A 72,089-nucleotide genomic window follows, 5' to 3' on the forward strand; every position below is an offset into this window, starting at 1 on the left:
TAAATTAAAGTTTTTATATTGCCCAAAAGCAGAAGGCTGTGATGGACCAAGGGAACTTTGCTCATAGCAGGGAATGCATTAACCTTCAAATAACTTTTGAAATTCCTCATTTGAGAGACGCAGCTCCTTTTTATGGACATCGTCAGTAAATTCAATACCTATTTTTCATTGAAAAACGCCTAGAATAATATTTGTAATAAATGGCTATAACTTGCTAAGGGAATGTTGGATGAAGACAAATTTTCACTGGGAATTTTCATTCTTTACTTTGTAAAGAAAAAAAAAAATCCAAACTTCAGGAGGGTTTGTTCACCGTTAAAAACGAACAAACAAACAAAAAAGAACGCCAAATTACTGGATAAATCCTCTATTCTCTGACGGATTTTTTTTTTTTTTTAATTGGGACTTGTAAATGAGCTAGATTTGAAAATGAAAGTTCTCCTGTTTTAAAATGATCTAGGGCACTTGATGCTGACCGCTAGAATAGGGTTAGAAAAACAAACAAAAAATACAGGAGAGTCAGATTTCCCAAAAAATCAATCTGGGTGTTTAAGGGTTAAATCTCGCTTCGCTTGGTCCAGAGTCATTGGTCTTTTAAAGTGGACGCATTTCGTGTTCTCCGAAACCCAGCAATCAATCGCGGGAATCAATTCGCCGAGCCCCACATGAATTTATGGAGATACTAGAGATCCAGATCCTTTCTGCCTCTGGATGGAGCTCAAATCTTCTCTAATTCCAGACTGCTGGGACTACGGCTGCTCCTAAGGCCATACAGACTTCATATAAATCCATAATGAACTTTTTCACACTATCTGTTGTTACCCAGATGAGGATGGGTTCCCTTCTGAGTCGGGTTCCTCTCAAGGTTTCTTCCTCTTAAAACATCTTAGGGAGTTTTTCCTTGCCACCGTCGCCACTCAGTGGCTTACTCAGTTGGGATAAATTTGCACCTTTAATATCTGTATACCATGTTGATATTTCTGTAAAGCTGCTTTGAGACAATGTCTATTGTAAAAAGCGCTATACAAATAAAATAAATAAAATAAATAAAAAATAAATAATAAATCGTGGACTGGACATCCGAGGAGGGGAAAAGAAGAATGTGATTTGATCGTGTAGCAAATGGAAAAGATTGGAAATGGGTTTGGAAAAGCATTTTTGGGGATTATATATAGCATCGTTGTTGTTGTCGTTTATTACATTTGCTATGCACGTGATTGTGTGAAAATATTAACGCTTTGTAGTATATAATGGAAAAAATATCAGCTGATATTCTAGGTTTCAGTTATCAGTATTGGACAAAGAAAAAGTGGTATCCTGCCATCTGTTTTTTATTATTATAATTTAAGGTAGTGCGATTTATTACTGTCTCACATATTATTTAACTTCCTAAAACAATGAACATTTTTAAACGATTGGCTTGTTTCATTTTCCCAGATTCAGATGAAGGACTTTCGTTTCTCCTACAAGTTCAAGATGGCCTGCAAGGAGGACGTGCTCAAACTGTGTCCTAACATTAAAAAGAAGTATGATTCTCTCATGCTGTGTGTTTTTGTTTATTTATTTACATCCTCTCTCAATAACTCTTTACTTTTGAAAGCAATGTAGAGGACTGATGAAGACTACAGCGACTGTGCATAATACCAATTTTCGACGATAGTGTAGTCGGGTTCAACTGTGGCTTTTAGTTTTTAGATTCGCTTTAGGTGCAGCGTTGCGTTAACTAGCTGCATTATTCATTATGTCAACGGAACGTTCTCACAAGGCTAGTGAGACATGTTTAATGTACGCGCATTATTTCTGTCGCCATCTGTCTGGTTCACCTTCTCTTGCTCTTCACTTTTTCTCCAGAGGCGACGTCGTGTTCTGTTTGAGCACCACCGTGAGGAATGACACTCTCCAGGATGTGAAGGAGCAGCGCGTGTCCCTGAAGTGTCGCAAACAGCTGAGGGTGGAAGAGCTGGAAATGGTGAGAAATGTGACCACATACATTAGCTTTTCTTTTTTTTTTTTGTACAATTTTTTTATTTATTTTTTATTTAATGCTACACAGTATACTCTAGCGTACGAGAAAAGCTGCTCGTTCTGTCCGTTAACGTTTTAAAACTATATAATGCAATAAAATATAAAGCTGCGACCTTTACACTCCAAGAGTAAAGATGTTCTTATGGAGTTTTATTCAGCTTTAACACAACATATTTACAATATTTCTTTAACTAGCTGTTGGTTTTGTGGTATGCAAGTGTCTGCCATTATTATTTCCCATCTGAAAGGATGAATAAAACTGATTTCAGTTCAAATCCTGTCCAAGATTCTTTCTCATTAAAGCCTGTCCGGTGACACGGAGACCACCGTGGCATGAAAATTTAGTATCAGCTCATGCTGTTATATTTCTCACCTGCTTGTTCACTCCAGAGCGGGAAGCATAATGGCGTTCCACAGCCCCGGGTAAAGGAGTCATGTCGTTTCCTTTTGTGTATTTTTCAGTCGGAGGACATTCGTCTAGAGCCTGAGCTGCACAGCGCGTGTAAGAAGGATATCGAGAGGTTTTGCTCCGCCGTGTCATTTGGCAACGCTCAGGTAAGCCGGGATCGCACGGCGTGTTAATTTGGGGATTTGCACGTCGAACTGTCAGCCACAGCGTGGTGGTGGTGGTCGTTATCGTTCATCAAAACATTTTTTGTAAAAAAAAACCTGAAGTAAAATATTCATTCTATCATTCATCTTCAGTCAGAATGCTACCCAGAAAAATGAAGATATCGTATGCTGAACTTTCATTTGCATTGCTCGAGTACTTGTTCAGGTGATAGTTTCACGTGTTCTCCACGTGTTCGTGAGGGGTTTCCTCCGTGTGCTCCGGTTTCCTCCATTCTATTCCAGTAGGTGAATCGGCTACTCTAAATTGCCTCTAGCTGTGAATGTGTGTGAGACCGGGTCTCACACACAGTGATGGACTGATAGCGACGGTGCTTTGTGGAGTATCTTTATTAGGACTGTCACGATAATCACGTTATCGGTTTATCGTACGATTGGCTTGGCTATGATAAAATCGTCCCCTAGGTCTGAACGAGTGTCGTTCAGAGACTTTCTCTTCAGAGAATGTCTCCCTCTGTTGCTTTCCTTTTTCTCAGGTCACCGAGTGTTTGAAGGAGAATAAACAGCAGCTGTCTCACACGTGCCATCAGAAGGTGTTTAAGCTGCAGGAGCTGGAGATGATGGACCCTGAGCTGGACTACCAGCTGATGAGAGTCTGCAAACAGATGATTAAGGTTAGTGATGTGTATTGTTTAAAACATTTACCCTCCCAAATTGCATTGGCTGCATTAAAGACCGGTAGGTACTCCTGTATTGAAGAATCGGATAATGACAGAACAAGGAAAAATCATTTCCTCTCGATCTTAATTTCCACATCTCGTCCACGTGTCAGCGTTTTTGTACGGAGTCTGATGCCAAGAACATGCTGCAGTGCCTGAAACAGAACAAGAACAGCGAGCTAATGGACCCCAAATGTAAGCAGATGATCACCAAGAGGCAGATTACTCAGAGCACAGGTGAGTGTATAGCAACCATGTCCTACACTGCGAATATTAAACCTGAACTCTTAATTAAAAGCGAAATTATAGTTTTAAATATTATAACATGCATCATCTGAAACGTTATCTTATATTTTGCTCATGTCTGAGTCTAAAATTCACCTGCCTTTTTTTTTTTTTTTTTTTTTCCCTCTTGTATCTCCGTGTATTATTCGACACACAGACGCTCACGTGCAGATACAATCCGACAAATAAATAGAAACGGCTCGGAAAAGGACGGCAATCTGTGCAGTTTGCAAAACGTTAACTGCAAAAAATCAAAATAATAATCAGATTTTATTTCCAATATGTTGTGTATATATGTTTACCTGCGTTAATCGGACTATTTTGCAGATGTATACACGCTCACGGTTACAGCTCCTTCACTATTTTTTTTTTATTTTTATTAGCAGCAAATAAATATTTACCACGAAGCGTCTTTCCGTAGCCCTATTCGGACGGGATTAAATTTCCATGTGGTCCTGGGAATAACTTCCTCTTTTACAGGTGCTACTCTGGGGAATTTTTAACATTTATTTATTTATTTATTCATTCATTTATTTATTTATTTCTGGCCAGTTCGGCCACCCCACTAGTAACTCACTTCTCCTGTGGCCATTTTATTACTGTCCAGATGCGAGAGATTTATCAATGAGGAGACGTGTGGAAAATAAATAAATAAAATAAATTCTATTATAGATGCCCCCGATGATAAATGAATCCAATCTGAATAGGGCGTATGACTACGATGATGCAGAAGGAGCTTCTTGAAGTGAGGATTGACTGAAGCAGTTGGGAGTCCCTCTCTTTTTAAAATAACGTGATGATGGTGATTTTACTGTAGGATGGTTTTGTCTGTATTACTGTAGCTGCGCTCTTTATACAAGGAGATTTGTGTGTATAACATGGTTGTACTTCACTGTGTGTACATAACCGGGTTGTTTTTCTTTTCTTTTTCTTTGTATTTAGACTACAGGCTTAATCCTGTGCTACGGAAGGCCTGCAAAGCAGATATTCCCAAATTCTGTCAGAACATCCTGAACAAGGCCACCGACGACGGTGAACTGGAGGGCCAGGTCATTTCCTGTCTCAAGCTCAAGTATGCCGACCAGGTACTGAGTATAAACTTTACATTTCTTTCCCATGTGGTTAAAACACAATCTTTTTTTTTTTTAAACAGTTAATTTCTCTGATTTATATAGATTGGTGTTATCTAATCAGTGCTAGTCGTTTAACCTGTTAAAACCTCGATTATTAATTAAGTTGCTGAGAATATGAACCGAAGCAAGACTCCGATACTAAAATCTTATTTGTGGCGATCATGATTAACGGTTAACGAGCCCATTCGCTATTAGTTACGACGATTTGCGTTTTCAAAATGCATCATTTCACGCGTATTCAGCATAATCCTGCTATTTTGTAAAAGTATGCAAAAATCATAACCTCTCTTTAGATTTGCTTTAAATAGATTTTTTTTCTTCTTCTTTTCTCCATGATTTAAAACTTTGATGTTCTTCGCCAGCGTTTGTCTTCAGACTGCGAGGACCAGATCAGGGTGATCCTGCAGGAGTCGGCCCTTGACTACAGACTGGATCCTCAGCTTCAGCTTCACTGCAGTAAGGAGGTGAGCGAGAGGCATGCATACGTACATGTACGTTTCAGCCCCGATCTAAAGCAGTTAATGTGTGCACACACGACACCTACTACTTTCATTAGAGACGGACGCTGGAGCTCGAATTGGCCCACATCCGCGGGCTGGCTGCTGGCTTTATTATTTTCTTTTTTTTTCCTTTATGAGAAGGTTTCATAAAAAAATAATTTAACCGCGTTGGAAAAATGACTTCTCGCCTCGAGCGTGAAGTGCGATAACGAGCACCCTGCTGCCGTGAGCAGATCCACCTGAGTGGAAGTAATGAGGAAACATTGAGCAGTGCTCCTGTCGTCCTACAAAAGCGCAATGGATACCTATTAAAGCGACCGTTGTGCATTGGCGTATGGGGAGATTACGTTACCTAGCATTACTTTTCAATAGTGACGTACGGTCAGATTTTACAGAACATATCGGGCCTCGTTTATCAGACGGCTATGAAAAAAAATTATTCGTAAAGGAGTGTTTGCGCAAGAAACTTCCTTTTCCAGCCTCACGAGCATCAAGTCTTTTTCTGAGATCCTTCCACAAACATGTGTTGTGAAGATCAGACTTTGATAGATCCCTGTTCTTTAAATAAAACCTGATCGTCATCCCGTTGATTGAAAACACCTGACTCTAATTTCACCTTCAAATTAACTGCTAATCCTACAGGTCAGCATACCTTGACCCTCACAGATATGTAATATTTCATCAATTTCCTCAATAAATAAATGACCAAATATTATAATTTTTTTTCTCTCATTTGTTTAATCCGGTTTTCTTTGTCTACGTTTAGGACTTGCGTGAAAATCCGAAAATCTATATGTGGTCTCATGTACTGTAATTATAATCGACTAAAAAGTACGACGTTAATTAATATGAAATGTAATTGGTGGTGAATTGCTGTTGTATAAGAGGAATAAAACACGTCAGTGATTATTAAAGAAAACGAATCAGCTTCTCACGTTGACTATTTTCCTGTCGCGTCATGCCTCTTTTAGTGTTTTGTTCCTTTTGTTTGATGTGGCAATACGGAAGGATTTATAATGGATGGAGTGCGTAATTCACAGAGAAGTCCTCGTGTGGAAAGAGTAATATCCTAAAGCGAGCAGTATTTGATGGGAGATTAATAGCGGAATACCGTGCGCCCGAGACGTTTTGCGTTTCTCCTTCAATTCATCGTCGACTTGTTTAAGCGAATCCACACGCAGCAGTCTTCAGCACTGAGGTCAAGCCTCATGAAAACAGTGTAATGAAGGTTTTCATCACTGTTTTTAAAAAAAAAAAAAAAAAAAAAAAATAGTATTGTATACCCTCACCTTAATCCACTGTAATTATTGCCATAAATTCCTCTCCATGTTTGTCTTTCTGAAAGGAATGAGGAAACATGACATGCCGGTGCTTTATATTTCATACGGTCCGTTTATCGAATTTAGGAGTCCAAGCCAAACATATTGAAGAAACGAAACCTGATATGACTTGATTGTACTGCTGCCCTTCCTTTTGTGTAAATAACGGCATTCCTCACCACACTGCCTGTCTCTCGTGTCTTGGTGGGGGGGTTTTTTTTTGTGTGTGTGCATGTGTTGTAGATTACCGAGTTGTGTGCAGAGGAAGCCGCAGCACAAGAACAAACAGGCCAAGTGGAGGAATGTCTAAAGACCAACCTGCTGAAGCTGAAACATGACGCGTGCAAAAAGGTAACGAGCGAATAAAGGACGCAGAGTGACCTCGTTATACGCTGCAGCGCTGATACTGAAATCCAAATACACAACCATAAGGGGCATCATTTATCAACTTAAAATCTTTCCACTGCGTCTGTAGAGCATTGTGATGAGAATTTTGATGCTTTTCTTTGTACTGAGGGCGGGGGAAAAAGGGAATCCCCATGTGTGTGTGTGACTACTGTGCTGTTATGCTTGCTGTATGGTTATTATACCTTGAATGCTTTACTCCATTCCACCTCTACATGCCTTTCATTGTAACGCTTCTCACTGTTTATCGCTCTAGGAGGTTTTAAACATGCTCAAGGAGAGCAAAGCAGACATTTTCGTGGATCCAGTCTTGCACACAGCCTGTGCCTTGGACCTGAAGCACCAGTGCGCGGCGATAACCCCTGGCCGAGGCCGACGTGAGTGCGAGAAATCCGAACGAGTCGGCTTATCGGTCCAAGAGACCTTCCAGAATTTATCTGTGACCTTGTCAATCATGCGATACAGGAATGTTCACTCTGGTGGCCTGACTCCATTTCTCACTGCTTCTTCGTTTTTTTACAGAGATGACTTGTTTGATGGAGGCTCTCCAGGACAAGCGGGTGAGACTGCAACCCGAGTGTAAGAAGAGACTGCAAGACCGGATCGATATGTGGGGCTACGCAGCCAAGGTTGGTCCGTGTTAGGCGTACGTATGGTGAACTAGCACGATGGTACGACGTATTATTCCACAAGGACGAATTAACATGTTGCGGCCCGGGAAAACTCTTCGCGTAATGTTATCTACTATATAAAGTTTTGTACACTGCAAGTTCTCCTGAATTGAAATATTTTCTCTTGAGCACGAGTACTAGCATTTAAAAAAAAAAAAAAAAAAAAAAAAAGTCGTCTTTGGCCGTTTTTATTTTAATTGCAACAGCGGCAGTCTTTTTTTTTTTTTTTTCCCCAGGCCACCACACACAAGCTCTATTAAGATCCAGTTGGAACGTGGGGAAACACTTTTTTGCGCTCTGTGGCGGAAGAGGCGTCACTATCGGACCGTCGTGGTTTAGATTTCCGGTTCAGATGCTAATTCAGACCAGCGAATGTCAGGGTACTAACACGGGTTGTGGATGCGGAGTCTGTCCTGGCTGACAAGAAAAATAAATGCGATCTGTTTTAGGTTTCCCCGAATGCTTTTCTGCTCGCTTTGTAAATCCTGAATGTAGCTTTAGGCGATATTTATTTATTTATTTTTTTATTTATTTATTTATTTATTGCCTGCCAAATGTTGCCTTCAGCAATTCATGGAAGGTTTCTCGTATGTACGCTTAGTGTGCGCAAACGTTTGCTGCATGCACATATCTGACCATTTTTGTTACTATTATGCAAAATAATTGTTCAAAACTCACATAAATTACCCTAGTTAATCATTTGTGTAGAGTGTAGTAGTTAAGTGGCATGACCTCAAACACGGTACGTTTTTTAAGTAACTACAGCCAAAAAGCAAAAGACAAACTAATCTAATAATGAAGAAAAATAATATTTTGATGATTCATTTAACGTAATGAACGCATGATTAAAAGATTAACTCGAGTTGCTAAATAATCGTTTCTAATTATTAAATGACGTATCTTGAGTAATACTATTTCACAGACTGTTATGCTCTGAAATTGTCATTTGATTGGAAGCGCTCGGCATCTTCGTGGAATCTTTATTTTGATCCGAAGATGAAGACGAATTGGATTAACAGGCTAAATACCGTTTTTAGGAATTTGAGCCCGGCTTTAAGCCGATGTATTGTAGTAGGCGGGTAGCACATTTGCTTCACACCCGCGGGGTTGGGGGTTCGAATCCCCGTGTGCGCCGAGTTGGACTGTTCTTTGTGGGTTTCCTCCGGGTACTCCTGTTTCCTCCCCCAGTCCAAAGATATATTCTGTAGGCTGATTTGGCGTTTCCAAATTGTCTGTGGTGTGTGTGCGTGTGTGTGTGTGTGAATGTTGTGCCTTGTGATTGATTGGCACCCTGTCCAGAGTGTCCCCCGCCTTGTGCCCAGAGTCCCCCGGGATAGGCACCAGGCTCCACATGACCGTGTAGGGTAAGCGGTACGGAAAATGGATGGATGAATTAAAAACACACTGAACATGGTCAGATACAAACCTGCACACATCACACTCACAAATTATTGCTAATCTCTTTTTTTCATTTTTTTTTTTTCTTCATTTTTTTCTTCCCCGCCCCTCAGGTGGCCCCAGCTGAAGGCTTTGCAGACCTGGCCTTCCAAGTGATGATGTCACCTTCCAAGAATTATATACTGTTGGTGATTGTGCTGGCCGTGTGCGTCCTCTTCCTGGTGGGCTTGCTGTGTGGACGCATCACTAAACGCGTGACCAGGGAACTGAAGGATAGGTAGAGCCTGGATCGTCAACTCGTACATCTCAGACTCGTTCTTAAAGAAAAAAAAAAACAGAAAAGAAGAACGCCTAGACCATTTTTACCACATATCCATCGTTCTAATCCTGACCCGAGTGTCCTGCTTTACCATCCCTGACTCAGGACGCTGTAAGTAAACTCATGATGGGTTGTTCTGCTCCATGCTGCCCCCTGCTGTGAAAGTCCCAGAATACACACATCAAAAGTCAACAGATTCGAGCATTCTGGGACGCTCATCTGTGCTGTCCTTTTTTTTTTTCTTTTTTTTTTTTCCTTCTAATTTTGATTGTTTTATTGAATGCTTGATTGACTCACTGTGTTAACCACATGCCATGTTGGTGACAGATTTTACAAACTACTTTCTTTACTCCAACAATACATTTTTTTCCTAGGATTTAGGGTGGCAGGTTTTTTTTTTTTTAAAAAGCACTCTGAAGCATTGTACATATGCAGGTTTTCCACTCGGACGTACAGTCATACAGCTTCACTTTAAAAAAAAAAAAAAAAAAAAAAAAAAAAAAATTCGTATAAATATGGGGTTCTGTTGTCCCAAATCACTGGATCTGAACGTGTTAGGATTATTTGAAATATTTCGCGTGAAAATCTGGACCGAAGATGAAACGTACATTTTGTAACTGTCAGAGTTATGCGTTATAATTACAAATAATTGAAGAAACCGGTAGCACTAAATCTGGTACGTATTTACTCCTATTTTTAATTTTTTTGTTCCCCCCCCCTCCCTCTCCTCTCCATCCAGTCTACATTTTCACACTTGGCACCTCGTGAACAGACGTCAGGCTCTGAGAGGAAATGGTTTCAAAACATCCCTTCCTGCATTTTTTTTTTATTTATTTAGTTGTTCGCAAGGATCTTGTTGGTTTATGGTTAAACTTGTTTTTTTTGTTTTGTTTTGTTTTCTGGTGGTCACCTTAGTCTAACAGGGATTTGACGTGTAGGTGAGGGGAATTGAGATTAATTTCTCTAATCTCCAAGTGATTGCTCATTTGAACAACTTACTACCTATTCAGAGTTTAATAAAGCCTACAGGTGTGTGTATTGTTTAGTCCTCTTTTACAGACATCTTTACATATTAAAAACCAAACAAAACAAAAAAAAAACCGCCAAGAGTCCTTTGGACCAATGTTATTAAAAATAAGTCATGTATGAGAAGAGTACAAAATTCAAAGTGGCTTTGAATGTTGATTGAATTCAGTACTCGATGACTCGGCTTTTTAACTCCTTTTGAATTCTGGATTTCTTTTAACGAACCGTACGTTCACTTGTCGTCGTCGTCGTCGTCTTGTTTAACGCTCAAGATACTCCTTCGCACGTTCTTTCGCAAAGCTTTTCATTACAAATGATCTCCTCAGTAACGACCTGAGTGAAAAAGTAGAAACTTAGTCGGAAATTCATGTAAATATTTCTTTCTTAGAATTTGCTTTAATGACTTGAGCTGGCGTGGGCTCCAGAGGTTTGTGTAAAACCTGGCCATTCGTGTCGGGTCAGATCCGTCGGTGTCGTCCGAACGCTTGCTCCGTCGGAAGGGAGGAGACTCGAGGGAGGAGACTCGAGGGAAATCTGATCTTTTGTTCAAGGGCGTTAACATGATCAGAAATTTAAATCGTGACCTAGAATTTGTGCAGAATCTTGTATCTTCAAGATGCATGTCTCCTGTCTTTTGTTTGGAAAATTTTTTACGTTTTTATACAAGTTCCGGATTTGGACACGTAAAGCAATTTAAAAAGTGGGGAATAAACTCCAATCCACAGCGTGCAATTGGTCAGGGTCGCTGTAGATCCAGAGTCTATCCCAGAAACAGTGTGTGAGGTGGGAATACACTCTGAATGGGATACTAGTCCATCGCACATGTTCTCTCTCTCTCTCTCTCTCTCTCTCGCGTGCGCGCGCGCACACACACACACACACACACACACACACACACACACACACACACACACACTCCTAGCCAATCCACCGGGATGTTTCTATGAGGTGAGAAATAAATAATATAAATCTTTACCATACAACACGTTGGCTTGGTGGTCAGCGCGTTCGCCTCACACCTCCGCGGTTGGGGGATTTAAATCCCTTCTCCGCCTTGTCTGTGCGGAGTTTGCATGTTCTCCCCGTGCTTCTGGGGTTTCCTCCGGGTACTCCGGTTTCCTCCCCCGGTCCAAAGACATGCGCTGTAGGCTGATCGGCGTTTCAAAATTGTCCATAATGTGAGTGCTTGTGCGATTTGTGTCCTGCGACGGGTCGGCACCCCGTCCAAGGTGTCCCCCGCCTCGTGCCCCTAGGCTCCAGGCTCCCTCACGACCCTGCCTAGGATAAGCGGTACGGAAAACGTATAGATGGATGGAAGTACATACAATAATATAATATTACAACACCGCTGATACCTGTGACTGCAGGGGTTGAATGTAACGCCGGTAGGTTTGCAGTCTCTCGGTTAGCAGATCACGTATTCTTCAAAGGTTTTTGCCTCAGCACCCAACTTAAATTTGATCTTCCCTGGAAATCCACAACGAATCTTCCGGTGGAAATGTACGTTACGTATCTTGAGTAATTGCTGAACTTGTAGGTTTTCTCAGAGGGTAAGAACACTGGAGACCCTGAGTAGCATGTGCAATAATGTTTAGTAAAGAGTTTAAAATCGCTGAGGATTTTAGATGAGCACAGCATCCTTTCCTCAACAAGGCTAGATGAATATATAAATCAGCAGATTTTTTGATGATGATGATGATGATGATGATGATAAAGAAAAGCAGGAAAAAGCTCTGCTAACTACACATCACTACACAGAACATTTTATCCGAAGGTCTTCTGAACAGTAAAACATTGCATTTATCTCCTTGACTGCTTTTTCTTGGGTTTGCTCACACACACACACACACACACACACACACACAGAGTGTTTATTCCTTTATCTCTTTTTCATTTATAACCAGCTTGAAGATTGTTGTTGGGATGACATTATGGAAATAAATACAAAAGGGTTCTAAGGGAGGTTTTTTTTATTTTATTTTATTTTATAAAAGTATTTCCCACGTGATTTGGACAATGTTGATGGTATTCTGTAAATAATAGAGCTAGGTGGTCCCATTTTTGTTGATTTGGTTTGAGTTATGAAGTCTTATGACTGTACATGCCTATATTTTGTAGATAAATGTCCTTGCTAAATTGTAAATATAGGTCATGATTGTATGGTAATAATATATATTTTTTTTTTCTTTCCCCCTGAAATAATCGACAGTACAACTTCTTCTTGAAAAAAAAAAATTCTTAGTCAAAACTGATTCTATTATTTAGTCTTTTACTTGGATTTGTTGTCCCGTCTCTCCCCCCCCCCCCCCCCCCCCAAGCCTGTGTAGATGGAGTTGTGACACGGACTGCACTTTTGCTTTGTGTGTTTATTTTAAAACTCTGAAGTGCAATGATGGACTGATGCGTACAATTGTGTTTTTTTTTTGTTTTTTTTGTTTTTTTTATAACAGACAATAAACACAAGCAAGAATGAGACTGAAGTAATTAATAAAAATGAAGGAAGGTACAGTCCAAGATTTCTGACGAAGACGTACAGACCGTGGAACCCAAACTGGAAACCCCACTGATTTATTAATTTTTTTTTTTTTTTTTTTTTTTTTTTTTGGTACTGTCTGTAGAATATTATTCAGAATTGCTTACAACGGGGACTAAACCATCTTGTAAAACGCTCTGCCTGTGTAATTTGGAGATGTAACAAACTGAACAGATGGTGGATATTTTTTTTTTTTTTTTAAATGTCTGTACAGATTATGATTTGTGAGTTTAATAAGACTATATTCAGATTTTCTTACTTGTAGTCTCTTGGTTTTTTTTTTTGTGTCATTCTGCATCGTTTCTGATCACTAACATGATCTCTAACGGGAAATGGGGACCTCAATACTTCGCGTACGGTACAGTATACGGTCAGCTCCATAATTATTGGCACCTTCCTAGAAGACAAAAGTGATTTGTGTAAAATAAACATTGCAAATTCAGAGAACATTCACATACTACTTACCTGTTAGTGATGCTACCAAAAGTTCAAGGAAATAGCTGGAAAGCCAGCTTAATTCATTTTTATAGTTAAGTGGCAATTGGTTACTTGGCTTCATTACACTTCCATAACTTCATACTTTTCATAATGTTGGATGTTTTTATACAATAGTATAAAATAGATCCCACATGGATCTCCTAAACCCTGCACTAACTATACAAAGTTTACACCCATGACTCACCTGTCCTTCAGTGGAAAATTTCACTCTCATAGCGTGAACTTGTACCTAAAAACTTCTGTAATTATAAAGATACTGAGGCTCATCCTGAACATTGTTTCAGGACAATCTACTATTTTTACTATAAAGTATATAATAGATGTGTAATGACTCATAATCGCACTGTCTCGTGTTACCCAGAAGAGGATGGTGTCCATTTTGTGTCTCAAGGTTTCCTCCTCATGACTGGATTTCTGTAAAGCTGATCTGTTGTCTATTGGAGTTGGATGACAGTAAAATCTTGAATGAAAATAGTCCCGTAATGAGAATAGTCACATAACCCTCCACTTTAGACTTGATGTTTATTTAGTACCAGCAACATATTCACTAAATGTTTTTTTACTTTGTGTTTGGATGCGTTGTTTGTGTTGACAGGGCGCACGGTGGCTCAGTGGTTAGCACGTTCGCTTCACACCGTCAGGGGTTCGATTCCCACCGTGGCTCTGTGTGTGTGGAGTTTGCATGTTCTCCCCGTGCTGCAGGGGTTTCCTCCGGGTACTCCGGTTTCCTCCCCCAGTCCAAAGACATGCATGGTAGGCTGATTGGCATGTCCAAAGTGTCCGTAGTGTATGAATGGGTGTGTGAATGTGTGTGAGATTGTGCCCAGCGTGTACCCCGCCTTGTGCCCGATGCTCCCTGGATAGGCTGACCCTCCGTGACCCTGAAAAGGATAAAGCGGTATAGAAGATGGATGGATGGATGGATTTGTGTTGCCATAGCCTTCCTGTGAGCTTGAACCAGTAAAGTAAATTTCCCTCTGCCATTTTACTCTCACAAAAAAGAAATAAAAAGGCATTTACACCTGCAGAACTGCTGCTCACTAGATATTTTTTGGTTTTCACACCATTCTGTGTGAGACTGTTGAGTGTGTTTTCTGAAATACTCAAACCTACCCTTCTGACACCAACAACCATGCCAAGGTCCGACAGATCATGATTTTCTACCATTCTGACCCATGCAGGTGTTCCTAATGAAGTGGCCTGTGAGTCTACCTTGACCGACATCAGAGCTAAACCAGTAAATAATCCAGTGAGCTGCAAGGGGGTGGGCGTTGCCTCGATTTAGTCGCTGATAAGGGCGTTCTTAGGCACAAAGCGACGTTCTATTTAAAAAAAACAAAAAAAACATATGAATTATTAATGTCTGCAGTAAACAATTCTTCCATCGTGCAATGCAGTTTGCTAATAGTAAGTTGTGGTTGCTAAGCAACACAACTGACAAAGGTAAGCTCATTCTATGGACAGAATAACAGTTTAAATTGTGACGGTTTTACTGGTTTAAAACCTGGCGCATCTTTCATTGCTTGTGATGTGGTTCAGGTTTTTCAACGCAGCTTAACCAATGAGCTTTTAGAACTGAAACTCTTCTTATACCGCTGCGCTGCTGAATTCTCAATCCTGACTTGCCAGAATGATTCATTTTCCTAGAACAGCAGCTCTGACAGTAGTTCCGGCTGTAATTCAAACCACAGGATGATATTAATGCGCTCGTTCTAATATATTATAGTTTCTATAGTAACAACTCATGCGCAGGAACTCATTTGGTTTAATGTCAATAAGCTGCTTTGTTTCCTGTGGTGACTGTCTTTGGCCAGCAGAGGGCGACATTTGCAAACATTTTCAACTACACACGCTTTTTTTCTAAGCAGGGAAGGGATTATCATTGCCACCCGTTATAACGGCTATATAACACATATATCGCTTTGGATCTGGATTCGGGTGGGGTTTTTTTCGGTTTTGTAAGCTTTGATTTTCCTTCATGATCTAAACATCTCTCGTCTGATTTGTTCAAAAAAATGAATTACTGTTCATAAATGAAAATTGTGATCTGTTTAAATATAAGACTGTTATATTAGGACTGATTTCTATATGGCAGTGGTGATTTGGCGGCTAAGGCTCTGGGTTACTGATCGGAAGGTCGGGGGTTCAAGCCCCAGCACTGCCAAACTGCCACTGTTGTGCCCTTGAGCAAGGCCATTAACCCTCTCTACTCCAGGGGGCGCTGTATCATGTCTGACCCCAACCTCCTAACATGCTGGGGTATGCAAATTAAAGAATTTCACTGTGCATATGTATATGTGACCAATAAAGACTCATTATTTAGAAATTTCAACTGTGTGTGAGAGAGTGAGAGTGAGAGAGCCTGAGTCTGAGTCTGAAGGGGGATCTGGTAGGGTAATCAGAGGCAATGTAGTCCTGAAGGCCATGAACTTGGCCTTTGTGTGTGTGTGTGTGTGTGTGTGTGTGTGTGGTGTAACCCCCTACAGACTCACACAAGCAGCACACATGTCCATCTAATCACGTGGTCTCACTGCTCCGTTATTCTCTGCAGTGTGAATGTTTCTGTTCATAACCAGACACCCGGTCCGATTCAAACAAGCAGAGGTAATTTATCCAGTGTTTAATCCTGTATTAATGCTCTTCCATGCAAAATGCGCCATGGTGCTTAAATCACGAGAGAGAGAGAGAGAGAGAGAGAGAGAGGAAAAAATCCATGACAGACTATGTCAATTTTAAAAATTGCCCAGACACTTTGTTAATAATAATGATAATAATAATAATAATAATAATAATAATAATGATGCAATATAATTTTTTCTGCATATTGTTGTTGTTGTTGTTGTTATTATTATTATTATTATTAGTAGTAGTAGTAGTAGTAGTAGTAGTAGTAGTAGCCTAGTAGTGTTTTGTTCTTGTTATCCTTCTTCTTCTTCTTCTTCTTCTTCTTATTATTATTACTATTATTTTTCCTCGTAGTAGTAATAGTAGTTGTAGCATTTGTTATTGTTCTTATTGTTGTTATTATTAATAGTAGCAGCAGCAACAGCAGTAGTAGTGGTATTTTCGTTGTTCTTGTAGTAATAATACTCATAATTAGTAATAGTAGTAATATTATAGTAATATCTTGTCCTTATCATTAGGCCTATTATTATCATTGTTGTTGTTGTTGTTGTTGTTGTTGTTGTTGTTCGATATTTGTTGTTTAAACCATTAAGTCATTTGCCAATAATTGTACATAACACATAAGTAGGATTATTATTGTTGTTGGCTACACATCAAATGCCTCCATGCCTCTTAGGGTAATTGTCCAATTAACAGCATAAGTGTGTAATTAACACCGTGAATGTGTCGTTAACATAATTAACAGAGTTAAACCACACAAAGGTTAACTCCACCAAGCTGCAGGAACAGACCGCGGTTTAATGAAGGCACGAGTTGTTTTATTCGGGCTCATGGCGCCTATTGTAAACAACTTATTCACATTTAAATCAAATGGACCCTGGCAGTGGGACAGACGCGGGTAACACACACACCCACACACACACACACACACACACGGATGAGCAGCTCTCACAGCGGTAAGTGTGTTGATTTAAAATGTCTCAGTAATAATAGTGTATACAATAATATTAAAACGTCACATGATCACCGCCGATAGAAGCATTAAACACACCCACCTTCATTATTTATTATATTTATATTCTCCTTTATTATTTCTCACTTCTTTTTTTTTTTGTCTCTCCGACCTTCCAGCAAAATGTTACAAACAAATCCACAACACACACTGCAGATTTAAGACAAAAACACGTTTATTATAGCCTACATAGTGTGTGTGTGTGTGTGTGTGTGTGTGTGTGTGTGTGTGTGTAAAAAAAAAACCCGAATAAACAATTTCATTATACAGAATAATTTCCTCCATGAGTCCTAGACCGATTTTTTGTGAGCTTTATTTTGACCATTTTGTAGGAAAACACATGACTTCACATTCCGGGCAGCGCATTCAGAAAGAGAAACCAAACCTAATGCACATTACACACATGTTCAAATGTGTACACACATGTTCTAACGTTTTTATCTCCTAAAATAAAGAAACATTCGATTTCTGGATCTTCAGACATTTTTTTTTGTCGTGCCAAAGATAAATATAGACGTTTTTCCTCCTCACTATAATTTTATTTATTTTTTATTATTATCATTATTTTTATTTAACGTTTGAATCTTTGTGATCAAGTCCCCCAGAACCAGAACCATTAAAACGCGTGTCCATAGCAACTATTCATTTTTTCCAGAACACAGTTATTGGAGGAAGTTTATGATAATCCACAGGAACCTTAAATCCGTGAGATTCTGTTCTGGAGGATGGACAGTCTATAGGGATTTTTAAATTATTGAAATCATTCAAAAATGTGAAGATTTAAGATGTAGATCGTGTGATTAAAAAAAAACAAAGAGAGAATGGAAATAAAACATGTAGCCTATAATAATAAGTCTTAGAAATAACAATAATAATAATAATAATTTAAAAAAAGTAACGTTTCAAAAGAAACATAAATGAGAATAAAACAACTTCTATGCTTAAATTACAACAGATGAGAATAATAAAGAATTAAAAACATCACTATGTCCACAAGTCTGAAGTGCCCTTGACCCTTTGAACGCTGAACCCGACTCCTGTGTCCGACTCTATTCATAAGAGCTTTCTACCAAAACTGCCCTTTAAAACTATATAAAGAAAACAAGAGAGTGTTTGGAAGTGTTTGCTCGTGTTCGGATAGAAATAGCAGAAATATTTACAGCAGGATGAAGAATGTTTGAAATAAAAACACAAAGGAATAAAGTCTGATAACGTGCTGTCGGATTTGAAGGTCAGTGAAGGTCAGTGGAGGAGGAGCGTCACGTGTCATTTCTTTCTTTCTTTTTTATTATTCCTGTCTGTCTGAATGATCTTATTCATATTTATACAGGCCACCATGTCTTACCATCTCCTCCGGTGATTGTTCACTGATGATGAATGGATTTTGCCATTAAAAAAACAACCAAAAAAACCAACAACAACAAAAAATCCCACCAATTTTTTTATTATTATTATTGAAGTAGCCGATATATTTTCTCTCCTCAGACACATCACTGTTAGGCTATTTATTTTGATAAAAAAAAAAAGTGATAAAGTTAAGGCACTTGAACACATTTTGAGCAGATGAACATTTTTGGGATGCGGAAATCGGTGTCCAAAATTATATAAATATAAATATATAGCTATTCATTAATACGAAGACTAAGATTCATTTTTAGTCCAGTGCTGGTTGATTTCATGCAAATCAACAAGGGTGATTCAGAAGAACACAAAATAAAGCAGATTATTTCATTCGGTATTTTAAAATAAAACAGTGTAAAGGATGAATCAGACTTTCTAATATCACAAAAAAAAAAAAAACTAAGACTGTATACTAAGCTCCCTAACCTTGATTATTGTGAACTGTACGCACGCCTGTGTATGGATGGATGGATGGATGAATTTAGTGTGTTGCTTTTATAACATGTACATAAACTAACATAAAAATCAGAAGGAGAGAGAGAGAGAGAGAGAGAGAGAGAGAGAGAGAGAGAGAGAGAGAGAGAGACTATAGGAGCAATTACCCTGTATTACATAAATTGTGAGAATGATCATTGAATCACAGCCTTAAGGTGCACACACACACACACACACACACACACTTGCAAAGTTTGTTTGTTATTTCTTGTCCTGTAAAACGTGTCTCATGTCTCCTCTTACACTCTTCTGATTCCACCTTCTCCACAATGAGAACGATGCTGAAACTGAGATCAATAAATCTTTTCCGATTATCAGCAACATAAACTTTATTCCCTTCAGACCCGAACCTATACGCTGTCAGGAAAAAAAAGGGTACTAACTGTTCCTTTCCTTGTCGCTGGTGTGGTGCTTTTATCTTTTATACCTTTTAATATGTATCTTTCACCTGTAAACGTGGATATAGTGTACAGGACCTTTAATGTAGACCACATGCAGGTTCCAGGTTAAAGAAAATGGAAGTATGTGAACTGTACATAAAGGTGTGCATGAGCAAAAATAATCACACACATGACATCCTAAACCCTACCATTTCTGTACTTTCAAAAGTCCAAGTAGACTGTCCATCCTCCAAAACAAAACTTTATGGAATTAGGTGTCCTGAGGGTTATCTTAAAATAAGCGTTGAGTAATGGGACTTGAAAAATATATAAATGGTTCCTTTTAAAGGTTCCTGCCTGCATGGTGCATTAACAGCAGTGATCGTTCTACATAAAGCTAACGTATAGTGTGGGGGGAAAAAACTTGAAAGAATCGAAAGAATCATTCCTGACATTAATCAATCTCTCTCTCTCTCTCTCTCTCTCTCTCTCTCTCTCTCTCTCTCTCAGTTGGGAAAAGCAGAGCCCGGACACACACGTGTCCCAAAGATTGTTTGTAAAAAGCGCATTGTTTAACTCTCATATAGGCTACTGTACATTTCACATGCATTTGTGGAAAAACGTGTGATGTCCATTTCACCATGCGCGTGCGCATGCGTGCCAAAACTGAACATGACAATAAAGTAATCATGGGGGGGGTAAAACAACAACTCATGCATGACTAAAACGTGTCTAAAAACTATTTTACACGTGTGAAGTCCGTGTGAGTTTTTATTTTTAAATTTATATATATATATATATATATATATATATATATATATATATATATATATATATATATATTATAAGGGAACATAACTCGATATATAGCGTAATAAATAGGCTTATTATTATGTACAACAACAACAACAAAACTCACTTCCCTTTCTAAAACTGACATTTCGTTTATATTAGGTGAAATCACTGATGACGTCAAATGTTAAGGGAATTTTGAGATTTGCACGTATTGTAAATCCTTGCCTAAATCATCCTGTATAAAAGCTTATACCACACTTTTTGGTGCATCCTTTAGCCTAGTGCATTTATTTCCAGAGCAATTCTGAGGAAAAATTAATACAGACAGATTAGACAGAGTATCTGTCTAATAACTGTAGAAATACTTTGTTACAGCCTATAAACCAATAGGTTTACTGATCACGCTATAATACAAGCTAGAGCTTTCGAGCTAGAAATAAATAAATAAATGAGTATAGCTAAACCTAAAATGGTAGGTTTGATCACCACTCGTTTTGTCTGCGGTAAATACATTTCCTGCAGAGTTTCTAGTGAACAACAGAGGGCGCTACAGGAACACATGACCTGCTCTATAGGCTACAATGGATTGTAGTGGAAGATGACCAAACGACCAAATTCATTGTGTGGTTATAATTTTCACAGTTTGTGCTTGAATCATGATTTTTTTTTTTTTTGGTGACGGTCCGTTTTATAACTAACATTCTGCTTTGCATTCAAAGTGTTAAATGTGTTTTAATACAAACTGAGAGCACGAGAGAGGAAAAATAACCAACACAATTTGCACCACTAGTGGTTGACCCTGCATCTGTGTAGGGTGGGGTGGTCTAGGACAATATGGCCTGTTATTAGACCCTTGTGGTTAAGTGAGTGACAAGGGCTACATTTTTACTAACCATCTGACTAGAGGTGCGTAAATTTACTAGGCTACAAAATGTCTGCAGAAATGAACGTAATCGAGTTATGCCTCTTTCTGAGCAAGCCACTATATTAATACAGGCAATAATAAAACACGAATGCACGGTATATAACAGCACACATAAATAGAAATAAAAAATTAAAAATCAATAATCGATAGCTGAACTTGAAATTGAACCTCACACTTTAATGTAGGCTGCAGGTTTAAAATAAATAAAGAGGCATCAGGATATTAAAACAGCTGCACCTCTTCAACCGATTTAAAGGATGCAATTTACACATTAAAAATAGCTTTGAATGAGGTTAGGAAATTATTTACTCAATAACAAATTGTAAATAAATATTAGTTTGAAATATTAAACATGAAATCTTTAGAGCTCCAAAAAAACATCAAACACCTGCATGAGCTGATGAGAGGTGCAATTTCCAGGGTGAAAGAGATGCGTACAAATGAATAATAATAATAATAATAATAATAATAATAATAATAATAATAGGAAAAAGGATCTGTGTATAAAATTAGCAAGTGATATTGAAGATAAGATCACAGAATCAGAATCTGGGTTTTAAAGTCTTTAAAGTCTCCCAGCTTCTCCTGACTTTTATTCTTCAGCTTTTTTTTTTTTTCCATTTAATTCAATGCTTTTTCTTCTCTCCATCAAAGAGAAACTCATGGTGACTTTGCGGTGGAAAAAGTAACAGATTGTCAGTTTAATTAGGCTGTAGGAAAGCAGGACGGACACTGGAGCACTCCAACACAAAGGAATTATCATGACAAAAGCTGGGCGAGTGGAAAACCGGGTCAGAAAAAAAAACCCAACAGAAGTCAGAAGCTGAATATGAAATGGTGTGACGCGTAAAGTAATTTTTGCGCAGGTGGAAATGTGCACATCTGCACCTCATGGACACGGACACTCAGCACGGAGGCCTACAATTTACTCTTTCTACTTATCAAAGAACCCTGTTATTCATCTCATCTCCCTTTCTCTTTCTCTCTTTTTTTTTTGTTGGGATAATCAATAGATTTCATAGAACACGCGTGCCACTGAATGACTATAGCTACACTATGCGCAAAACAAAAAGGACATTTATTCATGTAGTGGGAAGCTTCAGAGATCAATACAACACGGAGCACAAGACTCATAGTGAATAATAATAATAATAATAATAATAATAATAATAATAATAATACGAAGAAGTAAGAGATGCAGAAAAGGGAAAATAAGAAGAAACGTAACAATTTCCCCCAAATATCCATCCATCTATCTTAAAAAATAGATCTAATATCTAATCTATTCTAATTTAATCTAATATTATCGTTTATTTGCTTATTTATCCTTACCTGTACAGAGCAGGTTTCTCATTTAGGCTATTTTAAACCCTTTCCTCAAAATATTACTGAGTGCTTTCTATCCATATTCCATACATGACATACTAAGTGACTAAAATATAGCTACTGTAATATTATTGTTCTTCTTTTTTTTTTTAAAGATAAAATTAAAATCAAGAAGATCTGATGAAAACAATAATCTTCACAACCACAATTCACATTTCCTATCGTCGTATTACTCACAACACACGTCTCATATCATTATGTCTAACATCATCATTTATTATTATTATTATTATTATTATTATTATTATTATTATTATTAAACACCTAGGCTACATACATGTTTTTTTTTTAATCGAGCCTAAATGCATTGATATGTGCTTAGTATAGGCTAATATATTAAAAATAAAACCCCTTTGTAGGAAAATGAGTAAAGCCTAAAGATAAATAAGCTACATAACATGTTTACAAGGCGAATATTTCAATTTAAAAAAAATATATATATATTTTTAAAGGCTCTCTTTTTAATAGAACAACATCAAAACGTTGATTATTGAGCGAAACAGGGAATGTGCTCCAGTTGTGGATCAAGTTAGTTAGTTAAATAAGACAAGCATGGCTGCCTGGAAAGACAACCCAACTCCGTTTCTGTTATCTAGGATTGTTTTCTTTCTTGCTTTGCATGTGTGTTTAGCTAAATAAAATATTAGATGATATCCAGCCTAATTCCATCACTATCCCCCCCAACCCCCAAACCCCCCCCCCCCCCGCCTCCTCATTCCCCCCCCCTCCCCTTTATTCTTCCCCCCTCCCACCCCCGCTCCAATCTCATTGATCCAGGAGGAGCTAATTAGCCCTTCCCGCCGTGACTGTGTAATAGTGCGCATGCGCACTGGGCTAATTCCAGCCATTTTTTGCAGGAAACTAATTAGCAGGAATAAAGACTGAACGGTTTTTTTCCCCTTCGCTGTCGTCCAACACCGCTTTCTCCTCTTCCGTCTAACCAAGCCAAGTCGTCTGCGTTACAACCAAATACTCCTTTTTGTGTGTGTGTTGTTTTAGTTTGTTTGTTTTTTTGTTCTTAAAAAGGCTTTAAACCCCGTACTACGGATATACCTCTTCTTACTCTTTACTACTAATAATCTAGAAGCTATCTGACCAAATGGAAGTACGCGAATGGGATCTATGAAGGCGGCGTGTGGACGAAGGAAGAGTAACGCAGACGTCGAAAAATGTAAGTTTGTTTCCTGTTGAATGGGATCTACAGGAAGGTTTGTGGTTTCCGGTGGGGGTTTGAAGGCTTTAGAGCTTGACTCTTGACTGTTTTCAGGAGTGGAAGTTCTTCCCGAGAGCGTTTCATTGCTCGGTTAGTTGTTTGTTTGTTTGTTTGTTTGTTTACCTCATTCTCTGAGTCGTCCTTTCTCTGTAGACACATGAAACCACATCCCGAGTGTTTATTTGTGTACAAACATGGGCGGTGTGTAGCCTATTAACAGCCAAGCACAACAAGGAGTTGGTTAAAATGGTGTCCGATGTCGCTGGACGTCGCTCCGATGTAACAGAAGGAAGAGATCCGATACATAAAAACATAGTAACAAGATATCGAGCATGTTCTGTCCCAAAACTCCGATCTGAAACAGCTACAGAGGTCCGATCACAGCCCGGGACTTCTCCTTGTTGTCCTTCTTTATGCATTTTCTTCAGCTTTTGCCTGTGCGACCAAACACCAAGCAGGGAAACTTTGTGTCTGTGGCTAAAAACAAAATGTTCTCCAACAAATCTAAGCTCACTGTAAGCATGCTTAAAAAGATCTCCAGTTCCACCTTGTTTATTATTTTTTTTTTTTTTGTCTGGTGTCTGATCCAAATCATCATCAAACTGACTATAATCCTCTGTCTGTAGCTCTTATTATCCATCATAGCAAAAAGCATGTCTTTTTCCTGTATGGAGAGTATAGAAAGGTTCCTGTGTATGGGGAGGGGATGGTGATGTGGAATTTTTTTTTTACACACACACACACTGGGTCATTCCACAATCATCACATCATGGTGGAGAAAGGAGGGGAGGGAGCATATGCAGGGTCAAAGAGCCTAGACTCACAGGTCAGAGTTCACTGTGTTGGAGAAAGAATGGTGGGGGGGGGGAGACAGATAAGTAGTGGTGAGAGCAAGAAGCTGAAGATATGAGCTGACTGCAGGAGGAGAAGAGTCGTTCTAGATACTGCATGAATGCCAAGGTGGAAATTATACACGTGTGTGTGTGTGTGTGTGTGTGTGTGTGTGTGTGTTTCTCAATCTCTGGTGTTTGGTGTTCTCTGGAGCAGGAAGCATTTCCCTAACCTTAAAAATCCTGACACGTCGTCTACTCTTACTCACGTCGTTTTGCGTCGGATTCGTTTCGGAGCTCGCACGACTCCTAGGCGAAGGGACTGCGCGATATTATTAGTATTTAATATCGATATCACAGTGAATTCGGTTCCTGGCTGTCATCCGTACGTATATTAAGACTGAATCCACTGCAGCTAAGCGGATGTTCAATTCTGATTTCTGTACGTCTTTAACGCAAAGCAGGGTAAATATTTCCCTGTTTGAGCTGGGTATTTGTTGTGTGTAATTCGATGCGATCACATTGTCATATTTGTAAAAAACCCTGTTTGGTGGCTAGGCCAAATAGAATGTCAGACATGCGTGTGCGGTATAGAATCACACACTCTTCGGTTGTCCTTCTAGGACGCCTTTAAACGTTTCACGTAGAACCTGTAGAACACGCTAGAACCTTAGGTCCGCGTAGAACCCGTTCAGAAGAACCATTTGTTTCCCTTTTCTGCTAAAAACCTATTACATGTCGTCTACTTTACATGTTGGTTCATAGACTAAATGAATAGATAATACGTAGGTTAAAGTTCGGTGTCACCGAACCAGTTATATCTACTTTCAGTCTACTTTTTCCAGTTTCTACTAGTTGTAAGATTTTTTTCACGATTGCGTACATCTGGTCTCAGCATAATCAGTGGAAGTCTAAGGCGGGCGTCTTGTCTGTGACGAGAGGAATGACAATAAAACCTACTTGACTAGTGTTTAAACATGAGTTGTTATTCACAGATAATAACAGGCTTTATTATTTTAGTACGGTTCTGCTCATGTTGACGTCCGTGAATAATTGTCCTTCTTGCTCAGTAAAGCACATGAACACACATGGTTGAAATACTCGAAAGGTGTCGAAATGCGTAACGCAGCTGTAATTATCATTCCTCGTGCCGTTGCGAGAACTAATAGTGGTCGTGTAGAGTCGAAGCAGTTGTACGTTTGGGATATCTTTAACATGAGACGTGACGAACGAAAGGAAAAACAATCCTGTTGCACTGGGATGTTATGTAGGGAGTGTTTTATGTATTTTGCTGCTCCACCTATCGTCTTGGACTGAAGCGTTGCTGCAAATCAGTCCAAAGTTCTTCTAACTGATTACGGTTACGATGAAACGTTTCTATCCGGATGGGCGTGGTCTCTTCCATGATGACCCTGCCCCCATACCCATGGCACAAGGGCTCACTGAATGGTTTAATAAGGATGAAAATTATGTAAATCGTATGCTACAGTGACTAGCTCTCAACCCGGTCGAATAGGTTTTAGAGTGACTCCACCACCATCGTGAAAACCAGCCGAGGGAATGTTTTTAGGCAGAACGGCGCGGTTCCTGACGGTGTCCGTCGACGCCAAGGTGCACCGAAGCTGTTCGGGCAGCTTATGCTGATCTAACACCTCACTAACATGCGCTGTGTTGGTTTTCCCTTTCATTCGTCACACATCTCCACACGTCATTGTACTCGCTGAGACTGGATGACACGTTAGCAGGGTGCCCATGTTCCTCCGTGCCACGATTTGCATCCCGCAGAGATAAAAGTTAAAGATGGCGTGTAGTTCAGCTGGGAGTTTGTACGTTCAGATGTATTAAAGACGACGCTGGTGGATAAATGGTTTAACGTTCTTAATATGAAAAAGTAAATCAAGTTCAATAAAACGGTGATTTCGGTGCATCAGTGCAGCATTTTTATTTTTCTGGTCTTCGTTTTGACACTCGTACCAGGATGGCATTCTGGTTTCTGCCTCTCTAGTCTCCCCAGTTCACAGACACTAGCTGAAGTCCCCTAGATGAGAATATTTGGTGGTGTGGTGTAGCATCCAGAGTAGCTCTCACTTATATTTTATTATTAACAGTGTAATTAGTAGCATAATATTTTTTAAATGTGACCGTGTTTGTGATTATTAAATGCTACAAATGTATAAGTAAGTGAGTAATTTATAAATAAATAATTTATGGTAAGCCGTATTTCAAACCTGCAGACCTAGGTAGGACGTAGGTTATATATTTATTTACATGTTTATGTATGTAATATAAAGTAATACAGTAATCTATATAATATATAACATAATGTAAGAATAATATCTATATATACATAACACAATGTAGATATTATATAAAAAAAATATATAATTTTCTTTCTCTCTCTCTAATATGTACTATGACTATTATTAATATGAAAACATATGAATAGTAATATTTTGCATAATATTATAACAATACATATAATTTATTATTATTAAAACTAGTATTGACCTCATAGGTCTTATCAGAAAAAATCTGAATTTCACATTTTCATTAGTTTTAATATTAAAACACTTAAAAACACTTTAACGGTGGGTGTGTGTGTGTGTGTTTGGTGTTGCCGGTCTCATCACAAACCTGACTGATGTTCACACTGTAAATGTAGAGTACTTTAGTGTAATGTGTTCGGATAGAAGTCAGTCTCTATTGTGTTTTTGGAGCTTGTGTGTGTGCACGCACGCATGCGTACACTGCTGCTCTCTCTGCTTATCATAACAATGGCTGCGGTTAGTGTGCGAGCTGAACACACACACACACCCTCACTCACTCACTCACTCTCTCTCTCTCTCTCTCTCTCTCTCTCTCTCTCTCTCTCTCTCTCTCTCTCTCAATTGTCACACCACACAGTCCATGGGGCCCCCGCTTCTGAGCTTATGCCCCACTGTGTGTGTGTGTGTGTGTGTGTGTGTGTTACATTACACCACACGCTGTCTACACACGTTTAATAAAGACGGACGCATAACAGAAACGTTTCACTGATTGAGTCTCTCAATTCTCATCAGATTCCTTGGCAAATATTGAGCCACACTGTGCTCTCTGAATAAAAACGTGGTGGAGAAATTGTGTGTGTGTGTGTGTGTGTGTGTGTGTGTGTGCTGTGCTTCTATGAGGTTTAAATAGAATTTGCAGCTTATCACAGAAGCTGGAGTCAAACAAGGGTCAACACTGTAGTGTTTAGCACGAGTGAGAATTTTACAGATGAATCTTCAAGTGGCTACAGTGCGCCTGAAACACACACACACAAACACACACACACACACACACACACACACACACACACACACACACACACACATAATATTTAATTCAAATCATGTGCTGGTGAGATTATAACACCTAAACCCTTAAAGCCCTAGTTTATTACTCAGTAACTGTTCTGAATTATTCAGTAAGCACAGTGAGATTGTATTCATGAGGGTTAGGATGAGTCTTCGGCGTTGAAGAGGTTAATCATATAGGCTAATATCTTGCATATTATTGATATTGTTTTAATTGTTCTCTAATTCACTTCAAAATAGTCACAAGGAAACTATCTATTATATATTAGATTCATATTTCAACTTAATGTGTAAAAAAAAAAAAAAAATTATAAAAATATTTGTTTATTAATATGCATTTTCCACCTTAATAGATTAATAAAAAAAATAGGTTAATTAAAATTAATTCATTACGATGGAATACGGCTACAGTGTGCCATATTGTATTTATATTCATAGTATGTATCTTGAGTGGTAAAAGTTAACCGCTATAGAGAATATTGAAAGTAATATTGTTGTGTAGAGGAATGATGAGAAGTGAAGAACGCTGGATTTATAGCCATACAAACATGTATTGTGCAACCCAACCTGTTTTTTTTTTTTTTTTTTCTTTTTTTCTTTTTTTCTCTCCAAAATGTGCGTCTAAGAGCATTATTTCTTGCATAACATAACAAAGGTCTGGCATTCACTGTAAATGTGGCATTCGTGTTCGAGCGGCTGTCGTGTCTGAACACGAGGAACCAAAGAAGCGACTTGAGTGCAATCCACATGTGAGTACATGGTTATTAAGCATGAATGCACAGTCGAGCAGCAATAATGCAGAAGCTGCGAGATTACAGCCGTGCACAGGAGTGGATAACTGAAGAATACATCCAGCCATGAAGAACTGAAAACTGCTGCTGGCTTTTAAAAACACACCAGAGGTTTCGGCTCGAGACACAACGCTAGACAAACCCCCTCCCCACTAGTGCTCTGCTCCTGTCTCGTGGAAACGATAAGCCACAAATTAAACCGTAAGGGCGCGATAGAAAGAGAAGAAAGCAATCACCATCCAAAACATACATCATCTGTGAAATACGGCGGCGTCTTAATAGCACGGAGCCAACCAAATGCCTCACAACTCAAAGGACAGCGCTTGATCTTACAGCAGGACACTGACCAGAAACACACGGCTGAAGCACTTCAGAGCCAAAAGGTGGAACGTTATTGACGGGCCAAGTCGCGCCACTTGACCTAAATCCCATTTTCCGTCCATTTCATTTACTGATGACGAGACAGAAAGCGATTAAAAACGCACAAAAACTACACAGCACGAGGGTCAGATACTTTTAATCCATTGCAAAAGATTTGTATCTGAATGCTAAACATGACAATGTTAGTTATTATTTAGTGATTTACTTTTGCTTTATTAAAATGAAACCCCCTGGATTTCACATCATGTGCAGTAAACGCTGCATTGCTCGTCGTTTAATAATGATAAACAGGCTATATGTATTCTTGAGCGTTTCAGACTGATTCGTGTTAAATCAACATTATGACAAAATGGCTACTGATTATAAATACAGCAAATTATTCAGGGTGCAAGAGACCTTTACAATATACGCAAGAGGATGCAATTTTGGTTTTCTCCCCGAATTAAATGCATGAATCATGTGGCTCCAATTTAACCACTAAATAGACCTTGAATTGCTTTGGCAGTTTTATATAATAAAAGTAGCTCTGGCAGTAAAGAGCAATGAACTGAAAATGACAAAAGTGTTAAAAAGCCTAACATTTTATAAAGAAAGGTATAAACGGTGGTTCTTTTGGTCGCCGCTTCACTACTGATTCATACTTACTGTGTTGTATAACTGTAATAAACGACCCACTGATTATAGCACAGTGCTGTTTCTTGGTTCTTGGTTCTTGGTTCTGACTCGTGAGAAAGTGGTGATTAATTTCCTATAAAAGCAGCTCTGCTATTAGTTTTTACTGCAAGACAACTCAGGTTTATATTAGCGCACCCGTTCTAATACGTTATCGTTTCTATAGTAACTAATGGCTCATTCACCGGGACTCGTATGGTGGACGTGTCACGTAATCTAATTTGAATAATAAACAGATTGTCGTTATTTAACAAGGTAGAATCGTTTTTTTTTTTTTTTCTGTCTTGTGAACTTGTAGAGAAACAGAGGGAGTGGCTGTTTATAGCTGCTGTAACATAAGTAATAACAGGAGCTAAATTGAACTGTAAATTGTCTGGCGCATTGCTGCGGTATAAGATGAGTAAAACACTTCAGGACACACTGTTATAGGAGAATAATCCGCTTTAGGGAAGCAACAGCAAGGATGCTGTATGTCGGGCCACATCACACCACGCTGTTGTTGATCATTTTCCTATATCAGCAAACCACCAAATGTTTTATTCCTTATTTAGTCAATAGGCTTATTATAGTGTAGCTAGAATGCTCATACACAGTTGTGTACATGCAAGCATATATAACGCTAGCACTTGGCAATCCCTTTGCAATCGCAGAAGTAACGTAGAATCAAGTAAACTCCGCAGTATTTGCAGATTTTCCCCGCGTCACGTGACGTCATCATAACGCGCATTCAGCTAAAGTCCTCTTCGGTTCATGTGCGTCGAACACGAGTACAGCTAAAAGGTCTCATCTGCCAACAAATATCTCTGCGAAGGAGCGTGCAGAACTATTTCGTGCAAGCGCGATTTCGCTGATTCAAGCGGTTTTCTGCAAAAAAAAAAAAAGCATAAAAAAATTTAAAACTTTGAAAAAAGTCGCACCGGAATCAAACATCGTTTGGCAACAATTACAAAAAACTCTGAGCAATCCTGTACTGACTGACTCGGGTTTAACATTGCAGGTCTGTGGAGTTATCGGCTGGTTTATTGTTTTTGGTAAAAATTCACACTAACAAAGCAACAACAACAAAAAAACCCATTATGTATGAAAACCACTTTATTTTGAGCATCATGTTAAAATATTGGAGGACGTGGTGTGATCCGGTCTGTTGGGGCTAATAACATGCAGAAAGATTGTTTTGATTGTAACGGGGGGTGGGAGGGGCTATGTACTTCGCCTCGATTGACAGGGACAACACTTTATTGTACACTCATGATCTCTTGGTGATGGGACAAAACCTTAGACACTTACACCACTTGGAGCTTCCAAACAGTGTATTTTATACAGTCCAACTGTACACCAGTAAAAAGACGTTCTGGAAAAGCTCATTCGTTTGAATGGGAAAGGATACAATAAAGGAATTCAAGCCTGGGAGCAGTTTATTTGACATCCTTTAGTTATCTAGGTAAACTTCACAAACCTTGGAAGCATGAGCCAGTAGTACCTTTAGCAAAATGGAGGAACTGATAGATGTTAAGTAGCACTCATGCTAGAGATTTGCTTTGATATCTTATTAACGTTGGCTGGCGCACTTATAAAATTAGCTAGCTGGCTAAAGTTAGCACGACATTCCCTCCTAAATCACGCTAAGGCTGTATGTAATCTTATTATTATTATTATTATTATTATTCTTCACTGATTTCCTCTTGCTGTTTGAGTTTCAGAAAATGTGGATCATATCAGTAAAGCCATATTTAATGAAAAGATTTGGTGGTGTCCACTCCATTTCTATATTAACGTACAACATATAAAACATATTTAAAATATAAAAGAAGATAAAAATATATTGTTTGATTATTATCAGAATGTTTAAATCCCTCAAATTGATAACAGAAGCAATAGTTTACATTGATCTGCTTCTTTAACTAAAACTTAAAAAAAAAAAAAAACTGCTTTGACTGCGTTGGACACGGAGAGTCTCTCCTGATCCTCACTTTCTCGTTTTCTGTTTCAATCCTTTTGACCCTCGGTGTGCATTTCATTTACTTTTTTCGGGGACTTGTCATTCAAGAAACACACCAGCTTTCCATTTTGAGGTCTCGTCCTTTGTTTGGCTTTCAAGGTATAAAATCTAGAATTACAATCTTTTTGTTCTTAAAAACATTGTAAAAGCTTCTTTTTCATAATAGTCCTACCTATTCTCTCTCTCTCTCTTTCTCTCACTGCCTGTCCTGACGGATTCAGCGTTTTCTTTTTCTTTTTTTGTTAAGTCTTGTGGCCTTTCTCTCTCCCGGTCTCTTTCACTATTTTTTGAAGTCTCTTTTGCTTCCTGAATGGACTTAGTGTTTCTAATGGAAATGGTGCATTAAATCAGAGATCAAAGGCGAGCGTGAAGCAGAGGGGCAGCTGTCCAAACAGATGGGGGGGGTGGGGGGTGGAGGGTATAGGGGTTACTAAAGCTTGTGTATACACTGGCTGGTACAGGTATTAATATTGATTGGGGCTAATTTCTGAAGCCTGACATGGCAGGAGGATTTGTCCTTCTGTATAGTTTGTTACTCTTGGGAAAAAAAAAAAAAAATCATATTCCTGTGTGATGGTTTCATCCCTGTGCTTGCTTTATATTTGGTCTTTATGATCGAGAGAGTCTTAGGATTATTATTTTGACCATTCCAGAAGCACTACTACTTCTCATGTATCTGGAGAGATATTCCCAGGAAGTATGTGTATGCTCTTGATTGATATCTATGTGGCATGCTCCATGTGAGCGCTCATCTTTGCTATTGTGATACTGCATGTTTGCCTGCAAAGCCATTTTACCTAAGATTGGGTTGAGCTTTAGTCGGCTAACGCATCCGTAGCACGGTGCTAGCATCCTGCTCTGGCTTCCAGTAAGTTGCTTAGCATTTAAACTATTGATTTTCCTATAAGCACTTTAACCCTCTCTAGCAGCCAGGATCAGAAAGAGCTCAATATAACCCCCAGAATCTCAGCACAGTCTGCAGTTTTACTGCAGGGTTGAGCAATTACCCCACGTGCGTGTGGATGCACACACACGAGCACACAGATTAATAAGAGTACCCACAACCTTCTACAACAGTACACGTTTTAACTTTCACGTTAAAACCAGATGTCTCATAACTTGCCCAAAAAGCATGTTTCAGTATACGTTAGAAAAGTTCTTCAGTTGTCCCCTCGAGGGAACCCTTAAAAGGTTCTGTGCAGAACCCCAGACTGATTCTCTAACAGAAAAGGTTTCAAAGTTGAACTCCTTTTAGGATGCTAAAAAACCTTTTTAATTAACTAAAGAACTCTTAAAGAACTTTAAAAAAAAAAAACCAAAAAACCCCAAAAAACCTCTCTTCTAGATATTACAAAGAAATTGGTTGCCAATAACTTGGAGTTTGTACCACACACAGGGTATATTTGGATAATTAAGGGTTCTACACTTTGTTCTAAGGTTCCATATAAAACCTTTAAGGAAACCTCTGGAGGACAAGCTAAGAACTTTAAGCATTCTACATATTTGAAGATGAAACCTGTTTACTGTGTTTGCTAATTGGAAACTTCTTGAACATGGCAGAGGTAAAGGAACCGACAGGCAGAGATATTAAGTGAAAAGATTTTAGTGATTCCAAGAAACTTCCCTCATGTAATATTCAGCTTTCAGTGACGCAGCTTTTGCAAAGAGCTATTGATTGTAGCGTATTGTTTTGTCTCCTTGCCTATTGGTATTCTCTCTGTTATAGGAAGATCCATGATTTTACTCATCAGCTTTTGTTTAAATGAGATTTATTTCGTGTATGCCATGATTAAGATGGGTAATACGTCTATAGCGGCTGTCGCGTAAACTTTTTATTTTTATGGTAATACGGAAAAGGAGTTACTCAAACCCTGTCTGCATCTCTGTTTCTCTCTGTATAGGTCTGGCTGGGATGAGAATGTCCAGTAACTGGGAGGATGGAGTGCTGTGACTCTGTCTCAGATGACAGACCCTCTGGCCCTTGTATAAACCAGCCTCCAGGGATCTGCAGCCCACCATCTTCCATGCTACTCCTCCTACAGAGAGAAAACACCTCTCATCTGAACTCAGCCAGCCCACCTAACCAGGGTGACCCAGAGTGGAGGAAAGAAGTGAAAGGGCAAAGCAAGGAAGAACTGGGGGCTTTTGGAGATGGACATGAAGAGGAAGAGGGGATTGATAACAAACAGGTTGATGATTGTGCTGTGGGTGACTTTTTAGAGCGAAGAGGAGACATAAGAGAAGGGCATGAAAAGGGGGGTGATGAAGCTGATGAGGTAGAATGTCGGATCATCTACCAGGCTGATGGTTCTGCTTACATCCTGGAGAGCCAAAGTGAGCTGCCATGCAACGTGGTTGAATCCTCATCTCGTCCACCTTTTGTTAACACATGCCATTTCTCTTCTTCCCAAAGCTCTAACTTGAACAGCTTCCATGTCTTCCACCCTAAGAACTGGTGCCATCTGGCTGGTGATATTCTTGCTTTGCTGACCTGCCAATCCAAAGATAGAGCTCCTGCCAGAATGGGTTCTTCTGAAGCTGAGCTGGCACTGCTTGGCAAAGAACAACCCGTCCTGGTGTGCTTTTTGTGTCGCCTGTCGTTCAGCTGCATGCATGCTTTTAGAGGTCATGTTTCCCAGCACCACAGTATCATGCTTAGCATAGAGGAACAGCAATTGCTCTCGCTCGAGCACACCTGCGCCATCTTGCAGCCTGTAGGCCCCAGTAACCACCCACTCCTAAGCTTCCTAGAACCAAAAACTAGCAATGTGCCAACCAAATTAACAACCACAGCTTTAGGGCACAACATGGTGGCCATGCTAAGTCAGGAGGACAGGGAGCACCTCCAGATCTCTGAGCCAGGACTCCCTCTTCAGCCCTCTCTACCCGGAGTCCCCCTTCCTACCTCAGTGTTGAGCCCTGCCAAAGACCCTTCAACCCTGGGCAGAGAGGGCCCACAGAGAAGCAGCGATGATGGTGGAGGTAGCAGAGAAGGAGAGGAGAGGTTGAGTTCAGAGGTAGTTTCCACTGCGGAGGATGGTGCGAGCAGTATTGGCAGCAGTGGTAGACAAGGGCACATTACTGAACCGGCTCTTTCAAACCAAAGCAATCCCAAATCTCCCAACTCTGTCACAGTAGCAACCAGCTTTATGAACAACACCAAAACTCTCACAGACTCTGAGTTAGAGTGTGGAACAAGCTTTAACTGCCACGGCCCTGCTCCGGTATCCTCTACTGTGCAAACCTCGTCCACGGTCACTACTCCAAAGGAATTTTCCAACCAAGAGAGTGCGATGGAAATAGAACCAAATAACCTGTCAGAGAATTGCAGTGCCATGGTAAAAGAACCAAATGGCAAGCTGTGCAATGACAACACGCCAGATGTCACTAACTCTGACCTACCTAGTAACCATAGCAATTCTCAGTCGCCCACTGTCACCCCTCCTCTGACCCAGAATACCAAATCTCAGCTTGAGGATGGACAGGTGGATGTTGGGTCTAGGGGAAGTTTGTTAGCTGTGGGCGAGCAAGATTTTGTAGTTGGGCAGGAAACTGTCCAGGGATCTTCTTACTCTTTTGGGGGCCAAGTAAACATGGCACACTCGCGCAACTCCTGCAAGACTCTGAAGTGCCCCAAATGCAACTGGCACTACAAGTACCAGCAGACCCTCGAGGCTCATATGAAGGAGAAACACCCCGACTCTGAGGATGGACAGTGTCCATATTGTGCCAGTGGGCAGAACCACCCACGCCTGGCTAGAGGTGAGACTTACACCTGTGGATACAAGCCTTTTCGTTGCCAGGTGTGCCAGTATTCCACTACCACCAAAGGCAACTTGAGCATCCACATGCAGTCAGATAAACACCTCAACAATATGCAGAATTTGCAGTCGCAGACACGTCCAGACGCTCCAACAGTCCAGCCTAGCCCCCTGTCTCACACGCACTCCACTCAGACCCCCTCCCCATCTCCTTCTAAAGTACAGGGACGCGCATCATGGCGGTGTGAAGTATGTGACTACGAAACCAATGTAGCGCGGAACCTTCGCATACACATGACCAGCGAGAAGCATACACACAACATGCTTCTTTTGCAGCAGAATCTGGCCCATATGCAGCGCCAGCACCGGCAAAATGCTGCCGAGCTCTATCCCTACTGCCAGCCCCAGACCAGGCTTCCTGACCCCACCAGTGTGATCCAGCCAGGTGGAGAATCCGTGCAGGAGGCTCCCCGGAAGCCAGTAGATGAAGACCCTCCAGAGGCACTTTTTGAATGTGCATTGTGTGGTAATTTTTCCTCAGACAGCTTGGTTGCTCTTAGTCAACACCTGGCCATGCAACGCTCACTTCCTGATGCTGATTGGAGAGGCACAACCGGTGACGCCCACCTTTGTCGGCTATGCCATTATGCCACACCTCTGAGGGCCAACTTCCAGTTGCATTGCCAAACAGACAAGCATCTGCAGCGCTACCAGCTAGCAGCACACCTTCAAGAAGCCAGCAGACGCCATGGAAACCCAGAGGAAGAGGAGGAGTGGATGCTCAGGTGTGTTGCTGCTGGTGTCCAGGTGCAACTAAGGTGCAACGCATGCAGTTACGAGGCCAATAGCATGGAGAAGCTGAAACTACACACAATGAACTCGAGACACAAGGCCAGCTTGAGACTATACAAGGTAAATTCTTCTCAAAATGTGCTTTTGAACTATGACAGTTTAAAAAAAAAAAAAATCAAACACCTTAAAGGGTTCTTTAGGCTTGCAGCTCTGGGGGAATCTTTAAAGGTTATGTGTAGAACCCTACAACAGAAAGAATACCTTTTGCAAATGTATTCAAGAAGAACCTTGTTTAGGATTTTGAAAGCTTGAACCATTAACCATCCAAACAACCCTTGAGGGTTGAATCTTCTTTCAAACACTCTACTGATGAACAGTTCGATTGGCAATTTTCTTCTTCCAGGAAGTAAATGCTTCATGATAAGCTAACTGGTTCTAGAAAGTTGCTGATTGTTTCTCCACTCTTGACCACGTAATCTAAGACTAATAATAAAGTGATTAAAAAAAGGGTTGTTATTTAAGAAAGAAAACATCTCATTGTTGATAAATATGGTGAGGTTTTCCTTAAGGGGATTTTTATTAAACATTTATGGACGGAGTAGTTTTCACTAGGTTTTCTGCCACGGACACAGGACTGTCTTCAAGAGCAGAGGTCTTGGTGCATTCCTGTGTCTTGTTAACATGATAAGCTGCATTTTTTTTTTTTGTCTTATTAACTTGAAGAGAGAAAAAGGAGGGGCTAGTGAGGGAATAACTTTGTAGCTGCTATAACATAAGCGAAAGCAGATGATAAATTGTGGACGTTCCTCAACGTTAAATTGAACGATAAACAGTTAGAATTGCCACATGTTCTTTAATTAACTAAATTAATCGTCGACAAATCGAAACAAACTCTTTGGGACATGCTGTTATAGGAGAATTATCCATTTTGAGATGGGAACAGTGGTAAGTTCACGTTGGGCTGCATCACACCATCAGCCACGCCATTGGTTCTTTTCCTTTTTTACTTAGTGCTGCAGCTTTTGTGCTCCGAAACAAGAGTTATCAACTGCTAAGTTGTTCTCAGATTGACATCAATCTATCACATGAACACATGTCCATATTTAACTGGTAGATTATGGTTTCGCTGCAGTGTAGTCCGTCACTTTGGAAGCCAAATATATGTTAACCGTCAGCTGCGGCTGCACACCAGACAGTGCTTACGTGTGTTTCTTACTCCTATCGTCCAGCTCCAACCTGCACACGTCCACACGCTCTACAATCTAATCTTTTTTTAAACATGTAAACTGGAATTTTGCCTTTTATTAACTTGTTATAGGTAAAGTTAAGACCTTCTTTCTCATTCATGGGACTGCTGGGACAGGCTAAGCAAGCTGAGGATGGAATTGCGATCTTGCCCTCAGGCTTCTGTGGTCTGTTTAGTAATGGAGATTGATGGTGTGTTATTTTTTCCCTCTTGCTAATGTGACCCATTAGCCCAGTACATATCCAATGAGTTTAGCATTTAGTAGTAAAGCAAGCAAACCGGTCTTGCGCTCGGGGTGTGTGTGTGTGTGTGTGTGTGTGTGTGTGTGTGTGTGTGTGTGTGTGTGTGAGACTGTGTTTTAAAGAACTTACTGTTTGTCGCAGCCCACAGAAGACATTATTATGTTTGGATTGTTGGATTCTACATACCTAAATTAGTGCTAATTTTACGTAGGGAAACAAAATATGTTGGTTACTTGTTGGTAAGATGACTAGCTACTGTAGTTCAGAACACCCTGATGGGATTTCATCTTCCTCTCAATTGCAATACACATGAGGTCTGCTTTTGAATGATTTAAAAGTGAGCTCTGGGAAGTAAAAAAAAAAAAAAACTTGATGGGGAGGTAATTATTTTAAAGTAAAATGCACGACGTGAAGTAAGATTTGTTGTTCTTGCTGCGTGCGGTGCTGTTTTTTTGTAGGTTTCCTATCATTTTAATGCATTACACTCAAATTAGGACGTAGGACGCTGGCAGATTAACACTCCTCAGGTCCTGTTTTTAAGCAGAAATAAGGCATTTTGGCAAAAAAATAAAAAAAAAGAACAGTCTAGGATTGTACACTATGATTTGTGTGTTTTTTTTTTTATTATTTATTTATTTTTAAAGACAGTCAGTTTATAGCTGTATAACAAGTAACTTTGTTTATATGTCCTGTATACATCACTGCCTCTGCGTAGATGGTTCACTGTATGATTCAAGTATATAAAGAGAGTAAATATAGTAATATTCGGCAGTTGAATGTGAACTGTTTTTTTTTATTTTTTATTAATGCAGTTTGTCTTGTTGGTAAAAATATGAATAAAACGCACAAGCACCTGACTAGCACATCTCTCTTCTTTTCTTTTTTGCGCAGTACCTGCAGCAGTTTGAGGGAGCCGTGTCTGACGGCGGCTCTCTGCACTGTGCGCTGTGCGATTACTCCACCCAAAACAGCCTCAGTCTGGTGCAGCATGCCAATTCGTTGAGCCACCAGAGAGGGGAGGGACTCCTGCGACTGCAGCGAATCCAGAACGGCCTCCAGGATGAAGAGGAGGAGCTCGGTGCCATCTTTGAGATCAGAAAGAATCACGCTAAAGATACTGGTGAGAGTGGGACGTGTAGAGGTTTGCAACGATTCCTCAGTTCAGTTTCTTGTAAGTTAAATATGTGTCGAATATTTAGGCAAGGGGTCTGTGAAACAGAAAAATGTGTTGTTTTCAGTAAGAATTCAGGAAATTGCTAATTACATCTTGCATATTTGGTTGAAAAGAGAGGTGTTTCAGGATGATCATGGGACATGCGATGTCTTTTATTCTTTGCTAAAAGACAAAACAATTTATTATACTACACATTTTGTTAGTTGCTCTGTCTAAGAGGGTCTGCCAAATACAATATATGATGTATACATAGTATATAAAAGTGGAAATGTTCCAATATTCTGGTTATCCAAATATTCTTTCAGTGTTCTATTACATATTTCCCTAATTAATGCCAATTTTCATGATCCATAAGCATCTATACATTTTTCATCTGCACTAAAGGGTGCATTTGTCAGCAACTACTGATTTTAAAATCTAATTTCTGTAGTTGCACAAAGCTACAGAGACAGCCGAGGAATTTGTCGTCAAACGTTAATTTTCACTTTATGCTTTCGCAATTAAGTGGCACATAAATAACACTGCATAGATGGACAGTCTGTGTGCCTGTCAAATCCACAGCCAAGCGTGTCTGCTGTAATGCAGTACAGGTACTGTACCAGAGTTAGTCTTAGGAATATTTGACCTGACATCGACCTGACGTGAGCTTATAATGAAATGTCAAATATTATAAACTAATAATGCTGGTGTATAAGATGTTATAAATGCATTTATAATGCATCATGAATGTAGGATTCATAGGAAGTATTAGCAAAATTCTGTCATGCAGTAAAATATTTCTGTAGTTTGTAGTATTTAAATTCAAAGGTGTTGTTTATTTCCATAAAGTATGTTTTTTGTTGCCATACAAAATGTTTAAATTGGAGCTCTATGGACCAGCCCTGGTTGGTCCCCAGTGTTGTGGTGCTGCTGTAAAAGATGGCAGAACGGCGGAGGGGGAGGGGCTGGGAGACAAACCGCAAAGCCGGACGTAAAGAGAACAAGAGAGCGTGTGGTTATTTACTGCGAGGTAATTGACAGGCGCGGGTGGCAGAGTCAATTAGCATTTGGTTCAAACCCCAAATCGGTTCAGCTAATGGCTTAAACGAAAGCTCAATCCCAGCATTCAGACAGAAGGAGAGAGGAAGAGGGAGTGAATGGGAGGGAGAGATTTTTGTTGAGAATGGCAGGAATTGATCGTGTTAATTCATCTGCCAATAATCAGACTTGTTACATCCTCACTGCCCAGAAGGAGGCCTTACCAGGGGCGGTGTCCAGTCAATGCAGCCGATAAAGGCCTCACCTACTAATGAGCAATGAGTTCATTAATGCTATCTAATTAATCTCTGCCGGGAAAAAGAAGGAGAAAGCGCACAGGAGAGAGTCACTCATGGCCTAATACACGTAGAATTGAACACGGTGAGGTTTGTTTCGATTTGTACGATTTTGCGCGTCCTTAGGTTAATTTCTTGATTTGTTCTTTAAGGAGAAACTTCCTGTAATGTTCGCTTGAGATGCAAGAGAGATGCCTAAAAATGGTTTGGTACAAGAGAATAAATCTATCATTCAGCAGTGTATCACCAAATCAGTAAGCACTTTGTTCTAGTCAGGGTCACACTGGAATCCGAAGCCTGTCGTGTCCCGGGAACAGACAGGAGACTATAGAACAAGTTACTTTTTTAAGATAAAACAATATTCATGGCACCAGATTGTGGATTACTTTTGTGCAATATAGCAATCATATTTGCTTTGCAGTATATCAGAATATGTATGTTCTTTTGACTAGAAAATAGTGCTTGTTCTGCGACGGATCACGTGGATACTGCGTGTGATTCATCGAAACCTTCACGATAATAGTCACGTTAGATGGCCGTGGGAGGTAAAATCGCCACATGGTGATTTGTTCAGTGATTTGTTCGAGGTCTCATTTGCATATTACAGCCTTCTGTGATGCCAGTAATTGAAAAGCCAACACGCAGTAACCATTAACAAATAAAAGCCCTAATGGCAGCTTTAGTTCTTGCCAAACAAATCCTCAAAGGGATCTGACAAATGTTCCCAGAGCATCGGAATTTTTTTTTTTCCCTGATCAAAATGCATGGAGAAAAAAAAACCCCCACAGCAAGCGGTGACACAAAACCTTTGGCTTGCGTTTCCGTTTGACTCGGGTGTGTAACGTGAAAGCTGTGATAAGTGACTGGCCTTGCTGAGTCTCTTAGCGACGCTGCGACTGAATAAACAGCGCTGGAGTGGATCACTGTGCCTCAATGGCTCACTATCGATCTCAGTAAGAACACCAGGGCATTTCCTAATTTGTAATCAATAACGGATCAATGGCACAGAGCATTTGTATACCGATCCCCGAGCCGAGCAGGAAGTGCTGATGAGGTGTGTGTGCCGCCAGTGCGTATGGAGTCTGTTAGCACGTGTGAGTGCATTTTATCACTTCATTATTGGCCAGGCTGACCTCACCGCCCCGATGCGGATTCGTTTTCTCTTTGATTCCTTTCTTTCTTTTGTGCGAAATGGAAACAAGCCAAAAGAACCGCACGGCTTTGATTGTAGAAGTTTAATCAGTCTGGACGTTTGTTTTTATAGCCGGAGAAATTAGATCTCTCTTGTTGCTGGGTTTTTGGGGTTTTTTTTTTTTCTTTTTTTTTTTTTTCCCCTTCTTTTTTTCAGTGGAGGAAAATTGCTTTGCAAATTCTCTGCTAATGATCTAAATGGTGGAAATATGAAACATGCATTGTGCTAAGTGATGATAGCTGCACATCATTATCACCGACTTTGAAAGAAATTACTGTGACTTGCTTTGTATTTTATGAGAATAGATATTAAATACAGTCTTAACAGGCGCGTATTAACTGCTATTAACGACTAATTCTCTTGAGTGCGTCCCATTTTGTAGAAATTCAACATATGCCCTTTTTTTGTGGCACATTTTTACTTGTATTTCTCTTAATCGTGCATTTCTTATCACCCGTTTTAACTACACATGAATGCACTTGCTCTTTCAGTCATTGTTCTTTGTTAAAATGTTCAACTAAAAGAATCCGCCAAGAAACAAAACAGAAAAACGGGCGTATTTGCGAGCGAGAGCGAGTGTGTGACGTGTCCAGCGGAGCATTCATAAGTAGAGCGGATTTGACTCTTTCAGATTATGTGTCCTGTGTTTATGGCTGTGTAGGTCTGATAGGAAATCAATAGCACGGCTGTCAGGATAATTGGTGTTCAGCTGGCCTCTCCCTCGGTCGGTCTTTCTCTTTTGTCATAATCAGGCTCTCTGAGAACTGCAAGCGGATCCCTCAGCCGCGCTTTGATTGGTCTGTTATGACAGCCCTCATGGCTTTTTGTCTCCTCTGGCTTTGGCCCGACTCTAATCCTCAAACACCTACCCAAATCAGCTCTTCTCCTCTCCTCCCCTCCCCTCCCCCACGCCCATGAACAATCACTGCGCTAAAGAAGCAGAAAGCCAGCAAAAGCAGGCGAGAAGGGGACGACAGAGGGAGGGAGGGAGCGAGGGCTGTGGGGAGGACAGAGTGAAGGGAGTGAAGTGCATGTCCTGAGGCGCTGTGTCTTGTCCTCTTTTAGACACTGCAAAAAAGAACAACAGAGTATCTTTCTGTCCTCTTTTGTGAAGGTTTGTCTTTCAGCTGTTGTGAAGGAAGCAGAATAAAACTAAATGTAGTGGCGCAGTAGTGAACAATCCGTGTATGCTCTTTTTGAAAAGCTGCTAAGCCCGTTGTGCCATTTTCAAACGATTTAACAGTTCTTCCAATTTGGAGTGAAGTGCACTCTGAGTGAGTGACCCTCGTGAGCTCGTGCAGCATTATCTCCCTCCTGTGACTTTTAAACCCCCTTCGGTCAGATGAAGCTGCTGACATCATGGCAACAGAGCTTCTGCTTTTCTTTTGCCTCATCTTTCTTTATATCTCTCATCTCTTCTCTTTTGCTTTAGAATGGCACCTGCAAAGCAGTCGCTTGTCTACATAATTTGCTGTGTGTGTGTGTGTGTGTGTGTGTGTGTGTGTGTGTGTGTTGAAGCTAGTGAGCACCCTGATAGTGTAGACTGACCCCTATAGGTTAGAATGTGATCTCACACCCCCAAAACACAAAGACAAAGAAAGTCTGAGATACTTTTGGGGAACAAAACAAAAAAAGATGACCTATTAAAATATATATATAATTTTTTACAATTAAAAAAAAAACACTCATGCTGAGTAAAGTAACAAAATACACTGTGAAGTTATATTGTGGTCAACATTTTCTCTTCCTTTCAACCCCCCCCCCCTTTTTTTTTTTTTTTTTTTTTATTATAAAGGAAACGTGAATGAGATGGAGTCACCCGCTGAGATTACCTCTGACCAGGCGGACCAGACCAAGCACGCAAGCAAAGAGGGGGAGAAAACGGGTCAGAATGAACTCCTGAGTGGCTTTTCTTACTTGCGTCCTTCTAACTCTGATAGCGCAAAATGTTTTTGAAAGCTGAGTATAGTGCATAGCCGGTTCCAGAGAATGTGATGAGGTTCATATCAAAAGTATGTGTGTGTGTTTTCTTTTCCTCCTTAGAAGCACCCATGCATGGAGATAAGAAACCGAATGAGCCGTCTGTCAGTCCCAAGCGCCCTGCGTCTGGAGACACGGATGACACCGTACCTGCAAAACGCCCCCGGGCGCAGGAAGAGATCTCCACAGAGCAGGTTAGATTAGACCTCCTCCCCATAGAAAATGTGCTTTTTTTTTTTTTTTTTTTTTTTTGTTTTTTTGTTTTTTTTGTTATGAATCAGTGTTTCACAACACCTTTTTCCACCGAATCGAACGTCTCTGCTTTTTCTTTCCTTTTCTCTCGTTTCTCTCTCTCTCAGGTCCGTCAATGCCCATTCTGCCGATTTTGTCACACCGATCTCGGCCGTCTGAGGAGTCATGTAATGATCCAGCATGCTGTGCAGCCCACTCTTCGCTGCCCGCTGTGCCAGGACACGCTGCGCAGTGTCGCTCTGATGCGCTCTCACCTCACACACCTGCACAGTGTCACCGCAGACTGCACGCAGAAACTCATTAACGCGGTGAGACACGGTGACGGCGCCACGGGCAGATACAGCCAGCATGCGCCACGAAAATATCACATTAACAGATGATGACCTGCTTCTGTGTAACCAGTTAAACTCGGGCTTTTTCGTGCAGGTGTTTGCGTAAATGGGTCACAAATATGAGGCAAAGGAAGCCCTCTTTGTTTCACACCCAGTATGTAAACAGGTTATTATACAGATCTCAATAATAATATGTTTAATAATAATGTTTCATTTATATAGCGCCTTTCCAGAGCTCAAGGACGCTTTACAATAGCAATAGAATGATGCATAAACACTGAATGAACAATCATGGACCAACACAAAATATTTAAAACAATGAACAATCAGACACAGAAAGTGAAAAACGCAGTACAGATAGTACAGTCACTGAGAAAGATGCCTAGCAACACATTAGGACACACAACACTGAGAAAACAGACACGTTTTAAGCTGGGATTTGAGCTCTGAGATGGATGTTATGATACGAAGGGTCAGAGGGCGTGAATTCCAGATTTTGTTCTCAGCTTTCTCTTTTTTCTATGAGGGGAAAAAATGACAAAGAACAAAACAGGTAAAGAGAAATGAGGGCAAAACTATAAAGAAAACGGGTAAAAGTAGACGCTCTAATTGGGGCAAACGGGGCAAAGCTGCAGTGAGAATTTAACCAATAAAACACACAGAGGTGGAGACTGGAACGGGAAGTATAAGCAAATGGTTCTGTCACTATGACAACCATGATGCACAGCAGGGGGAACCAGATCGTGACAAACTGGGTTTTAGGTTGTATTAAGACAGTTTCGACAGTATTTTCATGACCCATGTGCAATAAGAAGTATGTTCTGATCAGAAAGGCATAGACACAATACAAAACTCTTGATGGTTGTCCACTTTAGTGTGTTTAAAAAATAAAAATAAAAAAAATAAGAGAGAGAGATTCATGTTTAAATAATAATTCTCTCCCCTTTAATAGCCTCCCCTTAAGAGAAGCATGCCAATAATCTTGGTACAACTTTTACAGAAGGAAACCAAACACAAATAATGTATGTCTAATGACAGGATGTGAGCTACATATGGCAAAAGTACATAAACAGACACCTCATATTTAATTTTTTTAGAGTACATTCATATTTATAATAGCACTTGTTTAATGAAATACACTCAACATATTTAAAAACTACCTAACCTTTTGGTTTTGATCTGGTCTGTCTGCATTGTATATCCATCTTTCATTCCCCCCCCCCCCCAACTCTCTCCTCCTCCACTGAGATAGGGTAATGAAAATAATTGAGCTTCATTAGTCCTTATCCAGTGCTAGGTGGTTCTTGTTACAAACTGTGCTTCCCAATTATGTGCTTTAAATTAAATGTGACCTTGAGAAGGTCTCTGTGCTTGGCTTCTATCCTCTAATGAAGCATCCTCCTCAAATGGTGGGCTTTATGATGATAATGGCAGCCATTTTGTTTTGTTGTGTGCCTCTCTAGCTCTCAGGCCTGAATTTCCCTCTGCCTCCCAGATGCATCGATTTCCACATTTTAAAGCCGAGGGGGTAAATGATAGGCCTATTTGGAAGGGAGATGTCTAAAGACATTGTTATATACTAGGAAGGGCGTCCTATTACACTTAACCTCTGAACTCTGTTAAGTGTTACTCTCGTGACCACAGTTCTGTTGTGATGTCTAATTGAGGGTTTTTTTTTCACAGCGCATTAAAAAACAAGAACTGGTCCAAATGGGAGCCAACAAAATAGGGGTTAGAGTTCAATTTCAACTAACTTGAGAGACTAGAATAGTGACAGTTATGACTGTAAAAACAACTGTGTTATCATTACAGTGTATGCTGTGTTCCACTCGTAATTGTTCCAAGGCCAGATTTTCTCCAATCATTAAAAAAAAAAAAAAAGAACAGTTCTGTTAGCACCTTTGTGTACCACTATAACATTTTGTCCACCTGACCGTGCAATACGGCATGAAACTAGTTCAGTGGTACTGTACTTTGTCCGTTAACCATTCATTTTTATGTTTTCACGGTATGAAAACATTAAAAACACACAAGCCAGGGGTGCAAATTAAAGGGGAAAATGATTACTACACTTTTTGTACAAGAATGCTCTTGTATACACAAAGGAAAAGGAAACAAAAAGATCAAATCCTCTACTCCTTTATTTTCGAGAACGACTCTTGCATTTAAAATCTCTTGCATTGCCATTATTTATCATGCTGTTGTAACTTATATAGTTTACTGTTATAGCTTAGTCACCCCCCCCAAAAAAAATCTAACTAGTATGGTTAGCCAAAAATAGATAGTTGTTTGGTGTAATTCTAATCAGTAAGCAACATGTTCTGTGCATTTGAGACTTGTCACGTATGATAAAGTTGCTAAGAGACCCAGCATTTAATTAAATAATAAAAGAGACGTACGCAGCAGACCAAGCAGAACTTTCCAGATTGTCTGTTGTAGTCAACATAATGAGAAGGTTGTCAGACACAATGGCTAAAGATTGGTTTTAGGTAGAAGAGCTATCTATGATTCTACCTGGGGTACATCCCAAATCATATTCTATCATTCCCAGTAGCGAACGACTACATGAAGTAAACATTGTAGTGTGGTATTCTGACATACTAATAAGTCTAAGATGATACTGCATAGCTTAGCGAAATGGATTTCTTGCAGAGAACATGGCACAGCAGTTTTCAGTAGTATTGTTATGTCTTTGCTTGGTACTCTTGGTACCCAGGCGAAGCAGAGTAAGCAATTCTTATTCTATGGGTGATGAAAATAATAATCACGTTTTTGTTACTGTACCACACTGCTCGGTAGATAAGGTCCAGCTGGCGCCAGTCTTTAGCAGATGCTTAAAAAAATAGTATTGAACGTTATATTACATTATTAAGTGATCGTGCACAGTGCAGTCTTAATGGATAGATGTTCGCCTGGTCCTGAAGAAGTAATCGCATAATTACATGGTATAAATCACAGGTAACGCTGAAATGACTTTAATGCCTGGCAAGCATTTACTCCTTTTTTTTTTTTTCCCTCCTCCATCTTTTTCAGGTGATTGCTTCAGATGTGCTGCCTGAGAAGATGTTTCTACCAGTGCCAGACTCTAATACCCAGCAGACAAAGGCAGATTCCAGCTGCAATGGAATAAAAAGACCTGATACTGGTAAGTAGGAGTCCAGTCTCAACTTTGGTAATTAAGTCTCACTATGAGAGTGCGGTGTAATTTAACAGCAATTTAACAGGAATTTATGGGGCGGCTGTGGCTCAGGTGGTAGAGCGGGTTGTCCATTAATCGTAGGGTTGGTGGTTCGATTCCCGGCCCGCGTGACTCCACATACCGAAGTGTCCTTGGGCAAGACACTGAACCCCAAGTTGCTCCCGATGGCAAGTTAGCGCCTTGCATGGCAGCTCTGCTACCATTGGTGTGTGTGTGAATGGGTGAATGAGACACAGTATAAAGCGCTTTGGATAAAAGCGCTATATAAGTGCAGACCATTTAACAGCAAAAAGATATTGAACAGCACATGCACGCTGTTGTGTCCAGTTCCTGCAATTAATATTTTTATCCTTAAATGTTCGCAGTTGGGCATAATTGAAAACATTTGAGTCTGTAAGTGTATACAATGTTATTTCTTATAACATGCTAAAAAAAAAAATCGGACTTAAGCATGAAACGAAAGTGCAAGTGAGTTTGAGGAATTTGTTTAGACAAAATGTGTCTCTAAACTTGAGAATTCGTTCGACCATCAACAATATAATGGTAAAATTTAACGGAGCCAGATCTGCTCTCAATGTGCTTATTCTAAGATAAAAGTTTACACTTTTTAAAGGTTTAAAAAAAAAAATTTGTTTATTAGAACAAGGTGAAGACGAAGAAGAGAGAGTGACCACATGTCGACCAGAGATGGCAAAAGCACTAAAGCAGCCCTTAGAAGATGCCGAATCCACAAAGGAAAACACTGCTGCTTTCCCTTGCTGGCTGAAAGGCTGTAACAAAGTCCTGACATCATCTAGTGCCCTCCAAACGCACGTCAACCACTTCCACAGCCAGAGACTTCAAATGCCAGTTTCTGATCGCCATGTCTACAAATACCGGTGCAGTCAGTGTAGCCTTGCCTTTAAAACTGCTGAAAAGTTGCAACAGCATTCTCAATACCATGCCATCAGGGCTGCCACTATGTGCTGCCTTTGCCAACGCAGCTTTCGAACAATACAGGCCCTGCAGAAGCACTTAGAGACTAGTCATCTTGAGCTAAGTGAGATCCAGCTGCAGCAACTCTGTGGCAGTCTGTTGATGACCGAAGACCTCTTAGCCTCTGAAGACCAAGGACTTGATGAAGAGCAGGGAACCTTTGAGGAGGAAAAGGTGAAAGAAGATGAAGAAAGTGACCTGGATGAGAAAATAAGCCCACCTGAGAGTGTATTGAGTTTAGCTCGAGAAGACGCTGAACTCAATCCAAAGCCTTCAGTTGTGCCTCAGAGAAAAGGGCCAAACCTCTCTACAGAGAAATTCCTGGATCCATCAAGACCTTTCAAATGCACCGTGTGCAAGGAATCTTTCACACAAAAGAACATTCTCTTGGTGCACTATAACTCCGTGTCACACCTGCACAAAGTGAAGCGTTCGGTGCAGGATTCTTCGGCTGCCTTGCCAGAGTCTGTCAGCAGCAGTGCTGACCACAAACCCTTCAAATGTAGCATTTGTAATGTAGCGTACAGCCAGAGCTCCACCTTAGAGATTCACATGCGATCTGTACTACACCAAACCAAAGCCCGTGCAGCCAAACTTGATTCCTCTGCAGCTAGCTCGACTTCTGTTAACCCTTTGCTTCGTAAAGTAGTTTCGGATAACGCAACAGCCAGCTCCCCTACAGTTTTGAAGCCTACAAATGCTATGAACAACACAAGTTCTACTACTTCAGCAGCTCTTGACCAGACTCAGTTAAAGCACCAACAAAGCAATGAACATGGTCTTGTATCAACTATCAGCATTTCGTCACATTCTGAGGAGAGTAAAAAGAAACCAGTGGTAGATGTCACGTCAACAACAAATCAACATAAATTACTACAACAACAGCAGCAATTACAGCAGCAACAGTTAGCACAGGCTCAAGCACAGATCCAGCAGGAGCTACAAAAGAAAGCAGCTCTTCTTCAGTCCCATTTGTTCAATCCAGCACTTCTTCACCACTTCCCCATCACAACAGATACTCTCCTTCCACTGCAGCAGCAACAGCAGCTGCTGCTTCCATTTCTCATCCCAGGAGGGGAGTTTCAGATTAGCCCTGAGCTAAACCTAAAAGGCTCAGAGTTAAACCTCAGCAAAACAAAGCCTGTAGCACCTGAAAATTGTTCTGAGCCATCCCAGCAGGGTAGCCTTATCTCTTCATGTAAACAGCCTCTGAACGGAGTTGCAGCTAGCACTTCCCACCAGTCTGTGAGTCTGACTCCTGAGGACAATGTTCCTGTTCCTCAACAAGCTAGTGGACAGCTACTGACTTCTGATTCTCAAATTCACAAAGGCATAGATGGAAACAGTAATAAAGAAACAAAGGAGTTGCATAAACCCACCTCAAACAATAATATTGATGACTTTAAAGCACAAGATGAGGTTGAAGATGAGGTTGAGGATGAGGACAGTGGAGAATTTTTCACGGATTTTATTCCACCAAGGGTAGCTCATGATGCACCTGGAAATGTTTCAAAAGCTTTGCTGGAGAACATAGGGTTTGAGTTAGTCATGCAATTTAATGAAAATAAGCAGCAGTATCAGAGATCTCCGACTGAGGTTGTGCCAAATGGACAGACAACGTTCAACACCAAAGAGGTGCATAATTCAGACTCTGTCGGGAAACTTGAGTGTGAATCCTGTGGGAAGCTTTTTTCAAATGCATTGATTCTAAAGAGCCATAAAGAGCATGTTCACCAATCTGTTTTGCCAATACAGTCAGTAGAGAAATTTGCCAAAGACTACAGAGAACAATATGACAAGCTTTTTCCTTTTACTCCTTCAACTCCTGATGTTTCTCCATCTTTGCCTTCCCCTGCTTCACCTGCACTCCCTCCAACCGATCCAACTCAACAGAAACCTGTGTCATGCATTCCTGCCTCCACAACTACAGTTACTCCCCCTACTGTCTCGAATCCCCAAGTCCCATTAGCGCCAATCCCCTTACCCATTGACTTGCCACTTTTCCCTCCACTCCTCATGCACTCCATTCCCCTTCCAGCTCTGCCCCCTCAACTACCTGTACATCTTCCACCAGTCGAGGCTGGTCTCACATCTGACTTAGCCCAGCTTTATCAGCAGCAGTTAACTCCTGCTATGTTGCAACAGCAGGGTAAAAGACCTCGAACCAGGATCACCGATGATCAATTAAGAGTTCTGCGGCAGTACTTTGACATCAATAACTCCCCAAATGAAGACCAAATCGAAGAGATGGCCAACAAATCTGGCTTGCCAAATAAAGTTATAAAGCACTGGTTCAGAAACACGCTGTTCAAGGAGCGCCAACGCAATAAGGACTCCCCATATAACTTCAATAACCCACCCATAACAACATTAGAAGATGTCAAAGTGGATTCCAGGCCAGCCTCTCCTGAACTTCCAAGACAAGAGTTTTCAGGAGGAAGGAGGTCCTCAAGGACCAGGTTTAATGACTACCAGCTAAGGGTCCTTCAAGATTTTTTTGATGCAAATGCTTACCCTAAAGATGATGAATTTGAGCAACTCTCAAACCTACTCAACCTTCCTACTCGTGTCATTGTGGTGTGGTTTCAAAATGCCCGTCAGAAAGCCAGGAAAAGCTATGAGAACCAAGGAGACGGAGGAAAAGAGAGCGATTGCAGAGAGTTTTCTAATGACCGGTATATTCGTACTGCCAGCAGCAGCTATGAGTGCAAGAAATGCAACATGGTGTTTCAACGCATTTTCGATCTAATCAGTCATCAGAAGAAAGTGTGCTTTAAAGATGACAGTGATGACGTATCCTGTCATCAAAACGAGCTTTTATCGGATCCTAAACCTTACAGTCCGCATGACACCTCAGGTTTCAATCCACCACCCTCCAGTTCTAGCCTCTCAAACTGTACTGAGCTAAGCACAGATGGAAAGCCTAATGACCAAGAGCAGTCAGACCCTGACACTGTCTCTGTTTCCCAGACTGAGGATCTTAAACTGGTAACAGAAGCTTCTTGTGGCCCTGAACATTGTCTTGAAAATTCAAAGCTCGAAGCAGCATATAAACAGACAAAGCGTCCTAATGACGAGAATATACAGTCATGCTCTAAAATGAGTTCCCAATCCCCTCTGCATCAACACCAACAGACTAACTCATCTATGACCCAGACAAGCCCGGTTCCATCTCAGAGTTCTCAAATGAGTTCAGCAAGTCCTTCTACTAAGCAACAACACCTAAATCAAGCACAGCAGATGTCGCCTTACCATTGCATTCATTGCAAATTGAGCTTCCCATCTTTTGATCACTGGCAAGAACATCAGCAGATGCACTTCCTTGTTGCTCAAAATCATTTTGTTCCTCCACAGTTCCTGGACCGCACGATGGATATCCCCCTTATGCTTTTTGACTCAACCAATCCTCTGGTGGCAAGGCAGGTACTTTCTGGAGCTTTTCCACAGATCTCACTCAATTCACCTACAACTGCAACCATTCCAGACTCAACTATAAACTCCTTGAAGAGGAGGCTTGAGCCCAAATCAGGATCTAGTGCTCTGGAAAATGACTGGGAGCACAGCGGGGATGATTCCCAGCGGGACAAGCGAATGAGGACCACCATTACCCCAGAGCAACTGGAGATATTGTACCAGAAATACCTCTTGGATTCCAATCCAACACGGCAAATGCTTGACCACATTTCCCAGGAGGTGGGTCTCAAGAAAAGAGTGGTTCAAGTGTGGTTCCAGAACACTCGAGCTCGTGAAAGAAAAGGCCAATTTCGTGGTCTGGGTCCAGCTCAAGCCCATCGACGCTGCCCATTCTGTCGCGCACTGTTTAAGGCACAAACTGCCCTCGATGCTCATATACGTTCACGGCACTGGCATGAGGCAAAGAATGCAGGATTCAGCATGGCAATAGCTAGTATGACCCAAGACCAGGAAGGCTCTCAGATGAAAATGGATTTGTTCAATTTTTCTAACTCTTCACAGATGCCAAACACAAGTGATGGGCTGAATGGTCCAGACTCTCCAACTTGTAAAAGCATGGATCTGTCCTCACACCATCGGGATCCTAGTCCAAAGCCCCTAGTAAGCGGAGGAGTGAAGGACTTAGAAGGGTCATCCACCTCAGTCCAACAGTCTTTTGAATGTGGCAACTTAGATAACCATAAAGGTACTTCCATGAACATAGTCCCTAATGGAACCATTACTGATGAAGAAAATTACTCTGAGGGAAAACAGAATAGCATTGATCACTTGTCCTGTAGTTCTGAGAGAGAGGCTTCTTCAGAAAATGAAGACAAGATATCCTCAGGGCTGGTTAGCCCTGCAATGAGTTTCAATGCAAAGGATTATGAAAATGATTTGGTCTTGGATTATAGTGAGACCTCAAGCTTAGCTGACCCTGCCTCCCCCTCTCCTGGAGGTTCCAACAGTCAAAGCATAGACAGTGATAGGCCTGGTCAAAGACGCTATCGCACTCAGCTAAGCAACTTGCAAGTCAAAGTGCTCAAAGCTTGCTTCAGTGACTACAAAACCCCTACCATGTTGGAGTGTGAAGCCTTGGGAAATGACATCGGGCTTCCCAAGAGGGTAGTACAGGTGTGGTTTCAGAATGCACGTGCCAAGGAGAAAAAAGCCAAGCTCAGCCTTGCCAAGCAATTTGGCACAGAGAGTACACGCAACGAAAGGCCCAAAACAGAATGTACTCTGTGCTGTGTTAAGTATAGTGGCTGTCTGTCTGTGCGGGACCACGTCTTCTCCCAGCAGCATCTTGCAAAAGTAAAAGAAGCCCTAGGTGGACAAATAGACAGAGACAGGGAAGTTGAAGATTTTGCAAGTGTTCCTCATCTGATGACTGAACCAGAGATGAGTAATCTAAAAAAGGCAAACGAGATCATGGCAGTTGTCCAAACACAGTCCACAGAGAGTTCAGCAACCTCCAGTCATACTACCCCTCAGTATTCAAACCTACTGACTACTGGTTTACCAGGGACTGGCAGCAAGTCATTATCAAGCTCTTCTTCAACAAAACCAGGTATTGTATTTCAATAAAATACTTCTCTTTTATAGAATTAAAATTTTATTGTTAAATGTAACAAAGCATGACTTTAAAATATAATGTATTTTTCTGCATTGTGGTTTCTTCTGCACTGGTTCTAAACATATGTTATTTTTATGACTTTTACGTATAGATCCCATTGATCCCGCCTCAAACGGGCCGATCAGCAAGCCTAACACGTCGTCTTCTTCATCCATGTCAGTGGCCAATGACAAAACCCCAGTCAGCACAAACAATTCTGTCTCACCCCCAAAGCCTATAGAGTCAGAATTGCAGCTCCAGTTGTCCAAAGAGAGCAACTCTGAAAATGGCATGAATCCCTTGGAAAAGCTTGAAAGGGCTTCCGCTGACAGTGCTACTCATTCAAACTATTCTATCAGTAAGGAAAAACAAGAATCTTTAACACCAGCTGCATCTACACCAAAACCTGTCAAGGACTACAACGTTGATCTGGGTCAGCTCCAGACTCTGCAAGCAGCAGGGAACACAGATCAGACTCCCTTGCTCTCGAATCCCCTCCTGCCCTGTCTTATGCCAGGATTCCCTCCAATGTTCTCTCCACAGATTCCCGCAGCTCTCACTGGAAGCTTTCTGCAGCCCATGTTTGGTATGGACAGCATGTTTCAATATAGCCCAGTCCTGCCACAGGCTTTAATGGGTTTGTCCCCGGGCTCCATTCTCCAACAATATCAGCACAATTTGCAGGGTGCACTAATGCACCATAGGCTACAGCTCCAAAAAAAACAACTATTGCAGCAATCCCAAAAACCAAAAGCTAGCCAAATCTCTGCTACAACATACTCTCAGGACATGGCATATAACAAAGACCTTGTCTTGAACTTATCCAAACCAGAAGAGAAGCAAGCCAGCTCAGATGGAGAAGGTTCCTCTTCCTTCTCCTCTGGCACCACTAAGCAACTGGATGATGGCTTTCTAATCACCCAATGTATTGTGTCCAAAGGGGCATCTAGAGAAGGAGGTAAGGATGTTTGTCTATACGACTGCCTTGCCTGTGAGATCTCTCTCAATGGGAATGAAGAGCTCATCCAGCATCTGGAGTACCGTCAGCACAGACAGAGAGCAGTGGAGCACCTGAATGCCAAAGAGCATGCCTCTCGCCTCTTACCTCATGTTAGTCCCTCATCTACCTCGCAGCCAAACCCTCCCAGCAACCCAAAATCCCCTTCAAAATCTCTGCCCAAGCAGTCTGCTTCAGATAGTCCTTCTGCCATCTCCTGCCTATCCAGACCAACAGATCAGCTTTCCCAAACTCCATCAACTTCTACAGCTTTATCTGGGGCAGCACAATCCAGTTGTACCCCAGCTTCTCCTTCAGTACAAGTTTCCTTACACTCAACTGTTACCTCAAGCCTGAATGGCAATGTAATTATTTTAAAACCAACAGACTCTGTTAGTGGGAGTTCCACCAATGATGGAGCAGCAGAGGAGAAGTCGTCCACATAGTATCCTGCAGCCAAAGGCTACATGCAGACTATTACAGTTATAGCTGTAATTTTATCTGCCTTGCCACAGACTTATTGTGTTGGTAAAAAAAAAAAAAAAAAGAGGATGACTGGAAAGGAAAACATACAGTGATAGAAGATAACTGGAGAAAACATGAAACAAGAACCTGGTGATAGTTTGAAAGACTTTTAAACGGACTGGATCCTGTAGGATATACCTTATGTTTCCAATGCTTGTAACCAAAAAAGTGTCAGTAGAATGTTTTCTCACGTCAATATGCTGGTCAGTTTAAACTTGAGAATACGTAAACACTGTTTGGAAACTGAAGTGTGCACAGCTAAGGACCGGAGTAGAACCTAAGATGGTTTTATAATTACCTAATGACTAACTAACCAAAAGTCTGTTTGTTCTTTGTTTTAAATACACTTACACAAAAATGAGGTTTTTTTTCCCCCCCCACCATGTACGTGTTATAATAATGTAATATCTGCTCACTAAACTAATGTAATGTATTTTAATGTTGTCTACTCTCAGGTCAACATGTATTCATTTTCTGCTACTGAACATTGGTGTCTTGGGGAAAAAAAAGTCGTTCTGATGCATACCAACAGAAAGGAAAAAAGAATTCCCGAGGGGGGGGGGGGGAGAAATTGTTAGTATTGGAAATGTCACAACCTGGTTTGCATTGTCACTGAATCTTATGTTTTTTCTTTTCTTTTTTTTTATATCGGACACATGTTTGTCCAGACACAAAGAGTAATGCAGACTTTGTGAGCAAAAGGATAGATTTTTATGGGGGTTGGGGGTGGGGGGGGTGTTGAAAAAACATTGTGTTAATGATAGAAACATGTATTGACATTTTGGTGTTGCGTAGATTGTTGAATTCAATGACTTAAGTGTATGGTAGATTTAAAAGAAATGACTTGTATATTTAATTTTTGTACCTTCCCAGTCAAAGACACTTGAGGTTGCTTCCAGCCATGCCAATGTTAAAAAAATTTACATTTGACCCCCTCTAATGTAGTTCAACATTGTTACTGTACAACCTTCCCTCCTGCACTGAGCCAAGTGAAACGACCATATCTGTAAATGAATTTCCGTCGATGCAGATTTACGAAATGTTCTTCGTTTGGTTGTCTTTTAAACTTCTTCTTCTTTAATTTGTGCACTTAAACTTTTTTACCCTCTTTACTGTACCGCCCTCTTTTTCACTTTCAAATGTAGTTTCTTACTCCTCTTGAACAATGTATTTTTTTTTTTTCCTGAATGTTTCTGCACTTGCCATATATTGTGACAACAACAATAATGTAACTGATGAATACAATAACTCACAGTATTGCTTTAATGGAAAATCCAAAGATTAAGTACCATTGGTGCATACAAAGGATGGGGGAAAACTATATTTGAGAAAAAAAAAATATTACTGTTTTTAAGGAATGGAAACCTTTTTAGATGATGGAGCCAGCTAGGAGAAAACTGTTTAAACTTAGAACATTTGTGACCTCGTATATAAAACAAACCGTAAAAACCAAAAACCCCGAAGCCTCTTTGCTGAGGGTATGGGACAGAACCGTAGTTCAGCCATTGCAGTTTGTAAAATAGATGGAGATAGTTCACTTTTATATCTCCGTGACTGGCCTGTCATTTTTGTCTGTTTGTTTATGCTTTTGTTTGTTTGTTTGTCTGTTCTACTAAATGTACTGGGGTTTATTTTTGACGAAACACAGTGTGCTGCTAATGTAGTTTTGTATTGACACTAAGATGCATGCTTGATTTCGCTTTTTTGCTGAAGCTTTAATGACTACAGACGGTAGCCAGAGCCCCCTGTCCCTTCATCTCGCTGCAGCTCTGCCCACACACTCCAAGACTACTGTGAAGACTGTGAATAAAAATCCATGAACCAATATTCTTTTCTGCTCTTCAAAACAACCAATGTTAAAACTGAACCAACAAATGTTTAAAAAAAACAAAAACAAAAACCAATGATGTTATATTTATACAAAGTTTGCATTCCAAATATCACATTGTTTCAATTGATTTTTTTTTTTTCTTTCTCCCGAGTAGGGGAGATCGTTCTGTGTACTCTCATATCCGAGTCTGGACTTGATGTGAAAGACTCGTGTTTACTGTATGTGCTCCTGGGAATGTTGTTACTGTTGCAATTGCCAAATAATGTACATGTTCATTATGCACTTGTGTTTTATCATGCGAGTCGTTGGGCTAGTTGTCTCTCCCGTCCTCTCTTATACCAAGCATTCAAGTTCAATAAAGTCTGTTTCATTTTACTAGACCATCATTTAGTTCTGACCCACTTTGATGTTGCTGGTTTGGAAATTTCAGAACCGTTCACACAAAATCGGTTTAGAGGGTTGGAGTTAGCGATAGGGTTTTGTTTTTTAACTTTTATCCGACGTCGTTTGTATAAAATCGGATGACGTCTCGTGTGAATTTCTAAGAATTTCTTCTAGTGCTGCTTATCCGTACGGCTCGTCAGTAAGCAGATTACTGTACACTGAGCTTGTAGGAAACGGGCGATCGGCAAGAGAATTGGAAATCGATGGAGGTTAACTGAGAAAATCAATGGAGCTAAGGTTCAAACTGAAATTCAAGTTCATGTGTGAGTGTGTGTGTGGTGTGGTGGGGGGGGCATATTTTTATATTTTAGTGGGGACCAGATATCCTCACAGGGATAGGAATATCCAACGGTTTTGACTTTTTCAGGACATTTGTTTGGTCATCAAGTAGAAAACTGCCTTTTCACACAATACTGCAGCTTTGATTAAAAAAAAAAAAAAAGAGAAAAAAAGTGAGAGGGGGACCAAAGGTTTCATTTTTGGTTACGTAGGGGTAGGATTAGATTTAGGTGTATAGAATAGCGTTAATTAGCTGTATTAATAATTATGTCAAAGGAAGGTCCTCACAAGGATAGTAAGACAAGTGTGAGTGTGTGACATGGTTTTACATGTTGGCTGAGGCTGCAACTGCAGTAAAAGAGAATACAGACGTTTATCTGCCTTTGTTTGCACGTGTGTGTGTGTGTGTGTGTGTGTGTATATGTGATTGCCTGTTGGGGTGCTGGGAGATGAGGTCTAAATTACATCTCACCTCAGAATGATTTCTTCGCATCTCATTAAGAGGGAAGCAGAGGGGAAGGGTGGAGGGGGTTGAAGCTGTGGGGGAACACTAGAAACAAGCGCTTCGGTTGAAAGAGAGCGGTTGATTGTGTTTGTAAGAGAGCAGTCAGTCACAGGCACTTTGTTTCCACATCAGCGCCTTCAAAAAGGCTTTGAAATCAAATACGGATCCGATAGGATCAGACATCGACGCTGAAATGAAAGTGGTAGAGTCAGTCAGAGAATCATGGGTAATGGAGAAAGAAAAAAATAAAAACCCAAGATGGACGAATTTTTACTTGATAGCTATGTGAGCATTGTAATACCTGCACTCATAACTTTAATCTCATAGCTTTAATCCAGGGCCAGTTTTTAAATGTAATCAATACACACCCATTATATCTTGGATTTGGAGAAAGCATTTTTTCCCCTAATGAGTCTTTAAGCTATTTATCCCCTCATCAGCATCACAAGACAGAGATGATTCTCAACATGAAAGGTGGGGGGGGGGGGTTGGTCAGCAGGAAGAGCGTCATTGGCTACTGCAGAAGGTTAATTGACTTTGTGTTTAACATGCTAAATTATTCCAGTTTGCCTGCATGGCATTAGCATTAGAGGACCTCTCTTACTGCCGAGGTCAGCCAAGACCAGTCGTTAATTAAACTAGTGACATTTAACCAGATGAGTTTCCTTTGAGCGAGGAAGATATTATTAATATTAACGGCCTCGTGTGAATAGGAGCTGTTCACTGGCCGTGTTTTTTAATAGTACAAGCGAGATTGGATCGTCTTTATGCGGCAAGATTTTAAAAAAACAACAAAAAAAAAAATGGAGTCCCGAGATCCCCTGAAGCAGAGATCCAGCAGAGCTCTGTGATTATGGCAGACATTTTGTGCCTGAAACCGTGTGGTGTTCTGGCAGACATGTTGAGCAGTGTGGGCAGTGTGTAGTTGGAAGATATTAGCACACATAGACTAGACTTGATCTGCTTATGTATTGTAAATCAGATTTTAGGAAAGAGACTGAAATGAAGATCTGGAGGTAGGTAATTGATGTTTTGTAGGACATTTGGACGATCCCCATGAGTTGCTGTGCGTTCTCTTCATCTTAACTTCATTTTCTGGCACCGGCCTGTAAAACGATGATGGATGGATTTTAATTTCACAGCGCATGCTGATCAGTGGGTGAAATACATCTCGAGCGATTAGTGATCTCAGGTATGAGTGCTGCTTGTATAAGCAGCAGTGACGGGAAGCAGAAAAAGGAGCATGCTGTAGTTGCTGCATGACTGTAACCCTCCCTCCATCCCTCCATCCCTCCCCCCATCTCTCTCTCTCTCTCTCTCTCTCTCTCTCTAGTATTAATATTGGGTAAGACTGGGCCATGGTGGTGATTTCAGCTCCTCTCTGCCTTTGATAGATGGCTCTTGCTGATATATGATCTATGATGCATGTACAGAAAGGCCAGCTCATCTTTATGCATGAGCCTCGCAATGTCATTTCCTTTTAAAGTGGCAGAACCCATATCCTCAGACGTTTTATTTTTCTCAGTGCTAACATATATAACATACACACATATATATATATATTTAATTGTCACAGGAAAGATGGCTTTCCAGTTCTATATAATCCAGTGGATTAATGAAGGTTTCAATACATTGTACATGTTTGCATATTGTTCACTTCTGATCTCTTGCTATGTTTTGCACAGAAGATTAGCTTGCACTGACATCACCATTATTTTTCAGTTGAGTCATTAATGAACTGGCCAAGTGTGCACTCTGCTCCATGTCGTCTCTCTCCACTGAAGCAGGTTTCGCTTATTATAATGATCTTCCAGGAACTAAGATGCTACACCAGGTCCTGCTCATTAAATCTCACCAGCACTGCCCGAGTATGATGGGAAGGGGAGGGGAGGGGTGTGAGTAATACTCAGTGGTTAAACCTTTACAATAGCATACTAAAACACGTACAGTTGTCTTTTTATTTCAGGAAATTTCCACAACCTGTTTTTTTAAGCCTCTCTCTGTTTTTTTTATTCACTCTTCCCCTCTGAGAGCATTAGTTTTCCGTATTAGATGTAGGAAGAACCTGCTGCCTATCTGTCTCTGAAATGACTTTTTAATGGCCAACTGGATTTGCTCATCTATCAGAGGCCCAGGCCTTTCCTGATTCCCAGATAAACTCTAATGGATTCAGTCTCTAATGTTCACACAGTCACCAAGCTTCACGTGTAGCATACAAAAACGCAAAAGTAGGTTATGTCAAGTAAGAAAAACAGGGTGTAACAAGAAAGCACACGTGGCTCGGTAATAATGCGATCGAATAATCCGTACAATATAGCGTTCTGCACTATTTCTACAGAAACTTCACATAAGTTTCACGTGCGATGTGTTTTTTCACGTGTTCCTGTGCGTAATGTGTGTATTTTATTCAACGTTACGCCCTGAAATCGCATGCGACCTCATGCGATTACAATGCGAGCACGTGTGAACGTGCATCGCACTGTTATGTTCGGAAATTAAGGCGTGAATTCAAGCAAACATCACGTGACATCACGTGAAGGACGTGATCACGTAAAAGGGAATAGAAGAAGAAAAAAAAGACATTCACTAGCTACATGTGAAAAGTCAACACGTGAAAATGAGTTGGCCTTCACGTGTGATTGTGATGAGCAATCAAAGTGAGGAGGGAGGGCGGGTGGGAATCACGTGAAAAGATATTTCGTGGAAAAGTTACGTGAAAAATAAAACCAAATGCACGGAAAAAAATCACGATGAAATGTTTCGTTCGTTGAAAAATGAATCATACGCGGGGGTAAAAATGACGTGAAAAATGTGTGAAAATAACACGACGTAAAAACCCCACACGAATCGTGTGATTATTCACGTGTGAAGTGCATATGACGTTTCTGTTTTTTACCCTGACGCAGTAGTAGGCCTAGTAGTATTTTTGATCACATTACTATTATTAATGTAACATACACTAACAAACTCTAAAACCATTATTACTCATCTTCATACTGTTGAGGTTAATCTCAGCAGGACCACAGCAGCAAGGGTGGGGGGATTTTATTATTATTAGGATTATTATTTTTTTTACAAAGTCGGCTGTGTGAAATGAGATGCTAATCAGAAGCAGCAGGAGCGTGAACAGGCTGCTCGTGGCCACCGTGAATATCTCACACTGATGCTGATGTGATAAATTATGCTAAATCTCTGACCCTGTGTGTGAGACGCTGAGATGCAGGCGTGATGCGGGCGTCGCAGCCGCAGCACGGAGAGACCTAAGATGGATGAATGTGCATGGTGCGAAGATTAGGAAAGGCTTTAGAAGGGAAAGAGAGGAGAGACCGAGGTGGAAAATAGTAGTAGTGGATGTAAGAGTGTGGAAATATGAGCAGGCTGGTGTACGGGTGGAGACGGGGAGGGTGTAGGGACTCATTAACATGAGAAAAGACGGCTGCATAGTAATAGTAGTTGTGCGGCTCTGTCCGGGGTTGATAACAGCGAGAAGTGTGCCAGACAAACATACACTTAATGATACATGACATCTCACCAGGTGGCAGCCAGGCACCGCATGCGCTTCTCTAGTTTCTTTTCTTTCCTTTCTTTTCTTTTTCAAGTGAATCCCCAGTTTGCGACCTGTATTTGTCACCGCTTCCAGATACGCTTCATAGTTGCTTCACAACAGGGAAGTGATTTGTGGTTTTTTTTTCCTTCTTCTTCTTCTTCTTCTTCTTTCTAATTGTTATTCAGGAATACTGTTGCGAAATTATTCTGCACAGTATTGCATACACTCCGCTCGCAACGGCAGACCTAATGCAAGAATATTTTAATATAATTTTTATATTAGCACACCACTTCCAGCACCCCTCCGCCCCCCCCCCCCCCCCCCCCCCCCCCCCACACCTTTCCATCTCATATACACATGCACGTACTGTCACTTCTTCATTATGCATGATGGATAGCCCAATTTAAAAAGCTGCTGAGGGAGTCTAATTTAGGCATGAGATTTTTTAACGAGATTAAACATCTCACATTCATAGCGGGTAATCGATGCAGACGTTTCTATCATACACACACTTCTCCCAGCTCATTGTTTACACACACATTTAAATACATCCGTCAGGGCGTAATTACATTAAGGTCACAACTGCTGCTTGGTCATTCCTTTGTTTTAGACGTGAGGTTTGAAGACGTGCATGCATGCATTTTAAAACAAGACGCATTTCTTTTGGTTTGTTTTTTTTGGAATAATAATAATAATAACTACAAGACAAGGATTCGTATTCCTTTTTTATTATCACCATCAGTGTTATTTACATGAGTCCCATGCTTTATCAGAGATCCCCTTCCTTGCACTGGTTGTTTCAGGCCTGCAGAGCGAGGCATGATTTATTTTAGTTATGTGTGGACGTCCAGTTGCAGAATAGCCCATTGTGTTCATCACAAAAGAGAAAGGCCAGCCTCAGCAGCCAGGCAGATGGCACATTTTAGTATTAGAGACAATAGTGTTCACCCGGACTTCTATTAAAGAACGCACTGAGCTGCATACTAATCACGCATACATTAAAGCAGTGGCCACAAACCACACATCAGGGGTTTTACATCTCCTTAACATAAAATTTCATGTGGAATTATCATACCTTGATATGATTACAGGCAACTTATTTGGTTTCTTTGTTCTTTGTGGAAGGCAAAAATCACTCTTTTCCTTTACATAAGCATAAGCATAAGCATGTACAGAATAGACGTCTTATGGCACAGGTTTAAGAGCTTACAACACAACAAAACAAAACAAAACAAAAAACCAACAATAATCTGAATCCCGAACAAATATAAAGATCCTAAAATTGATTTGGCATGGACACAAAAAAAAAAAAAAAAGAAAAGGAGAAGAAGCACAGTTTAGATGAATTTAGATGATGCATTTTAGTTACAACTGATATCTCCATAAGAGCTGCCTTATTTCTATTCCAAAGCAGCTTCACTCTCCTCCCCCTTTCAGCAGGTGCAGTTTAATGAGATGCAAATGAGACATGCATACAGCCAATCTCATGTGCGATGATTAAGCACAGGATATTAACCATTCTCTCCCTCCTTTTAATTTGGTTAATTCCATCTTCTGTTCTGTCTCTTTATCACACAACTGGTGCAACAGTCGTATCCAGGGTGGGATGGGGTGGGGTGCGGTGGGATGAGGGATAAGAGAGTACAATATCCTCTGGATTTATTCTCCATCCATGTTGGGACTCCTGAATAGACGAGAAAAATTCGCCTGTGCTTCAAGTCAGAGCATAAAAACCTCCATTCTGAGCACCATTTTCTTCTCTCCCTAGATGATCTCTTGTCTCTCTTTTGACTGCAGCCTTCCCTTTTTTTTGTTGGTCCATTTTTTCCCTGTTTAAATCCATTTGCATAATGAAGATGAGGAGAAATTAAGATCCCCAACCGAGCTGAGACGAGAACACTGATGATCCGGACCTCATTAATGCGACGAGATTAGCATATCCACGCTTAAATCCTGCTCGAACGCTTTACCTAGAAAAAAAAGAAAAGAAAAGACATTTCAGGCATGACGAACGAGTTCGCTAATTTCGCCAGGTTGTTAATGTCTGTTTTTCGAGTCGCCTCGAGCAGGATTTTGTAGACAAACAATGCAAATCCCAAAATAAATTGTTCGCCTCTGACAACCGCTGCCCTCAAACCATGGACGTGAGAAGGTGATGCCAATGCAACATCCTGACATGAAGCCTAAATGTCTGGAACTCCCTCCCTTTTGAGAGTACAGAGATGAAAGAAGGATGGAGAGATAGGCGGAGAGGAAGAAATGTGCATTATTCATATGCCAAAACCATGACAAACATCCAGAGGATCTCAGAGTTCACATTGTGTCCCTAAGCACAAGTTCATCAGGTGGTCAAAGACGTCTGGTTTCACAAAGTACGTTCGAGGCTTTATCCATGATGAACACCCTGAGAACTTCTTAGATGTCCCAAAGTAACTCTCCTGAAGGGATTAATTAGTCCAGATCCTCCATGCTGTCCATTTTTTGATAATCATTTGTATGTTCTACCACAGAAGTCCATCCACAATCCATTATTAAAAAATATATATAGTGCAATCATTCAAACATGATGGCTCCATTTTTGCTGAATCATTGTTGTGTAATAAATCCAAGGCCTTCCTGGTTCTCCTCCCAGTTGCTTTTGTCTCCTCCCCCATTTTTAAACTGTTCCCATATTCCATAAACCAACATCATAACAGAGCTGCCAATGATGCAGCGTTATCCCTCTATCGAATACGCACTATACAGCGTTGGCACCACACTGCCAAGGGCACCGCTCGACTCGAAGTCCTGGCATTCGGGCGGAATTCCTTCACTGATCCGTACCCGCCCATCGTTTTTATTCTCCCACTCGTTGCTGCCACATTCCTCCATCACGACCAAATCTGTCACCCTAATTAACCCAACAAACTCCACCGGTGTTAATTAAGCTGTCGGATCAGAGTGTTTGTCGCTCTTTTGTTTTCTGTTTCTTGTCCCTCGGGCTCTTTGTCTTTGCCAAGCGACTCGTGTCAGGAGCCATCGCTGCGGAGACACGCTGGCACCGTGCCATTCTTGAAACGATGCCATGATTCTAGCACCAGACGGCACAGCGGAAATCCTGGCACACCGCCGAACATTAGCAAGTGCTAATGCGAGGTGCCAACACAAAGATGCGCAGAGAAATACCTATGGATGCAACCACGCCACGCGCCAGAGATATGTGTTAGCGTGTTGCGGCGAGGAACCGTGATGGCACGCAGACCATGTGAGGAGAGACGAAATGATAGATGGAGATGGGAACATCTTCCTAGTACTTATTCTGAAGCAATCTGGCAATGTCCTTGAAAAGAAAACACAAAACGTATTAGTACTGATCCAAAATTCTCGTCACTGAGAACCGTGCAAACACCAGCATCCAAAACTTACACTTACGATGTTGTTTAGTGTCGGATGAAATCCGGAACCATCTTGAACTTTTCCCAACTTCCTTCCATCATTCAAGCTCACAAATCACTTCTCTGTTAGTGATGGCAGCTGGTTGACGATTCTTTCTCTTTCTGTCTCTCCTCCCTTCCTCTCACTGATGCCCGCGTGCCTACACTCGCTCGCTAGCGCCAGCGCTGAGTGGATGGCACTGTGCCAACCTCACACGACCGCCGAGCTCATTCGCCACTCCGCATCAGGCCCTTCCCCCTGCAGCCTCTCACTTTACCTAACGAGAGCTCGTTCTCTTGTTCTGTCTCTGTACTTCTCTTGTTTTTATTTTGCATCTGTATTTCCTCTCCCTTTTAATGAACACACATAAACACAGACTTATTCAGAAGCTTGAGCACAGACGCTTGCAGAAACTCTCAGTAGTCTTTCTTTTCTTATCTGAACAGATGGCTTAGCTGTGGATGTGATTAGTTCACCCATTAAGACACAGATTCTTGATTCTCAACTCCTGTCAAGTAGGCCTCAACAAGTTGTTTCCCCCTTCTGTCCTTTTTTTTTCGTTCTTTCTTTTCTCTGCCTGCTTTATTCAGGCAAACTGAGCGTGAAGCCCCCTGAACAGGAGGTAACCACGATGCAAATGAACTTTATTAGCAAGTGAGTGAATAGCATGAATATGCAAAGTTGTGTGTAATTTATGAGTGTATGTTCTAAACCAACACAATATCCATCATTTGTCAGAAATGTAGGTACTAAACTAAAGCTTAATGGCACAGATGCTTGTCACTGTGGTGGTACCCACAAGAGTACGTCTTTTGTATGTTCAGTTAGTGGAATATAATTGCACAGGAACATCATTAAGGTACATAATTGGACCTTAATGACTGTTTACATTTTACATTAGGGAGCATATCTGAACAATACCTTTTCCTTTGAGTATTCTTGTCTAATTTATTTCCTTTCCATCTGTTCATCTCCATCATATCTCTCACTCTTTGTCTTATTTCCTACCATTTTTCATTTCTGGACCCTTTTGGAAGACTTGACTGTGGGTGCTTCTCAATCAGCTCCCTGGTTCAGTAGTCAGGGCGCTGATCAGGAAGTCGGCCATTTTAAGGGCTGTCTCGATCGCAAAATCTTTTCCGGTGCACTGACGTTCACTCCCTAAAAAGAAATTCCACAATGCTCCGCAAAAACCAGGAGGCGTAAGTGTTCCCTTACTGGAAATGGTGTCATGTTTTCTGAAGCCTCTCAGCTCGAAAACAAAGGGTGGACAAACTCAGCAAGCCAACTTGCTTGTTATCGTTGTTGTAGCTCTCGAATGGTTACTTAGGTTAGCGATTTTGAACTTTATTTGACTTTCTATATACTGTTTGTTTAAGTGTTTAATGATTTGAAAACATCCACTAGCTCGCCTACGATCGTGCTTGAAGTACCGTGACAGAAACGCATGTGATTAAGCTGACAAATTTACATGACATATAATGTCAGAAAGAAACCAGTCCTGCCTGTAGGTGCATCTCAAAAAATTTGAATATCGTGGAAAAGTTCATTATACATTTCTAATACAGAAATGTCGACCTGATGAACAGTATGTTCATTTATGCGCTGATACTCGGTCGGGGTTTTAATCCTTTTGCAGGAATTACTGCATCAGTGCGGCGTGGCATGGAGGCGATCAGCCTGTGGCACTGCTGAGGTGTTCTGGAAGCCCAGGTTGCTTTGATAGCAGCCTTCAGCTCGTCTGTATTGTCGGGTCTGGTGTCTCTCATAGACTCTCTATGGGGTTCGGGTCAGAGGAGTCGGCTGGACAATCAAGCACAGAAATCCTATGGTCACAAACCAGTTACTAGAAGTTTTGGCACTGTAGGCAGGTGCCAAGTCCTGTTGGAAAAGGAAATCAGCATCTCCATAAAGCTTGTCAGCAGATGGAAGCATGACGTGCTCTAAAATCTCCTGGTAGACGCTGCATCGACTCTCGACTTGAGAAAACACAGTGGACCAACACCAGCAGATGACATGGCAACCCAAATCATCACTGACTGTGGAAACTTCACACTGGACTTCAAGCAGCTTGGATTCTGTTCCTCTCCACTCGTCCTCCAGACTCTGGAACCTTGACTTCCAAATGAAACGCAACATTTACTTTCATCTTCCCCGTGATTGTGGTTGTGTACTGAACCAGACTGAGAAATTAAAGCCTCAGGAAACCTTTGCAGGTGTTTCGAGTTAATTCGCTGATTAGCGCTCAGCTAATTAACTCATTGGGTGCAGTTTATCTCTATACAAAAATGGAACATACATAGACAATACAAAATAAAAATACAATATGGACATATTTTGTCACAAGATAACAAAACCAAAGCATACGATTAAGAAAGATGTTCGAAAAGAATCAAACGCAAGAATTCAGTGACCTTTTGGTCTCCAGACCTGATTTGAAGATGGCAGTCTATGAGTAAGTGCAGATATTTAAGGAAGGAATATGGAAGAATAATATAACCGAGAGGATCCAAAACTGCTCAGAGGATACAGTACATAAGAGGGATAACCTTACAGTGTTGCTGTGTGTGTATTATATAGACTATATACAGTTGCCTCCCTTAGGACAAAATGAAGCAAGAGAAAGAAATTGAACTTACAGCTACGAGACAGATAGGCAAGTGCTGCTATTAATTTCTTAAAAATCGAAATGTTATCAGTTTAAAGTGTTTATTTTTCAATGCCCACTCTTTTCTTTTATAACTCAGGTACCAGAGTTGAATATGATCATGTTAACCTCAAACCCTTGTGCCAAAGGAACTAAAAATACTGGACCAACGTACTATACAATGAATAACACACCTATAGGTGTGCTGTTGTAGGAAAAGAATAACTGGCAGTGTGGTGTGATGCAGAGTTACTGTTACCATCCTGAAGTGTATTATTTTCCTATAGCAGCACTTCCTGAAGTGCTTTATTCCTCTCGTACCACAACACTTTGCAGACGATTGCATATTTATTTATTTATTTATTAAAGAACACATAATCCTTATTAAAAAAAATCCATTTATAGCTACATTTCCATTAACTATTACAATGTCTTCTGTGTATACTGTATGGAAAAATATAATCCCATGTTTGGAAGGTGTTGTATTTATTATGCCCGGGCTGTGAATATGTCCGTACTGTCTTATAGAATGACGTCTCATTGTGCTTGTGCACATGACGATAAAGAGTTTTGTTGTCTGTGAAACAAGTTAGTTCCTGTTATCACTTATGTTCTAGCACCTGCCTCTCTTTTTCTTGAAGATTATAACATAAATAAATGCAGCTTGTACCTCAAAGTGTAAAGACTTCAGTGTTGGAAAACTTAAAGTTATAGCTTTACGTCTGATTGGTAGAAATGTTAAATTAAGGTGATGTGTCTCAGAGAAAACATCACCGTAGCAACAATTACACACTTTCGTATGGAGCTTTGACCATACCAGTCCCCGTGAACGACTTGTGTTATAGAAACGATAAGGTGTTAGAACGAGCGCATTAATATATGTCAGGAGCTATCAGACTCCAGTCAGACACCAATCAGACTCCAGAATTCAAACAGTGCTGTGGCATGTGTTTACAATATTCCATAGATTCATTCCTTCAATAGTCCTCTAAACAACAGAGCTATGAGTATTCATTATTTCAATAAGACTATATCATGACATCACAATCTGTACTGTAATAAGGTAAATGAGAGGCAGTGTTCTCATAATGTGGTCAATAAAAGGAAATTGGTATTTGACAATAGGTTTTGCCTGTGAACTGAAACATGCTGATTACATCATCTTTACTGTTAATGTCTTTTAAGGAAGCACACACACACACACACACACACACACACACACACACACACACAGAATGACTTACAGTAATGGGTACTAGCAGGACCCAGTGGTATATAAATCCCATTTCCCATCAGCCCCTGGCCTGACCCTTGACCCAAAGAGCCGTATGGTTTTCAGGAAGGTGTGTGTGTGACCTGGTCGATAGTTACAAGGTCTCTACTCCTCTACATCATATTATTCTCACATCTCTCTCTCTCCATTAGTGGGGAAGAGAGAGTAAATCTCTTTCACACACCTCTTCTGTCTTTCTCTTTCCTTATCTGTTTTCATCTGTCTCACAGAGAGACAGAGAAAGAGAGAGAGAGAGAGAGAGAGTGAGCATGGGAAATATTAAGAACAGCATGGAATTACAATTGCCATGCGTGTCACGAGGCCTTCAGGTAGCGTTGCCATGGAGATCAACACGGGTAGGTGTACTAATATGCGGAGGTATCATATTTGACGAGGAGGCTGGCTCTCGCAGGACAGCATGCACGTGTGTGTGTGTGTGTATGAGTGCGCATGTTAAAATAGTCTTCAGTGCATAAAAATCCTTGCTGGTGGGGCTTTCGAAGCTACATTTTCACACTTATTTACTGCCTTACAAAACAAGAAGAAGGAGAGGGATCTTGAGACATTTTAATGCTTTATGCACAGATTCTAAGCTCGAGAATCCCTAAACCTGATGATCATCCTTTATTTAAACTTAAAGGATTTTCTGTCAGGTAGTACCAAATAATTAACCATCCTCGTTGCAATAATATTAATCTTTTAGTTTGGGGAATGTCACTCAGATGGAAATTGGTGAACCCTTTAAAGTACTTGCTGATTATTCATTTATCATTTATTATTCATATTATTTAGTATCTATTCAGTAACTGCAGTAGTTTCAGTAGAAAAGGTGTTTAGTTAGCCTGTGAGTGTGAGGAATGTAACACTGATGGATCCTGGAGTTTAACAGGATTAAAAATATTCTTGAAAGGTAAAGGGTTAAGGGCTTATGGATTGAATAAAGCTTAGACAGCAGTGCATGTCTGGTTTCTTGGGGGGAAAAAATACTCATAAATATTTTGGGTCGCACCATATATTACAATATGTAGTACTCACAGATAACACTTGGTGCACGCTTTGCAAGTTGAAAATGTAAGTACATAGTAAGTAATATGCAAATACCAGATATAATTCAGGACTTAATGATAAGAAGTAACATAACGGTAGTATGTATGAGCAAAGTGCTTTGGTAAATACATGGATTTTTTTTTGATAGAAAAGACTAATATTGCATATAACATTATATAATTATTTAACATTCTGCTAATTCCACATGATCCTAAGTCCAAATAAGTATCTTAGCCTACAGAGTTGGTATTTCTTTCTCATATTAGTGAATATATACTATATATTTCCATTTCAAACAAACTCAAGTCTCCTTGACTCTCAAAGCCACTAGAATGCATAATAAATCCCTACGGCAGTGAAGCCCCACTGGCACTGATTTTTTTTTACATTTGTGTTCCCTCTGAGAATCCCCGAGATCCAAGTATTGATCAGTTTCACTGGATCCTGCCTTTCTGGACTGTCTCCTTCTCTTCGGTCTCACAATCAAAGTTTTTTTTTTCTCATAGTCTTGCATATGAGCTGGTGTTTTCTTCAGTGCCTTTCTTCGATGTATTACTCGAGCCTCTATAGCTTTGCTTATGAGATCAAATACCTGATCTTCTACATTGTAAACAATTTCTTTAATTGTTACAGCAAAATATTTACAATAATGTGGCGTATTATGAAGCGTTACAGTACAATAACAATTAAAAAAAATCATAGTAAATTATGGTAATATGATGCATTCTGGGAAGTGATAGATGTTACCAGCAAGTTATCAGCCACCTGTGAAGAAATGCTTGAATATGCGGAAAATGAAGGCTATCTTTTGGTCTCTACCCATCTTCTAAATGACTGAAATTGTAGGATTGATTTTCATCTGTTTTACCATCTTACAGCAGTGCAGTGAGTACAGTAGAGTGTTTACAGATTTAGTGTGTAATTCATGCAGAAACTTAATTGCCAGTAATTTACTGTAAAATCTATATTAATCAGTTTTGTGTGGAGCACAGATACAGATACCTTCTCAGTGATGTTAGCCATAACATCCCTGTAATTTTAGCTACTTCACAGCACGTCTTCAGCAGATCCTTTAAGTTAATCTCTGTGTTTGCGTTGTAATTGTATTCATTGATTGCTACCAAAGTGATTTCCGCCACATTGTGTGCACTTAGTTCTCTTTTCAGTTCAGTTTCACTGCAGGTAGGACACGTTTTTTAAAAAAAAAGAAAGTAAAGGAAATCTATACAGCGTAAAGCACATCATCGTGTCTGCTCGGTACTGAGTATCCTTTAAATTTACATTTCAGTGATGGAAAGTGTGCACTGAGTATTTACTTGTAAGAACTACATATTTAACCATTAAGGTCTGAGTAATTGTTGAACTGTAGCACTACAATACTACCTTTAATATCTAATCGATCCACTTTCACATAAATTACTATGCCCCACTATGTATTATCCAATAGACAAGGGATGTACCGGAGATTACTTGTAATGATTTAATAGTCGAAATATATATAACAGTATTTAAATTGTATGTAGTTAGAGTACTGTAAAATAAAGTGCTATCAGATTTTTTTTCTGCAAAAAAGGCTTGTGTGTGTGTGTGTGAGAGAGAGAGAGAGACAGTGAGAGAGAGACAGTGAGAGAGAGAAGTGGACGATCATTACAAGTAAATGTCACTGTATATTTGAGTGTGGTTATCTTTTTCTCTCACCAATTACCACAGTGCCCTAAAGGTAATGCTATAAGTGAATACTGAGAGAACGGGGATCAGCAGAAAGGGAGATTCATGGATTATCTGAATTAAAGGAATTATTACAGGATGAGTGGACATTCACAGGGATTGCAGAGAGATGTGAGATGGAGCTTGAGCACTATGTCTTTATAAGCACCTGATGCTGGATATCTGTGTGTAGGTGTGTGTAGATGTGTGTGGTGTGCGAGGACATTTTATATCTTAGTGGGAAGAAAATATTTGATCTTGTGGGGGCATTTGGATGGCCTGCTTAAGGAAAACAGACTTAATACAATTAAAAATTAGAGCTTTTATAAAAAAAAAAAAAAAACTAAAAAAAAAAAAATAAAAAAGCCAAATTGTTTCCTTTTGGTTTCTGAGGTAAGGGTTGGGGTTAGATTTAGGTGTAGCATAAGATTTAGTAGCTGCATGAATAATTATGTTAAAGTAAGGTGGGTGAGAGTGTGTGTGTGTGAAAGAGAGAGAGAGCAAGAGAGAGAGAGAGAGAGAGAGAGAGCTCATGGTTGATTGCTTGAACTTGGCTTACAGAAAGCAGAAATGGAAATGGACATTATTTATGCATATGTATTTGTGTTTGATTTAAGATTCACAAACTCTGCAGTGTACAAGGCTGTGATCACTCATAAAAGAGGGGGGGAAAAGAAAATGAAAAAGCTGTTGCAGAAAACACACC

General features: G+C 40.4%; 2 protein-coding genes across 2 annotated transcripts in view; both read left to right on the forward strand.

Annotated features, from left to right (window-relative positions):
- glg1b (golgi glycoprotein 1b) overlaps window positions 1-13,161 on the forward strand; it is a 39,103-nt gene extending 25,942 nt beyond the window's left edge. The window contains exons 16-26 of the mRNA XM_053623872.1: window positions 1,438-1,526; window positions 1,852-1,969; window positions 2,488-2,580; window positions 3,132-3,269; window positions 3,428-3,551; window positions 4,542-4,684; window positions 5,095-5,196; window positions 6,795-6,902; window positions 7,213-7,333; window positions 7,479-7,585; window positions 9,139-13,161. Coding sequence (XP_053479847.1) covers window positions 1,438-1,526; window positions 1,852-1,969; window positions 2,488-2,580; window positions 3,132-3,269; window positions 3,428-3,551; window positions 4,542-4,684; window positions 5,095-5,196; window positions 6,795-6,902; window positions 7,213-7,333; window positions 7,479-7,585; window positions 9,139-9,306 — 1,311 coding nt within the window. The 3' untranslated portion in view covers window positions 9,307-13,161. The remainder of the gene's footprint in view (window positions 1-1,437; window positions 1,527-1,851; window positions 1,970-2,487; window positions 2,581-3,131; window positions 3,270-3,427; window positions 3,552-4,541; window positions 4,685-5,094; window positions 5,197-6,794; window positions 6,903-7,212; window positions 7,334-7,478; window positions 7,586-9,138) is intronic.
- A 10,044-nt stretch (window positions 13,162-23,205) lies between these two features.
- On the forward strand, window positions 23,206-55,322 carry zfhx3a (zinc finger homeobox 3a). The gene is made up of 10 exons (XM_053623873.1): window positions 23,206-23,591; window positions 33,543-35,847; window positions 35,887-36,314; window positions 38,574-38,802; window positions 43,157-43,246; window positions 43,405-43,535; window positions 43,701-43,901; window positions 46,959-47,070; window positions 47,765-53,122; window positions 53,280-55,322. The coding sequence occupies exons 2-10, from the start codon at window positions 33,579-33,581 to the stop codon at window positions 54,608-54,610; spliced, it is 10,149 nt and encodes a 3,382-aa protein (XP_053479848.1). The 5' UTR covers window positions 23,206-23,591; window positions 33,543-33,578; the 3' UTR covers window positions 54,611-55,322.
- Window positions 55,323-72,089: the final 16,767 nt, after the last annotated feature.

The sequence above is a fragment of the Ictalurus furcatus genome, chromosome 4 (genome assembly GCF_023375685.1).
Source record: "Ictalurus furcatus strain D&B chromosome 4, Billie_1.0, whole genome shotgun sequence".
Classification (NCBI taxonomy): Eukaryota; Metazoa; Chordata; class Actinopteri; order Siluriformes; family Ictaluridae; genus Ictalurus; species Ictalurus furcatus.

Coding starts and splice junctions, on each gene's coding strand:
- zfhx3a (XM_053623873.1), top strand. CDS start 33,579: ATGGAGTGCTGTGACTCTGTCTCAGATGACAGACCCTCTGGCCCTTGT. Junction 38,803..43,156: donor GAATCACGCTAAAGATACTG/GTGAGAGTGGGA, acceptor TTTATTATAAAG/GAAACGTGAATGAGATGGAG. Junction 43,247..43,404: donor CAAAGAGGGGGAGAAAACGG/GTCAGAATGAAC, acceptor TTTCCTCCTTAG/AAGCACCCATGCATGGAGAT.